A 72,089-nucleotide genomic window follows, 5' to 3' on the forward strand; every position below is an offset into this window, starting at 1 on the left:
GTTAAGATGAATATCTTGCCCCGAATTCTGTATCTCCTTCAAACCCTGCCGATCACACTTCCCAGGGGGTACTTAAATCAGATGCAGAGATTAATTGAGCAATTCATTTGGGCTAGCACTAGGCCTAGGATCACTAAACGCACTATGTATCTTCCCAGGGATAGGGGAGGGCTGGGTCTACCAGAACTCTCATCATATAAGAGAGCGATCGGCCTTCAGAGAGTGGTTGAATGGGCTCAGAACTCTGAGCATAAAGCTTGGATCACCCTGGACAGGCAGATCTTTAAGATACACAATATGAGTTCACTGGCTTGGCTTCCTTATTCTCAGCGCCCTAAAAAGGTTTTGCAATACCATCTAACGGAATAAATCTTTACTAATTGGGATGCAACTGTCGCCACGTCCACACATATTTCCACACCACACTCCCCACTAACACCAATTTTTGAACACCCTGAGCTCCCATACTATAAGATGGGTCACGACAGAATCAAACCCTATAAAATGAAGGCAGGTTCCATATACGGAGCTGTTGCTGATGGGAAGGTTGTCCTGCAAACTGCTCTTCAAGAAACGCAACCCCTGTTATTTGCCTCTTGGCTGCACTACAGTCAGTTGTTACATTTTATCACTAGGCATAAACACAGATAAGATCTGGGAAGGACACTCACCCCATTTGAGAGGTTGTGTGTAGCGGAGAACGTTCCGCGGCACTTGATCTCTCTGTTGTATAGGTTGGTGGTTCAGCAGGGGACAGATACACTCCCGTCCTATATAAAGAAATGGAGCGAGGATCTGGGTTTAGACTCAGATTCTGAATCCTGGCTTAGGGCATTCAGGCTGGTTAAGAGATCATCCGTCTCTGCAAACATACAAGAGACTCAAATAAAGTTTTTGAGTAGGTGGTATTTAACTCCTACTAGGCTGAATAAGATATTCCCAGCTGTCAGCCCTTTGTGCTGGAGGGGGTGCGGAGGGCATGGCTCCCTAATTCACATCTGGTGTTCATGCCCGGCCCTTGAACTTTTTTGGAGGGAGGTCAGGTCTAAAATGTCTGGGGTCCTGAACATTTCAATCCCAAATACTCCTGAGTTCTTACTCTTTTTAGAGTTACCAAAGGCCCAAAGCCAGGCCCATCTGGCCCTAATGCTAATCATGATAACCAGCGCCAAGAAATTAATACCCAAGAAATGGAAATCACAAAGCCCCCCTACAATAGGTGACTGGTATTTACAGGTGGAAGAGATGCTTCTTATGGAAAGATATTTTTATCTGAAGAACATAAATTGGACAAGTATGAGATTATCCTAGCCCTTTGGCATGGAACCATATAATTATGGAACGTTTGTGGTACTGTAACAATGGTTATGTCCTATCCCATTCCCTCCATCCCCCCTCCCCCACCCACCCCCCCCCCCCTTTTTTTTTCTTTTTTTTTCTTCTCTCTCTTTCTACCCCCTTCACACTTTAGAAATCCCATGAGTCACGGGTTCCTATGTTCTATTATTGGTTTACCGCTCTACCCCCTCCTTGATGGCTTTTTATTTCTTATATTTGATCTTAACAACAAGAAAATGTTTTGAAAATTTTTATTTGCTTAGGTTTTCCCATCCTGCATGTTGGGAAGGCCGTACATTTATGCTCAGGATTGAAGAATGCAATAGATGTTAATCTACAGCAGATGTAACATATTTGTATGTATTTCTTTTTTGTGTATTTGATTTCGGCAGCTTATTGTTACCTGTTATTTTCTTTTTCTCTGCAATAAAGCTCTTTTGAAAAAAAAAAAAAAAAAAATTCAAACTGCTGCCCACAGTTACCATTGCAAAAGCAATTGTTTGTGAAGCCACACCCCTTGCTCTCTTTTAACCAATTGTGCAAGACTGATGCTACTTAATTAGCATTCCAGGCCCGTTAGCCTGCATCACTTGGGCACCAAAATGGAGTCCATACACCAAATAACATCAATTTGGACTGCAGAGAAGTTATTGGATTTCCTTTGCATATTCATCGAACAGTGATATTAGTAGATTTAAAAACTGTATCAACCCCTAACTGTAGATAAGTTGCATGTTTGCTGAATAAAGTTTGTTTGATTAAAATGCAGGCCTTATGTGGTATAACTGAGTTTTTCTGGGTATATTATATTTATTGGTACCCTGTTATAATAGTCAATGGGGCATATTTATCAAGGTCTGGCGGACCTGATCCAACACTTCGGATCAGGTCCGCCAGACCTCGCTAAATACGGCAAGCAATATGCTCGCCGTATTCAGCATTGCACGAGCAGCTCACAAGAGCTGCTGGTGCATCGTCGCCCCCTAAGGACTCGCGGCCAATGGGCCGCCAGCAGGGGGGTGTGAATCAACCCGATCGTACTCGATCGGGTTGTATTGTGGCGATGTGTGTCCGCCTGCTCAGAGCAGGCGGACAGGTTATGTAGCAGCGGTCTTTGTGACCGCTGCTTCATAACTGCTGTTTCTGGCGAGCCTGCAGGCTCGCCATAAACACTGGGCATCAAGCTCCATTCAGAGCTTCATAAATATGCCCCATTGTCTCAGTTTCCATACAGCAATGTAAAGGTTCTCAGACCCTACATATTCATGATTATGACATGTATACTGAAAGTTTGAATCAGCCTCTTACCAATGTTCAAGTTGAATTCTACCATATATGGTATTCAGCTCATACATTGTAAAATGGCATGTAGTTTATAGACCAGTAAACCTTTATAACTACCAATAAAATTAGATGGTGTTTTGTGTATACTACTAATAGGAGTAATATGTACAGACAAATATTTAAAATGACATTCTATATAAAGGTATTATTAAACTTGTCTCCAAAATATAGTATGTATCTTGTATCCTGTGTTTAGCCCCTTCTTTAATCACTGAAAGAAAGAAGTGCCAACTGGAAATAAAGTTGTTTCCACTTTAAAGTCTACACGATATTGCTGCTATCAAGAAAAAAGGTCAATAGGCTTTGTTATCTCCTAATATAAAAATTGTAACTACAATAACATCTATGTCTCATATATTTTTTTTGTGGCCATCAGTAATCTAAATTATGTCACTAAAGGATAAGCACTAAAATTTGTAAGATGAGCTTTTAGCCACTGGCAGAATAGTGTGAGAGACTTTAATTTTATAAATTCAGTATTGGGCAATTCTCTTTTTTCCTTGATCTAAATGACAAGACGTGGAACAAATGGATGGAAAAAATGTGATGAAAACATCACAGATTACTGTCTTTGTGTGAAAACTCCAGAGAAGTATAGTAGGAAATAAATCTTTGTGCTGTGGATGCAGCCGATAATTAAAGGGACAGTCTAGTTAAAAAAAACCTTTCATGATTCAGATAGGGCATGTCATTTTAAACAATTTTCCAATTTACTTTTATCACCAATTTTTCTTTGTTCTCTTGGTATTCTTAGTTGAAAGCTAAACCTAGGAGGTTCATATGCTAATTTCTTAGACCTTGAAGGCCGCCTCTTAAGAATGCATTTTAACAGGTTTTTCCCCACTAGAGGGTGCTAGTTCATGTTTTTCATATAGATAACACTGTGCTCATGCACGTGAAGTTACCTGGGAGCCATCACTGATTGGCTAAACTGCAAGTCTGTCAAAAGAACTGAAATAAAGGGGCAGTTTGCAGAGGCTTAGATACAAGGTAATCACAGAGGTAAAAAATATATAAATATAACTTTGTTGGTTATGCAAAACTGGGGAATGGGTAAAAAAGGGATTATCTGTCTTTTAAAACAATAACAATTCTGGTGTAGACTGTCCCTTTAAGTAGCAGCAGTCACCAAACCGCTGCTCCCTAAAAAAACAATACTACCCATTAGGACAAAGTACCTTTTACCTATCTTTATAGTATAGCTTATATGTAGCCAAATATCTATCTTTATAATGGTAACTTATACATTTAACCAACTGGTAAATCAACAGCTATTATACATACAAATAAAAAGTAAAAGTATTTTAAGACTGGATTTATTTATACAATAGAATTGATTTACAGTTTCATGGGGGCCGATTAATCATTGGTCTATCCGACATAATACGCTCAGCGGATCATGTCTGACAGACATCGAGGAATGCTGACAGCATACACTGTCGGCATTTATCATTGCACAAGCAGTTCTTGTGAACTGCTTGTGCAATGCTGCCCCTTGCAGATTCTCGGCCAATCGGCCACTAGCAGGGGGTGTCAATCAGCCCGATCATATAGGATCGGGCGGATTGATGTCCGCAGCCTCAGAGCAGGCAGACCAGTTATGGAGCAGAGGAGCTTGATAGTTGGGCCCCAAGGAGTGAACTTTGTCCGTCCGGCATTTTTGAAAAATGTAACATTAGCTCTTTCTTTTTATGTTTTAGAAAACTGAAGCAGAAAGTTATTGAGAACAATAGTATTATTGTAAATATTATAATAAAGTGTTTTGATTTACCAAAATTCTCCAAGGTAAGAGGTGAATAGACAGTTCACATGCTAATTTTTTTTTTGCTTAGTGCCAACTAAATATTGATAGTATTAGGGATGGGTGAATATGGTGAAAGTGCAATTTGCTTGGTAGAACGGATAGCCTTGTGGACATACGTTTTCGACAATCGAATGTTGGTTAGAAAGAAAATCCATTAACATTCAGTAAAGGCTTAAAGATATTAACTCTCAGGTGATAGAAAAATAAAAGACAGACAAAGGGCTTTAAGATAGAAATACATACAGGTATACAGACATATTGCTGTAGATATATAGTCCCAAAAAAACATCAGATATATTTAGAAATATTTATTCATGGATAAATAGAATATATTCTGTTTGGAATGTGAAATATTCATATTTTCATGTTGAGTTAGCACAAATGAGAATATGCAATAGCTTTTGCGCAAGAGCAGATTTCCTTTCTCTCAGGATACTAAAACCATTTACATCAATATAAAGAGGTACATTCTGTTACTGATTTAAAATACATTATTCAAACTTTTTTTTTACAAGGAGATTTATAAAATATGTTTAATATTTACCCTAGAGGCAGCTATTTATTTATATATATATATCTGAACACATATAGAATTTAAAAATAAAAGAACTAGTGACAAGTGCACTTTTCTCCAAGCACACAAATCACTTACTTTATGTGACTGATTTATGAAGCAGAGATTTTTGTTGATTCTCTGCATTATCAACCATTGAAAGTTATATAGTTTTGAGTGTTATTCTTTTACATTACTTAACATTGCTTGGCAAATCAAGGTCAAAGAGGGATATAAATTATTTTAGAATCTAAATTGTCTCAACTGCCACATTTTTTTCTATAATTTTATGACATCATTAGTTTTGGTTCTAATTTCACAATGTATTAAGTTCTATCACATTGGACTCTTACAGTTCAGCTGCCATAAAGCTTATTAAAAAACACTTCTAATGCAAGAACGTCAATTCTACTTAGCTCTTTGTAGAATTCATAACGTTTTAAATCCCATTACAAGTTCTGTATCTTACTTATGAGCTTTAACTATATTTCTGTATTAGATGACAAGAATATTGTAAAATGTATCTGGGAAAAAATGCTAGCTTCATTCATTTTAGACCATTTATTCTTCTTTGTATTATTCCCTTATATAATACATAGGTAGGAGGGGCTTAAGGAATAAATGTTCCTGTATACGCACTAGTTTTCAAACCTGTTCTCAAGCCTCCCTAATATGCAATATTTTGAAGATATCTGAACTAGAGCACAGGTGAAATAATCAGCTGATTAGTAAACATGATTATTTGACTTGTTCTCATACAAGGTAATACTGAAAACCTGGCCTGTTGGGGAGACCTGCGGACAGGTTTGAAAACCAGTGCTGTATAGGTAAGCAGGAGAGAAGGGAAGAGGAAATAATTTAAATGGATGACTATTGAGATATAAACGGGGAAGCAGAAGCACTAAAGTGGGCTGTCATGTAGGCAAGTGATAACTACTTATGGTTGTTCTTAAAACTTTAGGGTAAAATAATGACAATTGTTAGTGCTATTGATCTTTAACACACTAAGGTCTTTAAAGGGATATTTTACTCAAAAATCGAGGCCGGATTGGCCTACCAGGATACCAGGAGATTTCCCAGTGGGCTGCAGCAGCTGGGGCTGGAAAGCTACAATTTAAAGGGGTGATTAATGGATACAATAGGGTGCTTATATAACACCTTTCTGGCACTTTTGTTTTTTTTAATACAAACTAATAAAATATAATTCTGAAAACAAAATATCGGGGAAGGAGTATCCCAGTAATCCCCTTTGAGAAAAATAGGGTGTGCAAATTCTATTGATTCAACAAAAATAGGGCTGGCTTTATATTTTCCAGGGCTGCTTTTTATTCCTAGTCCAGCCATGTCAAAAATTATCTATAATTCATATGAATGAGCATAATAATGTGAAGGAAAAGCTTTTTTTTATTTTTTATTAAATTTAAACTATTAGACCAGCTTCAAATGTGCACATCCTATTAATGCTCATTGACTTATAAGTACTTCTTAATTCTGCATAATGAGAATTATTAGAAAGTGCTTACATGCTAATGACCATTAGCAAGTGAATGCCTTTCAGCCAATGAGCATTAATGGAAAGTACATAATGTATACTGCTGTATTAGCTTCAATTTAAATTTAAATAGCTTTCACTTCACATTTTTGTATCTACTCTGACATTTTTTAAGGGGTGTGTGTGTGTGTGTGTGTAAAGTGTGCCTTTAAATCAGCTAACTTAATCTGAGTAGTCAATCATCAGGGGTTACCCAAGGGTCTTGAGAGAAAAGTTAATCATTTTCAGAATCTAACCTGTTGGGATCCTTTCTGGTAAAATAATATTATGTGGGAGTTTAGAAAATAATGGAAATAATTATTACTTATTAGTAATATCTAGGCAGTTATATGAAGGTAACAAAAGACACCCTACATTTGACAATGCATTTGTCTAGTTAATTATGATGCACTTAGTAGAACGAAGGATGTCTGTTAAAACAGTCTTTTATCTGTGTGAAATACACAATGTGAGATCACTTGAAGAAATTGTCCTATGGAGATAAAGATGTAAAAAAATTGTATTATTATTATTATTATTATCAATAAAAATATAAAGCCACATTCACTGCTTTTTATTCTATTCTGGGCAGGTTCGCATGAGTGAGCCTGCTAACACATATTTAAAGGGACATTTCAGCCAAAAACCACTTGGATGCATTTCAGTTTTGAATAGAAGCATTTTTGTAACATACATGTATTAGCAAAAATGCTTCTAATAAAAGTTATAGCTGTTTTAAAAGTGTTTTTCTAAGTATGCAACGTGCACCAGCATTTTAAACAAAGCACTTGTTCAGAAAACCTAAGCTACTTGTAACATCTGGTAATTTGTTAATTGCTGACACGATACAAGCCCCACAGTCGTTCTGAGCAGCTGCAGTATTTAAAATGATGGTGCACTGAGAATATCTAGCTATGATTCACATCTACGTGCAGAGAAAAATGTTAACACTAAAATAGTGATAACTTTTACTAGAAGCATTTTTGCCAATACATGTATATTGTAAATGTGTTTCTATCCAAAAATACTTTTCATCTATATGCATTTAAATGTTGACCGGAATGTCCCTTTAAGGGGCAGAAACTGCTTCTTCTGACTCTCCGCCACCTCAGAGGTGGCAACATCAATCACCCTGACACTTGCTCATTCAGGGTGATTGACATGCCCTGCTCTAGTGCAATTGGTTAGACAGGAGCAGGGAGCAGCATTGCACAAGAAAGCTCCTGTGCAATGTCAAATTTCTACAGTGGTGATTGCAGACAGGCAGGTTCACTGCTTGAGAACCGGTCTGCCTGCATGAATGGTAAATTTTGCACTAAATATATCATAAAAAAGAAAACATGGTAAAAGTAATGCAGTGTTTGAAGAAAAATAAGAGATCTACCCACACAAGAACTTACAACATAAGGGAGAATTTGAATTTTTAAAAACGAAAGGGAATCTGTTGGCGCTCTACAAATACCTGATAATAATAAATAATAATAATTCAATGTATGAGTAATGAAGAGGTTCAAGCAGGTAGATTGTCTATATGGTGATGTATGTATATAGAGTGAATATGTGAGGCTTCAGAAGGAATTTGGCATTTTGAGATTGTGATGACGAGAGTTTGATATGAAAGGTGCAAGACAGGAAACATGTTGTAGGCAGGCTGGAGACAAAGTAACTGTGTATGAGAGGAAGAGAAGGTCATAAGAAGAGTTTAAGGACCAGTTAGGAGAGTACTTAGAAACAAGAGCAGAGGTGTAAGGGTTTGAAGTATCAGTCAGTGCTTTGTTAGTTTGTTAAAGTCAAATTAAAAGTCTCATGATACATTTAGAGTGTAGAATTGAAAAAAATCCACCTTACTTCTTTAATAAAATTTACCTCTTTCTCTTAGTATTTTTTTCTGAAAAGTAGTTCCTTTCTATAACAGCAGGAGTGTGCATGTGTCTTGAAGACTATGGGGCCGAATTATCAAGATCTGAATGGAGCTTGATGCCCCTTTTTTTCGCTCGAGCCTTCAGTCTCGCCAGAAACAGCAGTTATGAAGCAGCGGTCTAAAGACCGCTGCTCCATAACCTGTCCACCTGCTCTGAGGCTATACTATTGAGCTGATTGACACCCTTTGCTAACGGGCGATTGGCCGCAAATCTGCAGGGGGTGACATTGCACAAGCAGTTCACAAGAACTGCTTGTGCAATGATAAATGCCGTCAGCCTATGCTGTCGGCATTTATCACTGTGCGGTGGACATGATACGCTACATCGTATCATGTCCATCCGCACTTTAATAAATCGGCCCCTATATGTACAACATTGTTATAAACATTGTTACAAACACTGCTGCTTTTAAGTGATCAAGACACAAGCACGCGTCTGAGACTACCTCATTATAGCCCGGATTACAAGTTTTGTGGTAAACCCGTTGTGTACTCACCGCACGCAATGAGGCTGTACCGTAATTTCCACTGCGCCATCATTACAAGTCACCATAAAACTTTCTTTTCTTGTTTGGCATGGTGCAGTAAGTCGCATACCGCACAAAATGCAAGTTCCGACTTGGCGTGCTTGTTCACGTATTCCCCAATAGAGATCAATGGAGAAAAATGTTGGAAAAAAACACCTATGATTGTGAAATCACTTTCGCATTTTTGCATTCCCCATCGAAGTCTATGGAGAAAAGAAACTTTTATAAAAAGGTAACACCCTAACATAAGCCCCTAGTCTAATAACTCCCCTCATATCGCCAACACTAAATAAACCTTTTAAACCCTAAAACCGCCGTCCCCATTACTTAGTAAACTTATTAAACTTTAAACCGCTGTCCCCCCACATCGCCAACACTAAATAAACCTATTAAACTCTAAACCGCCTTCCCCCTACCTCACAATAACCCCTAAACTGCCATCCCCCCACATGGCAAACACCAAATTAAAGTATTAACACCTAAACCGCCAAACCCCCCACAACGCAAACTATTAAACTAATAATTAAGCCCAATAACTAAACACCCCCAAACTTAAACCCATTTAAAATATACTAACTACCTTAAAAGTTATAATAAAATTTCAAAAAATTTCAAAAAATAAAAATTTCAAAAAATAAAAAACCTATATCACAAAGAAAAACTACAGAAAAAAATAACATTACTAAAAATAATAAATCCTAAAATTACAAATAAAATGAAATATCTAACATTACAAAAAAAATACTAACATTACAAAAAATAAATAAAATGTATACCTATTCTAATGCTCCTGTTAAAAAAAATAAAAAAAAATCCTAATCTATAAATAAACTACCAATAGCCCTTAAAAGGACCTTTTATAGGGCATTGCCTTAAAGTTAACAGCTCTTTTTCCAAAAATAAACCAAATACCCCCTAAAATTTCAACCCATCACCCCCCAATTACAAAAAAAATCTAGTCTACCCATTTCGCTGAAAAGGGCATTTGTAAGGGCATTCAAAAGTAAACTAAAACTAACCACAAAATCGGTACTCACCATTGCTCATTCAATTCAAATCAGCCAATAGGATAAGAGCTGCTTACATTCTATTGGCTGATTTGACTTTGATCAAATCAGCCAATAGGAATGGCCTCTACCATGAAGATTGAAGATGGACACGTGATGGACCCTCTTTTGCTCCAAACCCTCCAATCCTTCGGCATCTGTGACACAGCCCTTTTGTGGCTCTCTTCCTACCTGTCAAACCGTACCTTCAGTGTAGCCTTCTCTGGGGCCTCCTCTGCCCCGTCACCCCTTTCTGTCGGAGTACCGCAAGGCTCTGTCCTCGGTCCCCTTCTCTTCTCAATCTATACGTCATCACTAGGTTCCCTTATTAAGTCCCACAGTTTCCAATATCATCTGTATGCCGATGACACCCAAATCTACTTCTCTGCACCAGAACTATCTCCTTCCTTGCTAACCCGTGTCACTAACTGTCTTTCTCACATCTCTTCCTGGATGTCCTCTCACTACCTCAAGCTAAATCTCTCCAAAACTGAGCTCCTCATTTTCCCCACTTCTTCCAAAATCTCCACCCCCAATATCTCTATAACTGTCGACAACTCCATCATTACCCCTACCCCGCATGCCCGATGTCTCGGGGTCACATTTGACTCAAATCTTTCCTTCACTCCTCACATTCAGTCCTTGGCTACAGCCTGCCGCTTCCACCTTAAAAACATCTCTAAAATTAGACACTTCCTTACACAAGACACAACTAAGATTTTAATCCACTCTCTCATTCTTTCCCGCCTTGATTACTGCAACTCTGTCCTCTCTGGTCTCCCCTCCTACCGCCTAGCTCCTTTACAATCCATAATCAATGCCTCTGCCAGACTCATCTTCCTTACACGTCACTCTTCATCTGCTGCGCCTCTCTGCCAATCCCTTCACTGGCTTCCTCTTGCCTCTAGGATCAAACACAAAACTCTCACTCTTACATACAAAGCCCTCAACTGCACTGCTCCCCGCTACATCTCAGACCTTGTCTCCAGATACTCTCCCTCCCGTCCCCTTCGCTCTGCTCATGACCTCCTACTCTCCTCCTCTCTTGTCACCTCATCACACTCCCGTTTACAGGACTTCTCCAGACTGGCTCCCATCTTATGGAACTCTCTGCCTCGCTCCACAAGACTCTCTTCTAGTTTTAAAAGCTTCAAGTGCTCCCTAAAGACTCTACTGTTCAGGGACGCATACAACCTACGCTAACCTTTCCTAATACCAGTTCCTCTCCTCCACTGCAATCCCCTGAACCCTCTTAGCATGTAAGCCTAAAAGTCCAGCTGTCTGTAGATCACCTTCTTAAGAGCTGACTACAACAGTGCAACTCTTGGCAGGGCCCTCTACCCTATAATTGTTTTGTTGTACTCCCCCTTTGTTTATAGCGCTGCGGAATCTGTTGGCGCTCTACAAATAACCGATAATAATAATAATAATAATAATGAAGATGGATCCGCCTGCAATGCCCTACAAAAGGCCCTTTAAGGGCATATGGGCCATCAATATATTTATATAAAGCAATCATGTGACTTCTCAATCCCATTTTTTATAGAGAAAACAGACCCAGTTTGGCTAACCTCTCCTCATAGCTTAATTTCTCCACCCCCCTTATTAGTTTTGTGGCCCTTCTCTAAAAATTTTTAAGATTGGTCCCCAAAACTGTACACCATACTCAAGGTGAGGTTTTACCAGGGATATGATTTTCTCCCTTGCATCAATGCCTCTTTAATACGTGTTATTATCTTATTAGTCTTAGAAGCCACTGCCCTGCATTATGCACCCAGCTTTAGCTTGCTATATATTACTACTCCCAAATCCCTTTCCCCCTCTGTTTTGCTAAGTCTAGTTCCATTTAAATAATAGGTTGACTGCTTATTTTTATTTAAAAAATGAAGAACCTGTCATTTTCCAGTGTGACTTCACTGATTACTACTACTCACTGCTCCCTGTCTTTTATCCAGTTATTTATCATTGAGCTAACATTTGGCTAGATTACGAGTTTTGCGTTATGAGGAGTGCAGTACTAACTTGCAAGTTCACTTCCCTACAGCGCTGGTATTACAGGTTTATAAAAATCCGGCGTTATCAGAAAAGAAGTGAGCGTAAAGCAAAATTTAGCTCCATACCGCACTTCAATATTAGCGCTGCTGGAAGCTGCAGTGAGCTGGTTTTACGTGCTCGTGCACGATTTCCCCATAGACATCAATGGGGAGAGCCGGCTAAGAAAAAGCCTAACACCTGCAAAAAAGCATTGTAAAGCTCCGTAACGCAGCCCCATTGATTCCTATGAGGAAACAAAAATTATGTTTACACCCTAACATGAACCCCGAGTCTAAACACCCCTAATCTTACACTTATTAACCCCTAATCTGCCGCCCCCGACATCGCCGACACCTACATTATATTTATTAACCCCTAATCTCCTGCCCCCACTGTTGCTGCTACCTACCTACACTTATTAACCCCTAATCTGCCACTCCGGACATCGCCGCCACTATAATAAACATATTAACCCCTAAACCGCCACACTCCCGAATTGCAAACACTAGTTAAATATTATTAACCCCTAATCTGCCGCCCCTAACATCGCCACCTACTTACATTTATTAACCCCTAATCTGCCGCCCCCAACCTCGCCGCCACTATACTAAATTTATTAACCCCTAAACCCTAAGTCTAACCCTAACCCTAACACCCCCTAACTTAAATATAATTAAAATAAATCTAAATAAAACCTACTATCATTACCTAAATAATTCCTATTTAAAACTAACTACTAACCTGTAAAATACCTGTAAAATAAACGCTAAGCTATCTACAATATAACTAATAGTTACATTGTAGCTAGCTTAGGTTTTATTTTTATTTTACAGGCAAGTTTGTATTTATTTTAACTAGATAGAATAGTTAGTAAATAGTGATGTCGCGAACATAAAAATTTGGGTTCGCGAACGCGAACGCAAACTTCTGCAAAAGTTTGCGAACCGGCGAACCGGGCAAACCGCCATTGACTTCAATGGACAGGCGAATTTTAAAACCAACAGGGACTCTTTCTGGCCACAATAGTGATGGGAAGGTTTTTTCAAGGGGACTAACACCTGGACTGTGGCGTGCCGGAGGGGGATCCATGGCAAAATTACATAGTTGATGCAGAGTCTGGTTTTAAGCCATAAAGGGCATAAATCACCTAACATTCCTAAATTGTTTGGAATAACGTGCTTTAAAACATCAGGTATGATGTTGTATCGATCAGGTAGTGTAAGGGTTAAGCCCGCTTCACAGTGACAGACCAAACTCCCGCAGCAGGTAAAACATCATCATCATCACACTGTACGTCCATGTGTGTAATGCTGCCTGACTGAGACATATCCCTGTTATCTACATCTTCTTGCAGTAATGGTTGCGCATCACTCATTTCTTCCAACTGATGTGTAAATAACTCCTCTGACAGATCAAGTGAAGCAGCTGTGGTGCTAGTGTTGGTGGTGGCGGCAGGCGGGCGAGTGGTAACTTGAGAGGTGCCCAAAGCTAAGCTGGAGGAGGATGGTGCGTCAAGGTTCCGAGCGGAAGCTGTAGAAGATTGGGTGTCCTGTGTTAGCCAGTCAACTATGTCCTCAGAAATTTTCAAGTTCAGGGTATGTGGCCTCTTAACACTGGGCATTATTCTAGGGCCAAAGGGAATCACAGCACCACGACCATGACGGCCCCTGCGGGGTGGCCTGCCTCGGTCTGTCATTTTTTTCCCGATTAGTGGTACTATGCGTGCAAGCTACTGTGACAACAGATATGAGTGGCACTGTGCACTGGCAGAAGTTAGCAGAGTAGACGCTGTAGGCCTGACACACACGCTTGCAGGCCCTGAAACGCACATGTGTGAAGGAAACTGACTGCTATTATTTCACAGTCAATTTTTTTTTTTTTTTTTTTTTAATGTACACTACTGTTACACCAGATATGAGTTGCACTGGGGTGACACTGTGCCCTGGCAGGCCCTGAAAAATCTGTTACACATCTACAACCACCAAAAAACAACCATACTAAATAGCTTCTAAATTTTGTCCTGAGTTTAGAAATATCCAATGTTAACATGTTCTTTGCTTTTTTTGCAAGTTATAGGGAAATAAATACAAGAAGCACTTTGCTATTTCAAAACCACTTTTTTTCAAAATGAGCGCTAGTTACATTGGAATCCTGATATCTGTCAGGAATACCTGAATATCCCTTGACATGTATATATTTTTTTTAGAAGACATCCCAAAGTATTGATCTAGGCCCATTTTGGTATATTTCATGCCACCATTTCACCTCCAAATGCGTTCAAATAAAAATAAATTGTTCACTTTTTCACAAACTTTAGGTTTCTCACAGAAATTATTTACAAACAACTTATGCAATTATGGCACAAATGGTTGTAAATGCTTCTCTGGGATCCCCTTTGTTCAGAAATAGCAGACTTATATGGCTTTGGCGTTGCTTTCTGGTAATTAGAAGGCCGCTAAATGCTGCTGGGCATCACACGTGTATTATGGCTAGCAGTGAAGGGGTTAGTTAGGTAGTTTGTAGGGAGCTTGCAGGGTTAATTTTAGCTTTAGTGTAGAGATCAGCCTTCCACCTGACACATCAGACACCCTGATCCCTCCCAAACAGCTCCCTTCCCTCTCCCACCCCACAATTGTCCCCGCCATCTTAAGTACTGGCAGAAAGTCTGCCAGTACTAAAATAAAAGGTTTTTTAAAAAAAAATTAAGCATATTTACATATGCTGTGGTGTAGCATCCCCCCTTAGCCCCCAACCTCCCTGATCCCCCCCAAAACAGCTCTCTAACCCTCCCCATCTGCCTTATTGGAGGCCATCTCGGGTACTGGCAGCTGTCTGCCAGTACCCAGTTTGCAAAAAAAAGTAGTTTTTTCTGTTTTTATTTTTTTTTTCTGCAGTGTAGCTTCCCCCCCCCCCCAGACCAACCCCACCACCTGCCTGATCTTTTTTTTTTTAATTTTTATTCCTTTTTTGAAAAAAAATTTACACCAACTTTTTCTGTAGTGTAGCAGTTCCCACCCGCTCCCTCCCCGTGCACACGCCCGCCCCCACCCTCCCGTGCAAACGTGCGCGTCCGTGCGCACCCCCGGACATCCCCGCCAACGATCCCGCCCCCCATCACTGACTGCTATTATTTCACAGTCAAATTTCTAGTTTTTTTTTTAACCCCTTAAGGACCAAGGCCATTTTTCAATTTCTTTCCCTTAAAGGGACAGTAAACCTTAAAATTAATGTTATATAATTCTGCACATAGTGCAGAATTATATAACATTATATTAGCCAACCATTATTTAACATAATATTGGCTTTTTATTTTTAGCAAAAAACGCTTTTTTACAGACCCGCTCTCTGGGCTCTGCTGAGCGGGTCTGTTTTTTTTCCTCAGCGCATCGGGCCAGCTGTATAGTCACAGCCCGGCCCGACTGCGCTCAGGCCCATTTTGGTATATTTCATGCCACCATTTCACCGCCAAATGCGATCAAATAAAAAAAAAACGTAACATTTTTTACAATTTTAGGTTTCTCACTGAAATTATTTACAAACAGCTTGTGCAATTATGGCACAAATTGTTGTAAATGCTTCTCTGGGATCCCCTTTGTTCAGAAATAGCAGACATATATGACTTTGGCGTTGCTTTCTGGTAATTAGAAGGCCGCTAAATGCTGCTGCGCACCCTTTGGCCTGAATGAACAAAGCAACTTTAGTCCTTGGGGTCAATTTATTAAAGTGCGGACGGACATGATAAGTTGTAGCTTATCATGTCCACCGCACATCGATAAATGCTGACAGCATACGCTGTCAGCATTTATGATTGCACCACCAGTTCTTGTGAATTGCTGGTGCAGTGCGGCCCCCTGCAGATTCATGGACAATCGGCCGCTAGCAGGGGGTGCAGGTGGACAGGCTCCCCGGAAGGCTTGAAGGCTCGCCGGAAACACGGGGCATCAAGCTCCGTACAGAGCTTGATAAATTGACCCCCTTTTCTCTAAATTTTATAACAAACAATACTGTTCAACTTCATACATGCTAACAAAAAGTAAGCATGGACATAGAGACATATTATACCAGTCACTTTTTCACAAACTTTAGGTTTCTCACAGAAATTATTTACAAACAACTTATGCAATTATGGCATAAATGGTTGTAAATGCTTCTCTGGGATCCCCTTTGTTCAGAAATAGCAGACTTATATGGCTTTGGAGTTGCTTTTTGGTAATTAGAAGGCTGCTAAATGCCACTGCGCACCACACATGTTTTATGCTCAGCAGTGAAGGGGTTAATTAGGGAGCATGTAGGGAGCTTGTAGAGTTAATTTTAGCTTAAGTGTAGTGTAGTAGACAACCCAAAGTATTGATCTAGGCCCATTTTGGTATATTTCATGCCACCATTTCACCGCCAAATGCGATCAAATAAAAAAAAAACGTAAATTTTTTTACAATTTTAGGTTTCTCACTGAAATCATTTACAAACAGCTTATGCAATTATGGCACAAATTGTTGTAAAGGCTTCTCTGGGATCCCCTTTGTTCAGAAATAGCAGACATAAATGACTTTGGCATTGCTTTCTGGTAATTAGAAGGCTGCTAAATGCTGCTGCGCATCACACGTGTATTATGGTTAGCAGTGAAGGGGTTAATTAGGTTGTTTGTAGGGAGCTTGCAGGGTTAATTGTAGCTTTATTGTAGTGATCAGCCTCCCACCTGACACATCAGACCCCCTGATCCCTCCCAAACAGCTCCTTTCCATCCCCCACCCCACAATTGTCCCAGCCATCTTAAGTACTGGCAGAAAGTCTGCCAGTACTAAAATAAAAGGTTTTTTAAAAAAAAAAAAAAAAAATGTTAAGCATATTTACATATGCTGTGGTGTAGCATCCCCCCATTAGCCCCTAACCTACCTGATCCCCCCCAAAACAGCTCTCTAACCCTCCCCATCTGCCTTATTGGTGGCCATCTTGGGTACTGGCAGCCGTCTGCTATTATTTCACAGTCAAAAAAGTGTTGTTTTTTTTTTAAATGTACACTACTGTTACACCAGATATGAGTGGTGGCACTGGGCAAGTGGGCACAGTATACGCTGTGAGCATGACACACACGCTGACAAGCAGGCAACTGCAATTAGATTACACAGGGGGAAAAAAAAGCAGACTGATGTTCTAGCCCTAAAAATGGCTTTTTGGGGTGCAGTTCTTACAGTAGAGATCAGATGAGTCCTTCAGGACTGTAGTGGACACTGAATACACTAGCCTAGCTATCGATTTCCCTATTAAATCAGCAGCAGCTACACTGTCCCTCCTCTCACTAAGAATGCAGCTTCCAAATGAATCTAAAATGGATGCTGTCCAGGAGGTGGGAGGGTCTGGGAGGGAGTGTCTGCTGTTGATTGGCTGTAATGTGTCTTCTGACTGTGAGGTAAAGGGTCAAAGTTTACTCAATGATGAAGAATAGGGGGCGGATCGAACATCGCATATGTTCGCCCGCCACGGCGAACGCGAACATGCTATGTTCGCCGGGAATTATTCACCGGCGAACTATTCGCGACATCACTATTAGTAAATAGTTATTAAATATTTACTAACTACCTAGCTAAAATAAATACAAATTTACCTGTAAAAGAAAACCTAACCTGTCTTACACTAACACCTAACATTACACTACAATTAAATCAATTACCTAAATTAAATTACAATTACCTAAATTACAAAAAACCCCACTAAATTACACAAAATAAAAAAAGAAATGATCAGATATTTAAACTAATTACACCTAATCTAATAGCCCTATCAAATAAAAAAAGCTCCCCCAAAATACAAAAAACCTAGCCTAAACTAAACTACAAATAGCCCTTAAAAGGGTCTTTTGCGGGACATTGCCCAAAAGAAATCAGCTCTTTTACCTCTAAAAAAGATACAAAACAACCCCCCAACAGTAAAACCCACCACCCACACAACCAACCCCCCAAATAAAATCCTAACTAAAAAAACCTAAGCTCCCTATTGCCCTGAAAAGGGCATTTGGATGGGCATTGCCCTTAAATTGACATTTAGTTCATTTTCAAGTGTCCAAACCCCTAATTTAAAAATAAAACCCACCCAATAAACCCTTAAAAAAGCCTAACACTAACCCCCGAAGATCCACTATTGTACCTAGTTAAAATAAATACAAAGTTGCCTGTAAGATAAAAATAAACCCTAAGATAGCTATAATGTAATTGTTATTCATATTGTAGCTATTTTAGGGATTATTTTATAGGTAAGTATTTAGTTTTAAATAGGATTAATTTATTTAATAGTAGTAATTTAATTTCATTTTATTTAAATTATATTTAAGTTAGGGGGGGTTAAGGTTAGATTTAGATTTATGGGTTAATACATTTAATATAGTAGCGGCAACGTTGGGGGCGGCAGATTAGGGGTTAATAAATGTAGGTAAGTGTCGGCGATGTTAGGGACGGCAGATTAGGGGTTAATAAAATTTAACTAGTGTTTGCGAGGCGGGAGTGCTGCGGTTTAGGGGTTAATGCATTTATTAAAGTGGCGGCGATGTCCGGTCGGCAGATTAGGGGTTAAATAATTTTTTATTATAGTGTTTGCGATGTGGGGCTGGGCTCAGTTTAGGAGTTAATAGGTAGTTTATGGGTGTTAGTGTACTTTGTAGCACTTTAGTTAAGAGCTTAATGTTACGGCGCTAGCCCATAAAACTCTTAACAACTGACTTTTATATGCGGTAGGAGTCTGGACAGGAGAGGATCTACTGCTCACTTTTTCAGGCGATCGTAATACCGTCATTAGGAAAATCCCATTGAAAAGATAGGATACGCAATTGACGTAAGGGAATTTGTGGTAAGCTAAAATCGCGGAAAAAAAGTGAGCGGTAGACCCTTTCCTGCCTGACTTGTAATACCAGCGGGCGTTTAAAAAGCAATGTTGGGACCCCTTAACGCTGCTTTTTAAGGCTAACGCAAGACTCGTAATCTAGCCGAAAGTAAAGTGATGAACATAGAGAAAAAAAGATGGGAAGAAAAATGTACCAATAGCGTATGTATTATGGGTAGGGGGTGCTGTGTATTGAGGAACCAACTCTTATAAAAGAATACACTAGTAGCACTCAGAGGTTTAGGGTCAATCTTAAAAAACTGAAAAAATATAAAACTCATATCAAATATGTGAAATTTGGTTTAAAAAAATAGGACAAATTTAAACTTAACTTTATTAAGTCTCTTAAAATAGGATAGTATATATTAAAAGCACACTCAGGTAGTTTAAGCAGTAAACTGTATTAAAGCAATTGGAATGAGTTGCTAACCATGATAAGCAGAATATACTGTGAGCTACCTTGTAGCGGTTATCAACACTCCGCTTTTGTTATTTAATTTCCGAATATTCCACTGTTAATAACACACTTGTAATTGCTTTAAACCTCTTTTATTGCACCCACATATATTGATAACTAAAATGTCTAACTTTCCATATACAGGGAGTGCAGAATTATTAGGCAAATGAGTATTTTGACCACATCATCCTCTTTATGCATGTTGTCTTACTCCAATCTGTATAGGCTCGAAAGCCTACTACCAATTAAGCATATTAGGTGATGTGCATCTCTGTAATGAGAAGGGGTGTGGTCTAATGACATCAACACCCTATATCAGGTGTGCATAATTATTAGGCAACTTCCTTTCCTTTGGCAAAATGGGTCAAAAGAAGGACTTGACAGGCTCAGAAAAGTCAAAAATAGTGAGATATCTTGCAGAGGGATGCAGCACTCTTAAAATTGCAAAGCTTCTGAAGCATGATCATCGAACAATCAAACGTTTCATTCAAAATAGTCAACAGGGTCGCAAGAAGCGTGTGGAAAAACCAAGGTGCAAAATAACTGCCCATGAACTGAGAAAAGTCAATCGTGCAGCTGCCAAGATGCCACTTGCCACCAGTTTGGCCATATTTCAGAGCTGCAACATCACTGGAGTGCCCAAAAGCACAAGGTGTGCAATACTCAGAGACATGGCCAAGGTAAGAAAGGCTGAAAGACGACCACCACTGAACAAGACACACAAGCTGAAACGTCAAGACTGGGCCAAGAAATATCTCAAGACTGATTTTTCTAAGGTTTTATGGACTGATGAAATGAGAGTGAGTCTTCATGGGCCAGATGGATGGGCCCGTGGCTGGATTGGTAAAGGGCAGAGAGCTCCAGTCTGACTCAGACGCCAGCAAGGTGGAGGTGGAGTACTGGTTTGGGCTGGTATCATCAAAGATGAGCTTGTGGGGCCTTTTCGGGTTGAGGATGGAGTCAAGCTCAACTCCCAGTCCTACTGCCAGTTTCTGGAAGACACCTTCTTCAAGCAGTGGTACAGGAAAAAGTCTGCATCCTTCAAGAAAAACATGATTTTCATGCAGGACAATGCTCCATCACACATGTCCAAGTACTCCACAGCGTGGCTGGCATCATCAAATGTGGTCCATCATCAAATGTGAGATTTACAAGGAGGGAAAACAGTACACCTCTCTGAACAGTGTCTGGGAGGCTGTGGTTGCTGCTGCATGCAATGTTGATGGTGAACAGATCAAAACACTGGCAGAATCCATGGATGGCAGGCTTTTGAGTGTCCTTGCAAAGAAAGGTGGCTATATTGGTCACTGATTTGTTTTTGTTTTGTTATTGAATGTCAGAAATGTATATTTGTGAATGTTGAGATGTTATATTGGTTTCACTAGTAAAAATAAATAATTGAAATGGGTATATATTTGTTTTTTGTTAAGTTGCCTAATAATTATGCACAGTAATAGTCACAGTAATATGCACAGATATCCCCCTAAAATAGCTATAACTAAAAACAAACTAAAAACTACTTCCAAAACTTTTCAGCTTTGATATTAATGAGTTTTTTGGGTTCATTGAGAACATGGTTGTTGTTCAATAATAAAATTAATCCTCAAAAATACAACTTGCCTAATAATTCTGCACTCCCTGTATGTGTGGGAAAGGTCCAGTTTTATAATATAGGTGGGATCAGAGGAATTGCAATTGTTGAACATAAGACTCGGATTAAATACCTTGCATCTACGTGACACTACTGCAGAGTGACGTATGGATAATTGTGGTTGCCTTTTACACAGTGAATTAAGTGTCCACACAAGAGTTCATACAAAGTATGTTATGAGCAATATATGCTGTGAAATGAGTATCAGCACAAGAGCTCTAGTATATTCTGTTGTGAATAAATGTGGCCTGTTGCATTGTGCATGATAATATATGAGCTCCAATAAAACGTCTGTGCAGAGGCGTCACTTAAATATAACCCAAATGTTCTCAGTAGATTAAAACGGTAACCGAATCTTAGTTGACTTGAAATGATAAAGTGCATAGAGCAGATTAGGTATTATTTGCGGAAATAGTTTGCAGCTCAGAGTCGCTGTAACATGGTTATTGTAAAGGTTAAGGCATTCCTATATTAAGTAAATAGACTGCATTAAAGTAACTTAAGGCAAATCTAAAACACAGGAGCCCCTAGGACTCCTCGCCAGTACCCTAGCGTCCCTAACATGTTTCGCCGTAACCAGCTTTGTCAAAGGTAATCACATCACTGGGTGGTCAGCTTTTTATAGCGTAAGAAATAGATCACGCCCACATTACGAGCGTCATCGGGGGATAGCCAATCCAATGAGTATCTCAGCCATCCTGATTGTTGTAGTATTCGGCTGAACAAAGTATTGATATTTCATTATGAAGAAGCAGATTGTTACTATATTGCTTGTGAAAAATATGCCAAAGTAATTTCCTCTTGGTATAGAGGTGCAGAAGTTGACTATTACTCCATTTAGGATATACATGTACTAAAATTAATTTAACAATTGGTTCAATGTGTGACAGTGTGTTTATTATACTAGCTTTTGATCTGTTTGATAGCTAATATGAGCATTATATATAAACTGTCAAACAGAGGGTGTCGTCTATGCTGCTCTACAATGCAAATGTGAGAAATTTTACGTTGGCATGACGACCAGAAACTAAGAACCAGATTACAAGAGCATCTGAGAAACATTAAAAATGCATCAAAAGATTTACAAGCAGGAAAACAACTAACGTCGGTAGCCGGACACTTTCTCAATAAACATAATTCCAAACAATCTGATCTGAAATGCTTTGGTATTCAGAAAATTCAAATGGGAATACAAGGATGTGATTTAGAGAAAACCCATTAAGGGCGGAAAGCAGATGGATCTTCCTATTAAACTAAGTAAAACCCTTTGGCCTGAATGAACAAAGCAACTTTAGTCCTTGGGGTCAATTTATTAAAGTGCGGACGGACATGATAAGTTGTAGCTTATCATGTCCACCGCACATCGATAAATGCTGCATTTATGATTGCACCACCAGTTCTTGTGAATTGCTGGTGCAGTGCGGCCCCCTGCAGATTCGTGGACAATCGGCCGCTAGCAGGGGGTGCAGGTGGACAGGCTCCCCGGAAGGCTTGAAGGCTCGCCGGAAACACGGGGCATCAAGCTCCGTACAGAGCTTGATAAATAGACCCCCTTTTCTCTAAATGTTATAACAAACAATACTGCTCAACTTCATACATGCTAACAAAAAGTAAGCATGGACATAGAGACATATTATACCAGTCTCTGTCAACAGAGATGTAAAAATCTGTTTATTACCACTAAAGTTTAGCTGGGCTAACAAACAGGTGTTAGGAGTCTCCAGTGGACATTTTTAAGGATTCAATATGACACAGGCACTTTCATCTGTAATTTGAAAAATACAAACCTCTTATTAAATATTCAACACTACTAATGCAAGTACCAAAATAAATTACTCAGATTAGAGAACAGTACAATAACAACTACATGATTAACTATAAGGTAGGCTAAAACCTGAATAGAATAAAATCTACTCTAAAGATCTTAATACTTAGGCTTCCAATATGAGCAAACAATAACAGTATTCACATAAAACACTAATAAGCACAATAACACTTCACACAACAAATGTAGAGGTTAAGTCAACACAATTAATGTATTTTATTTTGCAGTGTAAGACCTACATAACTATTTTGCACGACGGACAAATATTAGCACACTTACACAGAACACAATAAATCACTAAATACTACTTTATACAGACTTAGAGCTTAAAGGGACAGTTTACTCAAAAATGTTCTCCCCTTTAATTTGTTCCCAATGATCCACTTTACCTGCTAGAGTGTATTAAATTGTTTACAAGTATCTCCTTTACCTTTAGATTGACATTTGAAATAGCTGATTTAGCATGTGGTATCCCCACCTATTCTTAAAGTTTGTGGCCGCAGGTCCAAGCTATAGATAAGCTTTGTAAACACAGCCAACAGAAGAAATTACACTCCCAGTGGGATATAGCAGAGATAAGGTAATAAAATGTTGATTGTCCATTGTTCTCTCCAAGTACTGGTGATTGTTTTATGGACATATATAAGATAAAGAAGCAGGTATATGTGCACAATGTGATACAGTAGTGAGATCTGATTATACCTACATCCTCAACCCATTTTATTAGGTTGTGGCTTCAAAACACAAAATCCGAGCTTTAATATACACAAATAAACCTTAAAAAGCCAATTTTCATACATTTTGTACTCTGCAGTTGGTAAAAACGCAATTTTAAACAAATTAAGGGAAAACCTATTTTACAGTATACTGTCCCTTTAGGTCAACTCATAAAATTCCCACCACACACCTTTCATTTTATTTTATTTACCAACATTGCCTTTATCATCACTTAGCAAGTAGGCTTTTAAAGCTAGAAACTTCCCTTTTATTCTCTTATAAGGATATATTTCCTGGTGTTTCACATTAAAAGTAATCTGTATGTTGCGTTCATTCAGATTTGAGTGCCAAAATGAAATCACCAGTGCTCATATTGGCTATCAAACAGATCAAAAGCTAGCATCATAAACACACTGTCACACATTGAACCAATTGTTAAATTCATTTTAGTACTCATCATATATCCTAAATGGAATGATAATCAACTTCTACACCTCTATACCAAGAAGAAATTACTTTGGCATATTTTTTGCAAGCAATTTAGTAACAATCTGCTTCTTCATAATGAAATATCGATACTTTGTTCAGCCGAATACTACAACAATCAGGATGGCTGAAATTCTCATTGGATTGGCTATCCCCCGATGACGATCGTAATGTGGGTGTGACCTATTTCTTACGCTATAAAAAGCCAGCCACCCAGCAGTGCGATTACGTTTGACAAAAGCCAGTTACGGCGAAACATGTTAGCGACGTTAGAGTACTGGTGAGGAGTCCTAGGAGCTCCTGTATTTTAGATTTGCCTTAGGTTACTTTAATGCAATCTATTTACTTAATATAGGAATGCCTTAACCTTTACAATAACCATGTTACAGCGGCTCTGAGCTACAAACCAATTCCACCACTTATACCTAGAGCAGCTCTTGTAAGCTGCTGGTGCAACGCTGCCCCCTGCAGACTCGCGCCATCAGGGGGTGTCAATCAACCCGATCGTACTCGATTGGGTTGAATTGTGGCGATCTCTGTCAGCCTCATCTGAGCAGACGGACAGGGTTATGAAGCAGCGGTCTTTAGACCGCTTCTCCATAACTTGCGTTTCTGGCGAGTCTAAAGGCTCGTCAGAAACACGGGCCTTCAAGCTCCATTATGAGCTTGATAAATGGGCCTCCGAATCTGCACTATGCACTTTAACATTTCAAGTTAACTAAGATTTGGCTACCATTTTAATCTACTGAGAACATTTGGGTTATATTTAATTGACGCCTCTGCACAGACGTTTTATTGGAGCTCATATATTATCATGCACAATGCAACAGGCCACATTTATTCACAACAGACTATACTAGAGCTCTTGTGCTGATACTCATTTCACGGCATATATTGCTCATAACAGACTTTATATGAACTCTTGTGTTGACACTTATTTCACTGTGTAAAAGGCAATCACAATTATCCATATGTCACTCTGCAGTAGTGTCACATTGATGCAAGGTATTTAATCCCAGTCTTATGTTGAACAATCACGATTCCTCTGATCCCACCTATATTATAAACCTGGAGCTTTCCCACACATATATGGAAAGTTAGACACATTAGTTATCGATATATAATTACAAGTGTATTTGATTAACAGTGGAATCTTTGGAAATTAAATAACAAAAGCAGAGTGTTGATAACCGCTACACGCTAGCTCACAGTATATTCTGCTTATCATGGTTAGCAACTCATTCCAATTGCTTTAATACAGTTTACTGCTTAAAGTACCTGAGTGTGCTTTTAATATATACTATCCTATTTTGAGTTTTAATTTGTCCTATTTTTTGATCCAACATTTCCCATACTTGATGCAAGTTGTATATTTTTTCAGCTTTTCAAGCTGTATGATTGACCCTAAACCCCTGAGTGCTACTAGTATATTCTTCTATAAGAGTTGGTTCCTTCACCTCTCTTATTTTCAGTTTGCTATAGAGAAAAAGCACTTTGTGGCAGATGGTAAAGTATGAGTAGGAAACCAAATGGAGATATTCATAATATTAGGAACATGAGCAGAGGAAATTTGTTTGTTCAGAGTTCAAAGGCTGAAGTTGAGCAGAGTTATAAAGCAAACTGTATAAACCATATACAATTTGTCAAGGCCTGATTGACCTAACAAGAAATGCAAAAACATCCCTGGCGTCACCTGATCTCAGAGGTAAGTAGGCAATACAAACTTGCGAGGTTGCAGCAGCAGCAATTAAAAATAAAGTTTATTCCATGTACAGCATAAAAACATATAGCCGAGCTGCTCAAATAGACAAATCTGGAGTCTCAAGGAAGGCAGAAAACACTGATATGTTTTGTGCGGTTCGTCTGCACTTGTTCATTGCTTTATCCAGCCTTCCCTGTGACCACTATTTAAAGGGATATACATAATTAAAAACAATCAGGTTAATTAACTCCATGTCATTTCATATACACTTGCTTGACATACAGTGAAAGAACACATCCAACTGACACTCACTATGTATAAAACATAGTTAATTAAGCAACATTCATGCTACGCTATTTATTCAAATTGATTTTGGACTAGACTGTGTCTGGCATACGCTGTCGGCATTCAACATTGCACAAGCATTCCTTGTGAAATGCTTGTGCAGTGCCATCCCCTGCAGACTTGCGGTCAATCGGACGCTAGCAGGGGGTGTCAATCAACCCAATCCTATGTGATCGGGCGGATTGCTGTCAGCCGTCTCAGCGGTGGCAGACGAGTTAAGGAGCAGCGGTCTTAAGAACGCTGCTTTTTAACTCCTGTTTCCAGTGAGCCTGGAGGCTCGCGGGGAAACAGCTGCATATAGCAGTATTCAGGCCTTAATAAATCAGCCCCCATGTCTCTGTTTCAGAGAGATCCTATAATAATGTTAGAAAGGATATTAAAATAAATAGATTGACTTTGCTTTACATATTAATACCAAGGGGGGGGTTGCATTTCCTGTTTGGCCAGGTGCATTGATGAAAGGGCCATTTGTTTGGGCTTCCTGACCGAGGTCTATCGGCAATGGTCTACGGTGCACTCGCTAAAGACACGCTGCCTCTTTACATACCACAAAGTTGGTAAGCGTCAATACTTTTATATTCACCTGATTGACCTACCAGGATACCAGGCTATTTCCTGGTGGGCTGCAGTAGCAAGGGATGAAAATCTACAAATTAAAAGGGTTATTAATGGATGCAATTGGGATGTAGGGTGCCTATATAACAACAATCTTGCCCTTTTTTCAATACAAACAAATTTAATTTAATTCTGAAAAATTGGGGGAATAAGTGTCCTAGCAATCCTTTTTGAGAAAAATTGGAGTGGGTGGGTGGTTTGCGCATTCTATTGACTCAACGGAAAATAGGGCTGGTGTCCAAATTTTACAGGGCTGCTTTTCATTTCCAGTCCGGTCCTGAAATTAGTGCAAAGATTGCCAAAATTAACAGACAGTAATCTTGGCCTTAGTGTTCAATACTTCTTCCTTCTTTTTATTTTCTATTTACTATTAAAGATTTTTTTTTATTTGTATTATTATTATTATTATATCTGGCAATCAGTTGTACTAGCTTTATTTCTTTGTTGTTGTTTTTTAAAGGAACATGAAACCTATTTTTTTTTCATAATTCACATAGAGAATGACATTTAAATTTGTTTAATCATCTTGGATTCCTTTATTGAAACCATATATTTTTTTTTTTTTAAAGGATAATAAAATTGCAGTACAGGGTTTAAATGAACTTTTCAATAGCAAAACAATGGTACATAAATGTAAACAATATTGGGGTACTCAGAACCCACTAGGCATACAGTAAACACCCTAAATACTTGGTAGACCGTGGCACCTTTTACCCATTATAAACTGGTGACCAGCATATGCCTCAAGCTAATAAGGTGAGAGTAAAAAGGAAAATTGATCGGGTTGTCAAGGCCTTCTGCTTAAATGGCTCGGGAATAGCCCCATGGGTTTCGAGTAGAAGAGTGTGAAGGTGACGTGGTAACAAGGAGAGGGTTTGCTTACCCTCTTAAACTCACGTAAATATATATTTATAGAAAGAAAAGGGGGGGAACATGAAAGTTGGGGGAGGAGAGGGAAAGGGGGGAACAAAGAGGATAGGATATACACCTTGCCATTATCACACCCAATGTGTTCAGCTAGCTCCCAGCAGTAGATTGCTGATCCTTCAACCAAGGATACCAAGAGAAGGAAGCACATTTGATAATATAATTAAATTAGTAAACTTTTAAATAATATGCTCTATCAGAATCATGAAAGATGTTTTGGGGGGTTTCATGTCCCTTTAAAATAATTAATTACTTTCCAGCTATGGCTAGATAAAGCTTGCTGCTCACCCCCTCAGTAGTCAGAATTAGTAGCAGCCCAGTCCTTTTTACATAAAAGGGCATTTTTTTCCCTAGCATTTGGCACATTTCTTTTTTAATAAATGTGTATTTCAAATCCAGTAAATTAAACTGCTGAACACAAAGGCATCAAAGTTATTTTTTATTTGCAGTCATCTCCACCATTTATTTATGCATCTGCTTGTGGATTCAAAATTGTCTATTTATTTGAAAAAAGATTCTGCTATGCATTTAATCAAACTTCAATTGCAGTTAATGGCATACCCTTAAGTAACTCTCTCTGTGAACTTTTCTTTAGTGTTTTTCGCTAGGGAATACAACACTGATGGTTTTTTTCTTTCTTTCTGTTGTTTTGAAATGATTTCTCACTAGGTCCAGATGGTGTTTTAGGAACCTGATGAGACAAACGACCTGGCTCAGAGTGGTGGTGTCAGAGGACGTACCCTGTATAGCGGTATCCATGGGAATGAAATGAAAGCAGATGTTTTGCATTATTATACCCACCGCTGAGGTGTGCACATTAGTCCTTCACTAACCACATGCACAAAGCCATAATCATGCATCACACATTCAATGTCTCTTCTAATGGCCACTCGAGCATGTAACACGTTGAATTTTATCTTGTTGACACATCCTATTTAAATTCCTGGCATGACAAAGTGTTTTTTGTTGAAATCTGGAAGGAAATATCTAGCAATGGCAAAGAGATGTAACAAAAAACCTATTTAAATAAACAAGAAAAAAAAATATCAAAAGGCACTTCAATGCTTATAGTTAAATGTATAAGTTTTAAGAAGGTAATGCTGCATTTATTATTAAAGCCACTAAGCTATTAAAAGGGATAATCTGAAGCAAACATTATATAATGTTTTGATTCATTAAAGGGAATCAAAATTAAACTTTCATGATTCAGATAGGGCATGCAATTTTAAACAACTTTTCAATTAACTTTTATCCTCAAATTTGTTTGTACTCTTGGTATTCTTTGTTGAAAGCTAAACCTAGGAAGGCTTGTATGCTAATTTCTAAGCCATTGATCTGCCTCTTATCTCAATGCATTTTGACAGTTTTCCCCGGCTATAGAAAGTGCTAATTCATGTGTTCCATATAGAACAAATTGTGCTCACTCCTGTGGAGTTATTTACAACTCAGTACTTATTGGCTAACATACAAGTCTGTCAAAAGAACTGAAATAAGGGGGCAGTCTGCAGAAACTTAAATACAAGGTAATATCAGAATAGGTTATTAATATAACTGTGTTGGTTATGCAAATCTGGCGAATGGGTAATAAAGGGATTATCTATCTTTTTAAACAATGACAATTCTGGAGTAGACTTTAAAGTGTGTTATTTTGAGTTGCTGACCCTAGATATTAAAGGGACACTAAAGTCAAAACTTCCATGATTCAGATACAGCATGCAATAAAATAAAAAAAAAATCCAATATACTTACATTATACAATTGTGCACATTAATTTTATTTGCACCTTTACTGAAGCTCCAGCTTCTACTGAGCATGTGCAAAAGTGCACTGCATTAACATACTGTGTATGCATTTTGTGATTGGCTGATGGCTGTCACATGATACAGGTGGAGGAAAAACCGGATTAAATTTTCCCGAAAATATTTTACTGCACATTTTAAATTCAAAGTAAGTGCTATTGCATTGTCTTTTAATTTATGTGTTCTACTGTATTTAGTGGTCCGTTTATGGTCTTGATCACATTTTTTTCTAATATCAGATACAGATGTTTAGAGTTCTGAGGATTTTTTTTTTTAAGTGTGATCTCAATTCCAAATGGATTCAGCCAATAAAAAGCCCCAGATGCAAATGGGCATGTAAATTTAAACAATTTTCCAATTTACTTTTATCACCAATTTTGCTTTATTCTCTTGGTATTCTTAGTTGAAAGCTTAACCTAGGAGGTTCATATGCTAATTTCTTAGACCTTGAAGGCCACCTCTTTTCAGAATGCATTTTAACAGTTTTTCACCACTAGAGGGTGTTAGTTCACGTGTTTCATATAGATTACACTGTGCTCGTGCACGTGACGTTATCTGGGAGCAGGCACTGATTGGCTAAACTGCAAGTCTGTCAAAAGAACTGAAATAAAGGGGCAGTTTGCAGAGGCTTAGATACAAGATAATCACAGAGGTTAAAATGATATTAATATAACTGTGTTGGTTATGCAAAACTGGGGAATGGGTAATAAGGGGATTATCTATCTTTTAAAACAATAAAAATTCTGATGTAGACTGTCCCTTTAAGTTGTTGTTATCAGGATTAAAACTGGAAGTCAAAAGCAAAACTGACAAGTAAAACAGCTATTTCACACCTCTAAAGACTTGATTACAGTTGTTTGGGCTGAACCCTTTGTACATTGTCTAATGAAAATAATCATTAAAAGGACAGTCTAGACAAAATTAAACTTTCATGATACAGATACGGCATGCAATTGTACAACAACTTTCCAATTTACTTTTATCATCAAATTTTCTTTGCTATCTTAGTATTCTTTGTTGAAAGCTACACCTAGGTAGGCACATATGCTAATGTCTAACCTCTTGAAGGCCGCCTCTTATCTCAGGGCATTTGACAGTTTTTTGCAACTAGACAGTACTAGTTCATGTGGTCCATATATATAACATTGAGCTCACTCCCGTGGAGTTTCTTATCTTGCACATCAGCCAGACAGTTCTAGTTCATATGTGCTATATAGATAACATTGTGCTCACTGTGGAGAATGATTGGCTAAACTGCAAAATTGTAAAAAGCACTGAGATAAGGGGACAGTCTGCAGGGGCTTAGATACAGGTTGTCAAAGAGGTTGTGATTTTCAAGTAGGCTGTCCTTTTAACTAAAAAAGCCAGAAAGTGCTAAAAAAAGGACATAAAACTCAACTCATGCATATAAAATATTTATATTTGTTAAAAATATTTTTTTAATAAAAAAAAAAAGAGGTAAGACTGTTTACAACATTATTGAATAACAGGAAGTGTATGTTTGTGCACTGATTTGTGAGGCATAGCTGCATACTGCATTTTTCTCTTGTTAAGTGTATCCAGTCCACGGATCATCCATTACTTATGGGATATTAACTCCTCCCCAACAGGAAGTGCAAGAGGATTCACCCAGCAGAGCTGCTATATAGCTCCTCCCCTAACTGCCATTACCAGTCATTCTCTTGCACCCAACGAATAGATAGGATGTGTGAGAGGACTGTGGTGATTATACTTAGTTTCATACCTTCAATCAAAAGTTTGTTATTTTATAATAGCACCGGAGTGTGTTATTCCTTCTCTGGTAGAATTTGAAGAAGAATCTACCTGAGTTTTTCTATGATTTTAGCCTGAGTAGTTAAGATCATATTGCTGTTTCTCGGCCATCTGAGGAGAGGTAAATTTCAGATCAGGGGACAGCGGGCAGATTAATCTGCAAAGAGGTATGTAGCAGCTTATTATTTTCTGACAATGGAATTGATGAGAAAATTCTGCCATACCGATATAATGTAAACTCAGCCTTAAATGCAGTAGCAGCAACTGGTATCAGGCTGTCATGTATGTATATTTTACACTTCAGTATTCTGGGGAATGGCACTTCACTGGAATTATACTGAATGCATAAAACTTTAGCCTAATTTGCATAAAACTTTAGCCTAATTTGCAGGGACTAGCAACAGGCTTTTTAATAACACTCAATTTATTAATGTTAAACGTTTTTTGCTGGCATGTAAAATCGTTTAATTTTCTGAGGTACTGGGTGAAAAAATGTTTTGGGCACTATTTTTTTCCACTTGGCAGTCGTTTTATTTAATTTATGACAGTTTACTGATCTCTCTCACTGTTATGTGTGAGGGGGAGGGACCTTTTTTGGTGCTTTTGCTACGCATCAAAAAATTCAGTCAGAAGTTTATTGTCTTCCCTGCATGATCCGGTTCATCTCTACAGAACTCAGGCGTCTTCAAAACTTGTTTTGAGGGAGGTAATCACTCACAGCAGAGCTGTGAGATTGTAGTTGACTGATAAAAAAAACGTTTATTTCTGTATTTTTTTTTTTTTCTGCTATCAGGGTTAGTTATCTTTTGCTAATGGGAGCAATCCTTTGCTAAAATTGTGTTTTTTACAAAGATTTGATGCTATAACTTTTCAGTTTATTAATTTTCAACTGTCATAACTTTTTCTGTGCTTCTTATAGGCACAGTACGTTTTCATATTATAGTAAATTACTTGAAAAGTATTTCCAAGTTGCTAGTTTATTTGCTAGTGTGTTAAATATGTCTGATTCAGAGGAAGATATCTGTGCTATATGTGCTAAAGCCAAAGTGGAGCCCAATAGAAATTTATGTACTAACTGTATTGATGCTACTTTAAATAAAAGTCAATCTGTACAAATTGAACATATTTCACCAAACAACGAGGGGAGAGTTATGCCGACTAACTCGCCTCACGTGTCAGTACCTGCATCTCCCGCTCGGGAGGTGCGTGATATTGTAGCGCCGAGTACATCTGGGCGGCCATTACAAATCACATTACAGGATATGGCTACTGTTATGACTGAAGTTTTGGCTAAATTACCAGAACTAAGAGGTAAGCGTGATCACTCTGGGGTGAGAACAGAGTGCGCTGATAATATTAGGGCCATGTCAGACACTGCGTCACAATTTGCAGAACATGAGGACGGAGAGCTTCATTCTGCGGGTGACGGTTCTGATCCAAACAAACTGGATTCAGATATTTCAAATTTTAAATTTAAGCTGGAAAACCTCCGTGTATTACTAGAGGAGGTGTTTGCGGCTCTGAATGATTGTAACACAGTTGCAATACCAGAGAAAATGTGTAGGTTGGATAAATATTTTGCGGTACCGGCGAGTACTGACGTTTTTCCTATACCTAAGAGACTTACTGAAATTGTTACTAAGGAGTGGGATAGACCCGGTGTGCCGTTCTCACCCCCTCCGATATTTAGAAAGATGTTTCCAATAGACGCCACCACACGGGACTTATGGCAAACGGTCCCTAAGGTGGAGGGAGCAGTTTCTACTTTAGCTAAGCGTACCACTATCCCGGTGGAGGATAGCTGTGCCTTTTCAGATCCAATGGATAAAAAGTTAGAGGGTTACCTTAAGAAAATGTTTGTTCAACAAGATTTTATATTGCAACCTCTTGCATGCATTGCGCCTGTCACGGCTGCAGCAGCATTTTGGTTTGAGTCTCTGGAAGAGACACTTGAATCAGCTCCATTAGATGAGATTACACACAAGCTTAAAGCCCTTAAGTTAGCTAACTCATTTATTTCAGATGCCGTAGTACATTTAACTAAACTTACGGCTAAGAATTCCGGATTCGCCATTCAGGCACGCAGAGCACTGTGGCTAAAATCCTGGTCAGCTGACGTTACTTCTAAATCTAAATTGCTTAATATACCTTTCAAAGGGCAGACCTTATTCGGGCCCGGGTTGAAAGAAATTATCGCTGACATTACAGGAGGTAAAGGCCATGCCCTGCCTCAAGACAGAGCCAAACCTAAGGCTAGACAGTCTAATTTTCGTTCCTTTCGTAATTTCAAAGCAGGAGCAGCATCAACTTCCTCTGCACCAAAACAGGAAGGAGCTGTTGCTCGCTACAGACAAGGCTGGAGACCTAACCAGTCCTGGAACAAGGGCAAGCAGGCCAGGAAACCTGCTGCTGCCCCTAAGACAGCATGAATCGAGGGCCCCCGATCCGGGAACGGATCTAGTGGGGGGCAGACTTTCTCTCTTCGCCCAGGCTTGGGCAAGAGATGTCCAGGATCCCTGGGCGTTAGAGATCATATCTCAGGGATACCTTCTAGACTTCAAATTCTCTCCCCCAAGAGGGAGATTTCATCTGTCAAGGTTGTCAACAAACCAAATAAAGAAAGAGGTGTTTCTACGCTGCGTACAAGATCTTTTATTAATGGGAGTGATCCATCCGGTTCCGCGGTCGGAACAAGGACAAGGGTTTTACTCAAATCTGTTTGTGGTTCCCAAAAAAGAGGGAACTTTCAGGCCAATCTTGGATTTAAAGATCCTAAACAAATTCCTAAGAGTTCCATCGTTCAAAATGGAAACTATTCGGACAATTTTACCCATGATCCAAAAGGGTCAGTACATGACCACAGTGGATTTAAAGGATGCTTACCTTCACATACCGATTCACAAAGATCATTACCGGTATCTAAGGTTTGCCTTTCTAGACAGGCATTACCAGTTTGTAGCTCTTCCATTCGGATTGGCTACTGCTCCGAGAATCTTCACAAAGGTTCTGGGTGCTCTTCTGGCGGTACTAAGACCGCGAGGAATTGTGGTAGCTCCGTACCTAGACGACATTCTGATACAAGCTTCAAGCTTTCAAACTGCCAAGTCTCATACAGAGTTAGTACTGGCATTTCTAAGGTCGCATGGATGGAAGGGGAACGAAAAGAAGAGTTCTCTCTTTCCACTCACAAGAGTTCCCTTCTTGGGGACTCTTATAGATTCTGTAGAAATGAAGATTTACCTGACAGAAGATAGGTTAACAAAGCTTCAAAATGCATGCCGTGTCCATTCCATTCAACACCCGTCAGTAGCTCAATGCATGGAGGTGATCGGCTTAATGGTAGCAGCAATGGACATAGTACCCTTTGCACGTCTACATCTCAGACCGCTGCAATTGTGCATGCTAAGTCAGTGGAATGGGGATTACTCAGACTTGTCCCCTACTCTGAATCTGGATCAAGAGACCAGAAATTCTCTTCTATGGTGGCTTTCTCGGCCACATCTGTCCAGGGGGATGCCATTCAGCAGGCCGGACTGGACAATTGTAACAACAGACGCCAGCCTACTAGGTTGGGGCGCTGTCTGGAATTCTCTGAAGGCTCAGGGACAATGGAATCAGGAGGAGAGTCTCCTACCAATAAACATTCTGGAATTGAGAGCAGTTCTCAATGCCCTTCTGGCTTGGCCCCAGTTAACAACTCGGGGGTTCATCAGGTTTCAGTCGGACAACATCACGACTGTAGCTTACATCAACCATCAGGGAGGGACAAGAAGCTCCCTAGCAATGATGGAAGTATCAAAGATAATTCGCTGGGCAGAGTCTCACTCTTGCCACCTGTCAGCAATCCACATCCCGGGAGTGGAGAACTGGGAGGCGGATTTCTTAAGTCGTCAGACTTTTCATCTGGGGGAGTGGGAACTTCATCCGGAGGTCTTTGCCCAAATACTTTGACGTTGGGGCAAACCAGAGATAGATCTCATGGCATCTCGACAGAACGCCAAGCTTCCTCGTTACGGGTCCAGATCCAGCGATCCGGGAGCGGTTCTGATAGATGCTTTGACAGCACCTTGGACCTTCGGGATGGCTTATGTGTTTCCACCCTTCCCGATGCTTCCTCGATTGATTGCCAGAATCAAACAGGAGAGAGCATCAGTGATTCTAATAGCGCCTGCATGGCCACGCAGGACTTGGTATGCAGATCTAGTGGACATGTCATCCTGTCCACCTTGGTCGCTACCTCTGAAACAGGACCTTCTGATCCAGGGTCCCTTCAAACATCAAAATCTAATTTCTCTGAAGCTGACTGCTTGGAAATTGAATGCTTGATTTTATCAAAACGTGGTTTTTCTGAGTCAGTTATTGATACCTTAATACAGGCTAGGAAGCCTGTTACCAGAAAGATTTACCATAAGATATGGCGCAAATACTTATATTGGTGCGAATCCAAGAGTTACTCATGGAGTAAGGTTAGGATTCCGAGGATATTGTCTTTTCTACAAGAAGGTTTAGAAAAGGGTTTATCCGCTAGTTCCTTAAAGGGACAGATTTCAGCTCTGTCCATTCTTTTACACAAACGTCTGTCAGAAGTTCCGGACGTTCAAGCTTTTTGTCAGGCTTTAGCTAGGATCAAGCCTGTGTTTAAAACTGTTGCTCCACCATGGAGTTTGAACTTAGTTCTTAATGTTTTACAGGGGGTTCCGTTTGAACCCCTTCATTCCATTGATATCAAGTTGTTATCTTGGAAAGTTCTGTTTTTAATGGCGATTTCCTCGGCTCGAAGAGTCTCTGAGTTATCTGCCTTACATTGTGATTCTCCTTATCTGATTTTTCATTCAGACAAGGTAGTTCTGCGTACTAAACCTGGGTTCCTACCTAAGGTGGTCACTAACAGGAATATCAATCAAGAGATTGTGGTTACATCTTTGTGTCCTAATCCTTCTTCGAAAAAGGAACGTCTGCTACACAATCTAGATGTAGTCCGTGCCCTGAAATTTTATCTACAGGCAACTAAGGATTTTCGACAAACGTCTTCCCTGTTTGTCGTTTATTCTGGTCAGAGGAGAGGTCAAAAAGCTTCGGCTACCTCTCTCTCCTTTTGGCTTCGTAGCATAATACGGTTAGCCTATGAGACTGCTGGACAGCAGCCTCCTGAAAGAATTACAGCACATTCTACTAGAGCTGTGGCTTCCACTTGGGCCTTTAAGAATGAGGCTTCTGTTGAACAGATTTGCAAGGCTGCAACTTGGTCTTCTCTTCATACTTTTTCCAAATTTTACAAATTTGACACTTTTGCTTCTTCGGGGGCTGTTTTTGGGAGAAAGGTTCTTCAGGCAGTGGTTCCTTCCGTATAAAGAGCCTGCCTGTCCCTCCCGTCATCCGTGTACTTTAGCTTTGGTATTGGTATCCCATAAGTAATGGATGATCCGTGGACTGGATACACTTAACAAGAGAAAACATAATTTATGCTTACCTGATAAATTTATTTCTCTTGTAGTGTATCCAGTCCACGGCCCGCCCTGTCACTTTAAGGCAGGTAATTTTTCCATTAAACTACAGTCACCACTGTACCCTATGGTTTTCCTTTCTCTGCATGTTTTCGGTCGAATGACTGGTAATGGCAGTTAGGGGAGGAGCTATATAGCAGCTCTGCTGGGTGAATCCTCTTGCACTTCCTGTTGGGGAGGAGTTAATATCCCATAAGTAATGGATGATCAGTGGACTGGATACACTACAAGAGAAATAAATTTATCAGGTAAGCATAAATTATGTTTTTTTAATCAATAACAATTTTCAAGTAGATTATCCCTTTAACTTTTTCATTATAGAACTTGAGTTATTATTTATTTAGAGTGTGATCACTCAGAGCTTGACAAAACATGAATTGGGATCCTGAAAAAAGTAACAAACATCATTATTTTGATTAATCATAATGTACAATATCTAGAACATCCTGCCCTTTTAAGGGCAATGCCCATACAAATGCCCCTTTAGGGGCAATGGGTAGTTTAGGTTTTTTAGTGTTAGGTTTATTTATTTTGGGGGATTTGGTGGGTGGTGGGTTTTACTGTTAGAGGGGGGACTTAGCCAATAGGATTTCAGTAGCTCTCATCCTATTGGCTGATTTGAATATGAAGAATCAAATCAAGCAATAGGAATTCAAGGGACGCTATATTTTATTGCGTACCTTGAATTCACAATTTAGTGTATGGCGGCGATCGTACGAAGAGGATCCTCCACGCTCCATGGCTCCGCGGTCGCTGGTCCTGTACCGCACTCATCTCCGCTCCGCTCCGGCTTAGTCTTGGATGAAGAAAGAAGAGGTCCCCGCTTGGAAGAAGATTTCACTGCCGGACTTCAGGAACCAGTCGCCGCTTGGAAAAAGACTTCACAGCCTGGAACAGGACCTTCTCTGCCTGACTTCAGGAACCGTGAGTACCAACCTGGGGGTAAAATTTAGGCTTTTTTTAAATTTTGGAGGGTTTGGTTTTTTTTTAGATTAGGATTATAGGCTGAATGCCCTTTTAAGGGCAATAACAGAGCTGAATGCCCTTTTAAGGGCAATGCCCATACAAATGCCTCTTTAGGGGCAATGGGTAGTTTAGTTTTTTTTAGTGTTAGGTTTATTTATTTTGGGGGGTTTGGTGAGTTAGGGGTTTTACTGTTATAGGGGGGACTTAGTATTTTTTTTAAGGAAAAGAGCTGATTTCTTTAGGGCACTGCCCTGCAAAAGACCCTTTTAAGGGCTATTGGTATTTTAGTATTAGATTAGGGGGTGTTTTTATTTTGGGGGGGCTTTTTTATTTTGATAGGGATTAGGTATAATTTTTTATTTTCTGTAATTTTAGCTTTTTTATTTTCTGTAATTTTAGCTTAATTTAAACTTAGTTTTTTTATTTTTAAAGTAATGTTAGCTTTTCTCTTGTTAAGTGTATCCAGCCCACGGATCATCCATTACTTGTGGGATATTCTCCTTCCCAACAGGAAGTTGCAAGAGGATCACCCACAGCAGAGCTGCTATATAGCTCCTCCCCTAATTGCCATACCCAGTCATTCTCTTGCAACTCTCAACAAAGATGGAGGTAGTAAGAGGAGAGTGGTGTATTATAGTTAGTTTTTTCTTCAATCAGAAGTTTATTATTTTTAAATGGTACCGGAGTGTACTATTTTATCTCAGGCAGCATTTAGAAGAAGAATCTGCCTGCATTTTCTATGATCTTAGCAGAAGTAACTAAGATCCACTGCCATTCTCACATATGTCTGAGGAGTGAGGTAACTTCAGAGGGGGAATGGCGTGCAGGTTATCCTGCAATAAGGTATGTGCAGTTAAAATTTTTCTAGGGATGGAATTTGCTAGAAAATGCTGCTGATACCGGATTAATGTAAGTTAAGCCTAAATACAGTGATTTAATAGTGACTGGTATCAGGCTTATTACCAGAGATACATACTCTTACAAAAGTGCAATATAAAACGTTTGCTGGCATGTTTAATCGTTTTTATATATGCTTGGTGATAAAACTTATTGGGGCCTAGTTTTTTTCCACATGGCTGGCTTGATTTTTGCCTAGAAACAGTTTCCTGAGGCTTTCCACTGTTGTAATATGAGTGGGAGGGGCCTATTTTAGCGCTTTTCTGCACAGCTAAAATTACAGACAGAGACATTCAGCTTCCCTCAGCAGTTCCCTGCATGATACAGGACATCTCTGAAGGGCTCAAAAGGCTTCAAAAGTCGTGTTTGAGGAAGGTAACAGCCACAGTAGAGCTGTGGCAGTTGTTGAGACTGTTTTTAAAAACGTTTTTTTCATTTGTTATTCCGTTTTTGGTATCAAGGGGTTAATCATCCATTTGCAAGTGGGTGCAATGCTCTGCTAACTTGTTACATACACTGTAAAAATTTTGTTAGTGTAACTGCCTTTTTTCACTGTTATTTCAAATTTTGACAAAATTTGTTTTTCTTAAAGGCGCAGTAACGTTTTTTATATTGCTTGTTAACTTGGTTTGAAGTGTTTTCCAAGCTTGCTAGTCTCATTGCTAGTCTGCACAAACATGTCTGACACAGAGGAAACTACTTGTTCATTATGTTTAAAAGCCATGGTGGAGCCCCATAGGAGAATGTGTACTAAATGTATTGATTTCACCTTAAACACTAAAGATCAGTCTTTATCTATAAAAGAATTGTCACCAGAGGGTTCTGTTGAGGGGGAAGTTATGCCGACTAACTCTCCCCACGTGTCGGACCCTTTGCCTCCCGCTCAAGGGACTCACGCTAATATGGCGCCAAGTACATCAGGGACGCCCATAGCGAATACTTTGCAGGACATGGCTGCGATCATGGATAATACCCTGTCAGCGGTATTAGCCAGATTGCCTGAATTTAGAGGCAAGCGCGATAGCTCTGGGGTTAGACGAGATACAGAGCGCGTAGATGCTGTAAGAGCCATGTCTGATACTGCGTCACAATATGCAGAACCTGAGGACGGAGAGCTTCAGTCTGTGGGTGACATCTCTGACTCGGGAAAACCTGATTCAGATATTTCTAATTTTAAATTTAAGCTTGAGAACCTTGGGGAGGTGTTAGCTGCTCTGAATGACTGTGACACAATTGCATTGCCAGATAAATTGTGTAGACTGGATAAATACTATGCAGTGCCGGTGTGTACTGATGTTTTTCCAATACCTAAAAGGTTTAAAGAAATTATTAATAAGGAGTGGGATAGACCCAGTGTGCCGTTTTCCCCCCCTCCTATATTTAGAATTTTTTTTCCAATAGACGCCACTACACGGGACTTATGGCAGACGATCCCTAAGGTGGAGGGAGCAGTTTCTATTTTAGCAAAGCGTTCCACTCTCCCGGTTGAGGACAGTTGTGCTTTTTCAGATCCAATGGATAAAAAATTAGAGGGTTACCTTAAGAAAATGTTTATTCAACAAGGTTTTATTTTACAGCCCCTTGTATGCATTGCGCCTGTCACTGCTGCGGCAGCGTTCTGGTTTGAGGCCCTGGAAGAGGCCATCCATACAGCTCCATTGACTGAAATCATTGACAAGCTTAGAACACTTAAGCTAGCTAACTCATTTGTTTCTGATGCCATTGTTCATTTGACTAAACTAACGGCTAAGAATTCTGGATTCGCCATCCAGGCGCGTAGGGCGCTATGGCTTAAATCCTGGTCAGCTGACGTGACTTCAAAGTCTAAATTACTCAACATTCCTTTCAAGGGGCAGACCTTATTTGGGCCTAGTTTGAAAGAAATTATTGCTGACATTACTGGAGGTAAGGGTCATACCCTTCCTCAGGACAGGGCCAAATCAAGGGCCAAACAGTCTAATTTTCGTGCCTTTCGAAATTTCAAGGCAGGTGCAGCATCAACTTCCTCTGCTTCAAAACAAGAAGGAACTTTTGCTCAATCCAAGCAGGCCTGGAAATCTAACCAGTCCTGGAACAAGGTCAAGCAGGCCAGAAAGCCTACTGCTGCCTCCAAGACAGCATGAAGGAACGGCCCCCTATCCGGCAATGGATCTAGTAGGGGGCAGACTTTCTCTCTTCGCCCAGGCGTGGGCAAGAGATGTTCAGGATCCCTGGGCGTTGGAGATCATATCTCAGGGATATCTTCTGGACTTCAAAGCTTCTCCTCCACAAGGGCGATTTCACCTTTCAAGATTATCTGCAAACCAGATAAAGAAAGAGGCATTCCTATGCTGCGTGCAAGACCTTCTAGTAATGGGAGTGATCCATCCAGTTCCGCAGACGGAACAAGGACAGGGTTTTTATTCAAATCTGTTTGTGGTTCCCAAAAAAGAGGGAACCTTCAGACCAATTTTGGATCTAAAGATCTTAAACAAATTCCTCAGAGTTCCATCTTTCAAGATGGAAACTATTCGGACCATCTTACCCATGATCCAAGAGGGTCAGTACATGACCACAGTGGACTTAAAGGATGCCTACCTTCACATTCCGATTCACAAGAATCATCATCGGTTCCTAAGGTTTGCCTTTCTAGACAGGCATTACCAATTTGTAGCTCTTCCCTTCGGGTTGGCTAATGCCCCGAGAATTTTTACAAAGGTTCTGGGCTCACTTCTGGTGGTTCTAAGACCGCGAGACATAGCGGTGGCTCCTTATCTAGACGACATCCTGATACAGGCGTCAAGCTTTCAAATTGCCATGTCTCATACAGAGATAGTTCTGGCATTTCTGAGGTCGCATGGGTGGAAGGTGAACGAGGAAAAGAGTTCTCTATCTCCTCTCACAAAGGTTTCCTTCCTAGGGACTCTTATAGATTCTGTAGAAATGAAAATTTACCTGACAGAGTACAGGTTATCAAAACTTCTAAATGCTTGCCGTGTTCTTCACTCGATTCCGCGCCCTGCGGTGGCTCAGTGCATGCGGCGATGGACATAGTGCCATTTGCGCACCTGCATCTCAGACCGCTGCAATTATGCATGCTCAGTCAGTGGAATGGGGATTACACAGATTTGTCCCCTCTACTAAATCTGGATCAGGAAACCAGAGATTCTCTTCTCTGGTGGTTATCTCGGGTCCACCTGTCCAAGGGTATGACCTTTCGCAGGCCAGAATGGACGATTGTAACAGCAGATGCCAGCCTTCTAGGTTGGGGTGCAGTCTGGAACTCCCTGAAGGCTCAGGGTTCATGGACTCAGGAGGAGAAACTCCTCCCAATAAATATTCTGGAGTTAAGAGCAATATTCAATGCTCTTCTAGCTTGGCCTCAGTTAGCAAAACTGAGGTTCATCAGATTTCAGTCGGACAACATCACGACTGTGGCTTATATCAACCATCAAGGGGGAACCAGGAGTTCCCTAGCGATGTCAGAAGTCTCCAAGATAATTCGCTGGGCAGAGACTCACTCTTGCCACCTATCAGCGATCCATATCCCGGGCGTAGAGAACTGGGAGGCGGATTTTCTAAGTCGTCAGACTTTTCATCCGGGGGAGTGGGAGCTCCATCTGGAGGTGTTTGCTCAATTGGTCCATCGTTGGGGCAAACCAGAACTGGATCTCATGGCGTCTCGCCAGAACGCCAAGCTTCCTTGTTACGGATGCAGGTCCAGGGACCCAGAAGCGACGCTGACAGATGCTCTAGCAGCTCCTTGGTTCTTCAACCTGGCTTATGTGTTTCCACCGTTTCCTCTGCTCCCTCGACTGATTGTCAAAATCAGACAGGAGAGAGCATCAGTGATTCTGATAGCGCCTGCGTGGCCACACAGGACCTGGTATGCAGACCTGGTGGACATGTCATCCTTTCCACCATGGACTCTGCCTCTGAGACAAGACCTTCTAATACAAGGTCCTTTCAATCATCCGAATCTAATTTCTTTTAGACTGACTGCATGGAGATTGAACGCTTGATCCTATCAAAGCGTGGCTTCTCCGAGTCAGTCATTGATACCTTAATACAGGCACGAAAGCCTGTCACCAGGAAAGTCTACCACAAGATATGGCGTAAATATCTTCATTTGTGTGAATCCAAGAATTACTCATGGAGTAGGGTTAGGATTCCTAGGATATTGTCCTTCCTCCAAGAGGGTCCAGACGTTCAGGCATTTTGTCAGGCTTTAGTTAGAATTAAGCCTGTGTTTAAACCTGTTGCTCCTCCATGGAGCTTAAACTTGGTTCTTAAAGTTCTTCAAGGGGTCCGTTTGAACCCCTTCATTCTATTGATATCAAACTTTTATCATGGAAAGTTCTGTTTCTGATGGCTATTTCCTCGGCTCGAAGAGTCTCTGAGTTATCTGCCTTACATTGTGATTCTCCTTATCTGATCTTTCATTCAGATAAAGTAGTTCTGCGTACAAAACCTGGGTTTTTACCCAAGGTGGTTTCTAACAAGAATATCAATCAAGAGATTGTTGTTCCATCATTGTGTCCTAATCCTTCTTCAAAGAAGGAACGTCTTTTGCATAATCTAGATGTAGTCCATGCCTTGAAGTTTTACTTACAAGCTTTCGTCAAACATCTAACCTGTTTGTTGTTTACTCTGGACAGAGGAGAGGTCAAAAGGCCTCGGCAACCTCTCTTTCTTTTTAGCTTCGGAGTATAATCCATTTAGCCTATGAGACTGCTGGACAGATTTGCAAGGCTGCGACTTGGTCTTCGCTTCATACCTTTTCAAAATTTTACAAATTTGATACTTTTGCTTCTTCAGAGGCTGTTTTTGGGAGAAAGGTTCTACAGGCAGTGGTTCCTTCTGTTTAAGTTCCTGCCTTGTCCCTCCCATCATCCGTGTACTTTAGCTTTGGTATTGGTATCCCACAAGTAATGGGTGATCCGTGGACTGGATACACTTAACAAGAGAAAACATAATTTATGCTTACCTGATAAATTTATTTCTCTTGTAGTGTATCCAGTCCATGGCCTGCCCTGTCCTTTTAAGGCAGGTCTAAATTTTAATTAAACTACAGTCACAACTGCACCCTATGGTTTCTCCTTTCTCGGCTTGTTTCGGTCGAATGACTGGATATGGCAGTTAGGGGAGGAGCTATATAGCAGCTCTGCTGTGGGTGATCCTCTTGCAACTTCCTGTTGGGAAGGAGAATATCCCACAAGTAATGGATGATTCGTGGACTGGATACACTACAAGAGAAATAAATTTATCAGGTAAGCATAAATTATGTTTTTTTATTTTAATTGTAATTCAGTTTTAGTTTTTTTATGTAATGGGGTTAATTTAGGGGGTGTTAGAATGGGGGCTTAGTGTTTAGTTATTTGCGTTGTGGGCTTTGGTGGTTTAGGGGTTTATAGATTTATTAGCATTGCGTTGTGTGGGTTTGGCGGATTAAGGGTTAATAGTATAATAGGTTTATTGCGTTGTGTGTTTATGGCACTTAATAGTTTTAATATGTAGTTTGCAATGTTGGGGTTGACAGGGGTTAATACTTTAATTATTAGTTGCGATGTGGGTTTGATGGTGGATATAGGGGTTAATATAGTTTATTAGTTATTGTGGTGGGGGACTGCGATTGAAAGGTAGTTAGATATTGCGCATGCGTTAGGTGTTAGTTATTAATTTTAGGCAGTTACAGGAGTTACGGTACTCACATATTTAGTGCAAGGCTTGCTGCGACTGCCTTTGTGTGGTGAGGTTAAAATGAAGTAAAGTTTCTCCATTTTTGCCACGTTGCCAAGTCCTTGCGCTGAATATGTGATACCGATTTGCGACGCAGTTACATGTTAGCTTATGGGAGTAAAAATAGCGACCAACGGGTGAAATATACGTGCCGCATTTATATGCGGTGCCGTATATGTAATACCAAAATTGTGTAAAAAACGGTGGCGCCGGCTTTTGCGGGCGACACCGCATATGTAATGGAGTCCCCTGTTGTCATCTTCTCACAGTAAAAGTAATTCTGCAAAGACAAACCTCTTTCTGTACAGTGAGGTCTAAATCTTTTTGATGATATTCTTAACTTTATTAATTAGAGTTTTTAGTGATTTGCAGTATAAGAATTGTTCAATTCTGTTTACTCGTTTAATGGTAAATCAATTTCAGTGTTATTCCTGGTTTCAAATTAAAATCTTGACCTAATCAGAATATATTTTAAAATTATTAAAGATTTAATAAAATGAATGAGCAAATCTCCAGAATTACATTAACTTTTACATGTGTTTAAAGGGACAGTCTACTCCAGAATTGTTACCGTCTAAAAAGATAGATAATACTTTATTAGCCATTCCCCAGTTTTGCATAACAAACATGGTACACTTTTTAACCTCTGTGATTACCTTGTATTTATGCCTCTGCAGACTTCCCTCTTATTTCAGTTATTTTGACAGGCTTGCATTTTAGCCAATCAGTGCTCACTCATTAATAAATCCACAGTAGTGAGCACAATTTTATCTATATGGCACACATAAACTAACGCTGTCTAACTGTTAAAAACTGTCAAATGCATTCAGATTAGAGGCGGCCTTTAAGGGCTTAGAAATTGGCATATGAGCCTACCTAGGTTTAGCTTTTAACTAAGAATACTAAGAGAACAAAGCAAATTTGATGATAAAAGTAAATTGGAAAGTTGTTTAAAATTAAATGCCCTATCTCAATCATGAAAGTTTAATTTTGACTAGACTGTCCCTTTAAAAGGATAGTCTAGTCAAAAATAAACTTTCATGATTCAGATAGAACATGCAATTTTACGCAACTTTCTAAATTACTCCTATTATCATATTTTCTTTGTTGTCTTGGTACCTTCATTTGAAACAGCAGGGATGTAAGCATTGGAGCCAGCCTATTTTTGGTTCAGCACCTGGATAGCGCTTTCTGATTGGTGTCTACATGTAGCCACCTATCAGAAAGCGCTACCCAGGTTCTGAACCAAAAATGGGCCGACATTCAAATAAACATTCAAATAAAGATACCAAGAGAACAAAGAAAAATTGGTAATAGGAGTAAATTAGAAAGTTGCTTAAAATTGCCTACTCTACCTGAATCATGAAAGTTTGATTTTGAATAGACTATCCCTTTAAGTATTTGCCTTTCAATCTTTTTTTTAATAGCACAATCCTTTTGCAAATAGAGAAATGTGGCAAACAGAAACACTGTTCTATACCATGAGTGTGGTTTGTAAACCATGATTTGTACAGTGGGTTTTTTGTAAACACTGATTGTACATTTTGTTTTGTAAATGCACTTGGTACAGTGAGTTCTGCAACTATGGACTTATCACTTAGTGGGTTCTAGACAAGTGCATTTGTTTTGTTACGAAAATGTAAATATTTGTTTCATTTTCATGAAAAGAATATCCAAATAAAAGCACAAATTAATTTTAAAGAAAATAAATATATACTAGGACTAGTTTCCTTTAAATTACCTTTAAAAGGTAAATTACCTATAGCTCGCTGGGGCGTTGCGCTAATTCCTACTATTCTTCATAGTGTCCTATGGCGCACTTATAGAAGGAAAGTATAAGGTAAGTAAAGGAGGTAAGTATAAGCATGCAGGTGATACTTTTCATTTGTAGTAAAGTAATACTTACATTTGTTTTGATGAAAACGAATGTAATTGTTACAGAATAGTCAGTATTTGTTTTATTTTAAACTAAACAATACAGAATAGTGCAGCATATGAATATTCTTCAAAACTAGATTTTCAGAATATTCGTTCCTAATAATTGATCCAAAACAAATTATTCATTGTTGCACAAGTCTAGTGATTTTTTTTTTTAATTTTTTAATTCTATATTTAAGAATCGGCAAGGTACATAAAGAAAGAGGGGGGGGGGGGGGGCACAGGAAATTATAACCAGGCATATGTTAATATTGACATATACAATCCATAACATTCTGATGTCTGTGTTAGCAGTAAACTTAAAGGGGCAGTAAGCCTACAAAATAATGTTATATAAGTCTGCACATTGTGCAGAATTCTATAACATTATCTTAGCGCTAACTTTATACACCATAATATTGCAGCAATACTTTATTATAAAGTAGAATTTCTCAGACCACCGCTCCCTGCTCTACTGGGCGAGTCTGGTTTTTTTCCTAAGCGCATCTGGGCAGCTGTCTAGTCACAGCCCATCCCGATCGCACCATTACACTCAATGACAGCTGCCCAGATGCGCTTATGGAAAAAAACAGACCCGCTCAGTAGAACAAGGAGCGGTCTGAGAAATTCTACTTTATAATAAAATATTGCTGCAATATTATGGTGTATAAAGTTAGCGCTAAGATAATATTATATAATTCTGCACTATACTTGAGTACCAGAGTAAGTAATAAATTATAAGTTTGAAATGCCTGTATTCCTGATAAGAAATGCTTTAAAGCTGCAGGGGAGATGGTATTACTAAATCAGCACCAAGTCTATAAACTAGTGATCAGTTATAGTCTCTTTGACGGTAATGGTGCTGTTTTAATTCATTAACAATGGATTCATATGTTCCTGTTCCAGCCAATATTCAATATGTGGTTAGTTATATCCAATTTATGCTTTATTGGTGGTGCATTGCAAGTAAACCTTGATACGTGAATATTCACTGTCACCAACCACTGGTTTCAGTACTGACGTGTAAAGAATTCAATCAATCTATATTAGACTGCTAACAGTTCCTATATATCTGTTTTTGTACTTAGTGGTGTGTGTGTAACAAGTTGTATACGTCGGAAATACTATATTTGTCTTGAAAGTATCAAAATGTTATTAGATACTACTGGAAAAAATGGTATGGGTTTATGCTAAAACATCCATGTGTTTGGTTGTACCTATAACTCCCAGTTTATTCCCAAGTATTCCTTAAAGGTACATAAAACCCAATTTTTTCTTTCATGAGTTAGATAGAGAATACAAGTTTAAACAACTTTCTAATTTACTTCTATTATTTAATCTGTTTCATTCTCTTGGTATAATGTGTTGAAGAAGCAGCAATGCACTTCTAGTTTCTAAACAGTGAACACATGGGTGAGCCAATCACATTCAATATATCTATGCAGCCACCAATCAACAGCTAGAACCTAGGTTCTTTGCTGCTCATGAACTTGAATAGATAAACCTTTCAGCAAATGATAACAAGAGAAGGAAGCAAATTAAATAATAGAAGTAAATTGGAAAGTTGTTTAAAATTATATTCTCCATCTTAATCATGAAAGAAAAGTTTGGTTTTCATGTACCGTTAAGTATTGCTTGGATTTACACTTCATGGACACCAGCATCCATTTTACAGTTTGGATGGTATTTATTGTTTGACAGTAACATACACTGACCTCTGAATTAAGAGTCACTGTTCACTTACATTGGTATTGATACTCCATTTAATACTAAACTTGCAATCAAAAATAACATACAGATAGTTAACAGACACTTAAAGGAGGCTGATGTCAGCTATGTCTGGGGGTTTATACTTAGTCTGTGTCTGATATTCTTATTACAGATAGTCACTCTAATACTTAGTGTATTTGTATCAATCATACGTTCAATGTATTTTTCATCCTTTATATTACAGTGACGCTGTTAGTACTCTGAAAGAAAGCTTACATCAAGTGCTATATAAATACATTTTTTATCAACCCTCCCAAGATTTGCATGTACGGTCTGTATACCTAATGTGGTCAACTAATAATGTAACTATTTAGTAGAAATATGTAGATATGTGCATGATTGAAAAATGTGTTTCGGTTCGGTTCGGATTGATTTGGATTTTTTCGAATTTCGGTTCGGAACGATTCGAATTTGACAAAATTTTAATGAATTCGTTTCGGATTTATTTGGATTCGAATAAATTTGGCTGAATTCGGTTTGATTCGGTTCGGTTCCGAAATTCGGAGTTTTGGTATGTGTTAGGTGGGATATGCTGTGTATTAGACTAGTATTATGTACTGTATATTAGGTGTAACCCATAGCAGAGTGATATAACCTAATATACTGTACAATACTAGTGTAATACACGGCCATCCGAATCTACTGAATAAAGTCAGTAGTTAAGAGCTTTATGGTCTAACGCCGGAATATAAAGCTCTTAACTACAATGCTACAAAGTACACTAACACCAATAAACTACCTATGAACCCCTAAACCGAGGCCCCCCCACATCGCAAACACTATCATAAAATTATTTAACCCCTAATCTGCCGACCGGACACCGCCGCCACCTACATTATAGATATGAACCCCTAATCTGCTGTCCCTAACATCGCAGACACCTATATTATATTTATTAACCCCTAATCTGCCCCCCCCCCCAACGTTGCCACAACCTAACTACAAGTATTAACCCCTAATCTGCCGACCGGACATCGCCGCCACTATAATAAATGTATTAACCCCTAAACTGCCACACTGAATTCTATCAGCCAATCGGAATTAAGGTAGAAATCCAATCAGCCAATCGTATTGAACTCACATTCTATTGGCTGTTCCGATCAGCCAATAGAATGCAAGTTCAATACCAGCGGGCGGTAAAAAGCAGCATTAGGACCCCTTAACGCTGCTTTTGACGGTTAACGCAAAACTCTAAATCTAGGTGTAAATCAAGGTGTATGTTTAAAATAACAATTAAACTAATATAATTATTAAACTAAAATAAACTAACTACCAATTAATTTAACTAAACTACACATTAAAAAAATCCTAACACTACTAAATAAAAAATACTAAATTACAAAAAATAACAAACACCAAATTACGAAAAATATCAAACAAAATTATCCAAAATAAAAAAGAATTACACCTAATCTTATAGCCCTATTAAAAGAAAAAAGCCCACCCAAAATAATAATTAAAAAAAACATAGCGTACAATAAACTATCAATAGCCCTTAAAAGGGCCTTTTGTAGGGCATTACCCTAAGTAAAATAAAATACCACCCAACAGTAAAACCCACCACCCAACCAACCCCCAAAAATAAAAAACCTAACTCTAAAAAAAACCTAAGCTACCCATTGCCCTGAAAAGGGCATTTGGATGGGCATTGCCCTTAAAAGGGCATTTAGCTTGTTTACATGCCCAAACCCTAATCTAAAATAAAAACCTAAATCAGCCAATAGAATGAGAGCTGCTTAAATCCTATTGGCTGTTCAAATCAGCCAATAGGATTTTAGCAGCTCTAATTCCTATTGGCTGATTCATAATTTTCAGCCAATAGGAAAGCAAGGGATGCATCTTGAAACGGCTCCCTTGCATTGAAGATTCAGTGTATGGTGGCGACCTTATAAAGAGGATGCTCCGTGCCGGATGTATTTAGGATCGACCTGCTCCGCGCCGCCAGGATCAAGATAGAAGATGCTGTCTGGATGAAGACTTCTTGCCGTTTGAATGAGGTCTTCACCGCCGGGATGAAGATTAAAGAGGCTGTCTGTATGAAGACTTCTAGCCGCCTGGATGAAGATCATTCAAGTGGGACTTAAAAAAACTGTTAGTGGATCATCGGGGGTTAGTGTTAGGCTTTTTTAAGGTTTTTTTTTGGGTGGGTTTTTATTTTAGATTAGGGTTTGGGCATGTAAAAGAGCTAAATGCCCTTTTAAGGGCAATGCCCATCCAAATGCCCTTTCAGGGCAATGGGTAGCTTAGGTTTTTTAGATATTGTTTTTTTTATTTTTTGGGTTTGGGGGTGGGGTTTGTAATGTTAGCGGGTGTTTGTAATTTTTTTCTCGAAAAAATATCAATCTTTAGTGCAATGCCCTACAAAAGGCTATTTTATTTTATTTATTACATTTTTTTTAGAACAACAGTGTATACATACAAGTAATATACAGTACAAACTACATATCATATCAACATTGCAATCTTAATATGTACCGTAAAGATCAGAGTCCTCATATTTTTCTCCCCTATATAAATTGATATAGGTAACTCTTGGACCTTTTGTATATGGATAATATGTGATTAGGGGTTCCATTAAACATATGTAGAAATATACAAAAGAAAAAGTTGCATCTTCATAAAGGCTATTGCATTCAAATCATATAGAAATAGAGATGCTAAGGATACAACTGTACACACCTGTAATGTAATTAATGTAATTAATATAATTAGGTTTACCATATCATGGAGTTTGTTCACTGTGGAGGTCATGGACACATTAAATAGCTGATATGGGCTATACACAGGTTCATGATTTTATAAGACATCAGTATGGCATTTATTTCAGGCTTCACAATTATAAGCATTCATTTCAGACTTCACATATATAAGATCTAGGTAGAGAACCTTTATTGTGAGCATCTTGTCAGAGAACTATGTGAACCAATCATAAGGATGTTGCGACTGGTGAATACTATCTGGATAACATATGTTGGTAGCTGGACCTATTATTTTGATAAGGCGATTCTCTGGGTTGCTCAAAGTGAGTTGGGGGACCTTGATAACAGGCTGTTAGACCTCTTCCTTGCGTAGGACACTATATTACATTTTACTTATTGCTGGGCTCCTTACTGTTGTGAATATATGGTTTTATGTTAAGGCTAGATGCTATGTATTGTGATTTAAGCCTGTCTTCCTCCCTACGGCTCAGGCCACAAGCCGCAGAGTCTGGAAGAATTTGTCTGGGTTGTATCAGAATCAACTCTATTACCTTAATTGTCAAGGAGGAGATATCGCTTATTATGAGTCACAATGTGCGACTATGAGCACGCTGAGCAGAGTATAATAAAGCACAACTAGATTTCACTATGGAGGCAAGGCAAATATCTATGTTTAAAGTATATTGTTATCATTGACTTATCTGCAGCTAAAGTTATATACATCTATGTGAGCTGCTTGATCTAATCAGCATAGTATAATTATGTCCGCTAAAAAAAGTCAAAGTCTTGTAACATGTGAAGTTAAAACATATATATTAGCTATTTCATGCAATTAAACAATAAAAAACAAACAACTATATTTAATTATCATCTAAGAGCCCATTCTAACTGTCTTACTGTTATTAAAGAAAGAGCCAAGCCATCAAAGTCCCAGTGTCCATTTAGCCCCAAGGCTTTGTTTGCAAGACAGGAAAAGACCTGGTAGAAACCTGAGGGTCTCGTAACTTAACTTTGGTGCAAGGGAACCAGCACAGGGGAAGTCTTAATGAACCTGTAGCAATCGCTCCTAAGGTGACTCGCAGCTGTGGATGCCTGTGTACAAAAAAGAAAGTCTCCGGTGAGCAGCTGCAGAGATCATAGGTATCATGAGAGGCAACAAACTTGTATGGTGTCTATTTTCCTGCTTCGGCTTCTCAGGGCCCCCCCCCTAAAATCCCATCCAGCCTTGGCCGGCTGTCATGTATTCCTCACGGACTTACTTCTCTCTCCTATCCTTTGCCTGACTTGTCCTTGCACACTGTTCACATTCGCTCCTCCTATTCAATACTGCTTAAAGGTGGACATCTCCCTTCATTCATTGCTTGATTATTCTTGCTGAGCAACCAGTTACTTCCTATTGAGCTTACGATCTCTCCTACTCCTATTGCAAGGAAACTCCTCAGCTGTCTGAAGGGGATCTAACAAGCGGTGACGTCACACGCCACCGCACACCCTGCTTGCTCGCAGCTAACACAGGAGCGCTTACTCTCACACCTTACCGGACCGCATAACCCACTATAGGATATTCTTCAATATCGCTTTCTATTCTTATCTGATTGCGGTAAGTTCCGGTCTCCGGACCAACTTCTCCCCTCTGGGATACGCACTGTAAACAAACTGCCGTTTTGGGAAATATTCTTCGGTACAAACAAGTACTAGTCTTTTCCATGTCTGCTTAAATCTACTACATTCCCTGTACCTAATGTAGTATCTGTTATAGTGGCTGCATACTCAGTGATACCAAACATATATATATTTATAACTTTACTATCAGGCACATAATAGTTACTCTGGCTCAAATCCTTGTGTAATTACTTACAGCTGTTTATTACTGACACACACAGCAATTGCTAAAAACATACTTCCAGGGAACAGATTAACTATACTGAGTAGAGTTATACACTCACAGGTCTCAGCCATTGTTAATCTAATCCACATATCAAAGTGTTCAGTATCCATTGATTCTGCATATATGCTGCATCACGAATTAACCATTGCAGAATCAAAGATACATTCACTACACAATTTACCTGCAGTTGTGGTCCTAAAATCCTTCTCTTATTTGCAGGGAAGATAAATAATTCAACAAGCTGACACCGGCAAAGAGTGTGTCGTCGATTTTTGTTGTTCTCCCGGTGAGTGTAATGGAGCTGTGATGCTGGACATTACTGGACTTTTCCCCCTGTGGACTGCTGTACACGCGCCACTCTGCATCTCCTGATCTGCTGATTCACATTGCAGGTAGCTTGTAAAGTCTCCCTGATTTCTCTGTGCTTTACTTGTTTAAGGCTCTCTGTCGGTGGAGGTGTCACTTTAATTCCGTCCGTGGCTTTGACTGTGTCTTTCATTAGTATTGGGTCTTGCGGAGCCTTCTCCATGAGACTCATACATAACGCTTCAAATCTGAACCAGTGTATATTGTTGAAGATATCTTGGTAATCAGCATCTTCAATGGCAGCCATTTTAGTTATTGTATGACATGGGATATGTCAGTAAGTAGCCGCTGGGTATGTTCTATGTTCTGTCTTTTATATCCTCCAGTTTTAGTAGTTATAATATATAAGCCCAGATAGTTGTGCTGGTTTGTCCAGTTGTAGCTAGGAACCTCGGGTTACCGAGGGGGTGGCGTTGCCTAATAAGCGCCCAGCTCTAGGCCTTCCTCATCTGTTTTCTCACTGCAGCATCACAAGTACAGCTCAATATAGGGAATGCTAGTCACCACTCTGTGGTGGGACAATTCAAGTTTCAGCTTTGGAGATTTGGCTGTAAGATTACTCTTAGAATCAGTGGATGGTAAATTTTGACCGTTCCCGGTTGCTGTTCAGACATGCCCCTGGCCATTGGTAGTTTATTCTAGATTAGGTTTTTTATTTTGGGGTGTTTTTTTTTTTTTTAAATGGGTATTCGAATTGGAATGATTTGTATTATTTTTGATAATTTGATATTTGGTGTAATGTATTTTATTTTCATTTTGGGGTGGGTTTTTATTTTTAGATTAGGGCTTGGGCAGCAAAATAGCTAAATGCCCTTTTAAGGGCAATGCCCATACAAATGCCCTTTTCAGGGCAATGGGTAGATTAGGATTTACTTTCTTTTTATTTTGTGGGTTTGTGTTTTTTTTGTAGCAAAAGAGCTGTTAACTTTAGGGCAATGCCCTAAAAAAGGCCCTTTTAAGGGCCCACAAAAGGCCCTTTTAAGGGCCCTTGGTAGCTTTGGGTGTGGGGGTTTGTATACTGTTAGGGGGTGTTTGTTTTGCTTTGAAGCAAAACAGCTGCTAACTTTAGGGCAATGCCCTACAAAAGGCCATTTTAAGGGCCCCCAAAAGGCCCATTTAAGGGCCCTTGGTAGTTTTGATGTACACCAGTCTGGCCATAAAATGGCGAGCAGGAAATGAGCAGCATCACACACTATGCACCAAAGTCAGCAAGAGAGGTGAGTGAAATGGCTGCCAGCAGCACATGGCAAACAAAGCAGGTAAAAACCCTGACAAAAAACTTACCATTTTGAACTAATCTAATCCAAGAATCTAGATTTACCCAGGTCCAGTTCCACCCATGTGAAAAAGTGATAGATCCGTATTGAGCTTGATGCCCGTATTGGAAACAGAAGAAATTATAAAGCAGTAGTCTAAAGACGAACAGAAATCCACAAGATCGGATACGATTGGGTTGATTGACACCCCCTGCTAACCGCAAATCTGCAGGGGGCGGCATTGTACCAACAGTTCACAAGAACTACTGGTGCAATGATAAATGCTGACAGCATATGCTGTTGGCAGTTATCGATGTGTAGCAATGTGCAGAGGACATTATACGCTACTTCGTATCATGTCCGCTCACACATTGATACATATGCCCCATAGTGTGTTATCTGAAGATAAGCAAAAATGTCTTTGTTTTCTAGAAGATACTCTTCTTTCAGATCAGAGAAAGATTTGACTGTTTTAATAATAAAGTTTACAAATTGGGTTAACTTGGAAAGCCCCAACCGAGCCCATTTTTGGAACACTTTTGTATAAATTCCTGCAATAAATTCAGGGTTCCCTGTGGTAATCTGATAATTGTAGATTGCGTGAGTAACACCCAATTTTGCACAGATCTTATGCCAAGCTAACAAAAGATTATATATCAACCTTACATTTTTAACTGATCTAGGGATGGTTTTAAGATTACAATGGAGAATGGCTATGGGTGAGTATGGATATAAAACAGTTTCTTCAACAGTTTCTTCAAAGGTAGTTTTGAATTCCCAAGCCTGCCTATAACAAAGAGAATTAAGCTATATAACTAAAGATCAGGAAGTGCCAAACCACTGTCTTTTTTGTCAAAAATAATCATTTCAAACCAATTCTAGATCTATGTCCCTTGCCATATAAAGTATGATAATGATGAATAAAAATTGCAAAGATCGGAGGGCGAGCGAACGGCCGACTAAGATGGCCGCACTGCACTAAGGCTCCGTGTACAGACTGGGTGCCTTTGACACTAAAAGCGGCACAAAATGCTTTATTTGGTGAGAACACAGCGGAGAATCTAGTCGGAACCCCCAGCCGACATTACAACGTGACCCTTCAAACAGCCGAGTAAAACACTGAATCCCGGCACAACCAGAAGGAACTGCGGCCTAACACGGAGAGCATGACACTTGCCGCGTGGGACGTAAGCTGAACTACTGTGCATGCCTGCGGATGATTCCGAGCTGAACTCACAAGCTTCTAGTTCCTAGACGGGGGTCACTATCGGCAACAGGCAGCAGACTCACAGTCTCCCAAGGAGACAGCTACGACACACCGCTGATATAAGGAGACTACCGGTGGCGGTAACGTATGTAAAGTATGCAACGTATATAAAGTATATGGAGATAAGTAATGCCACTCTGTTTACTTGAACACATGGGCCCACTGTGAAACATAGAACACCACATTGCCTTACTGGTAGAGACATTTTATCAAGCTAGAGGAGTTGTTAGACCCGCATAGCAGAAACTTTTTCTGGGCTAACTGAAAGTGACTGATTGAAGGTAAAATGGCGCAATAGATATACTGGGACAATGTTAACACACTACTAAAGCTTCATAAGGAGATATACTTGATACCTGACACCGAACGAAACATCTTGTGAAACACTACAGTGTCTGGAATCTGCTAGCTTTAAGCCACGCAATAAGCAAGAAACACCTCTTCTCACAAAATCTCCTACCTAACTTACAGAACGGTTCTAAAACAGATTCTTGCAGTCTTCTAGGCCTTATTAGAGTTGGTCACGTATCTATCTATATCCCTGTACCCCGTACTCCTTTTCCTGTCACACGTCGTGGGTGAGCGTCATACCCAACTCTCCTTCTCCATGATCACCCTGTGAGGGTAAATTCCCCGGGGGGTACAGAGGTCTCTGGCCGCTTAGTGAGGACTTTTCCAAAACAACAGCAAGACAATATGTCACAGAGGAAAAACACCAGGCAGCAGATAAGGCTCTTAAAACCTCCGCAGGTCACTCAGGGAGCGGTACATGAGTTCTTTAAACAAATGGATCAACAGTACAAAAAACAACAGTGAACGCACACAAGCTCCCACCAATAACGACCACATTGACACCTTGTTGCCCCTATCTGCTTACCACCCACAGAGCAAGAACTAGAGAATGACCCCCCCTATTACTTACAAGGCTATAGTGGCCCTGATCGAGCAAGTAAAGTCGTGCATCAGAGACGAATGCGCTGACTTGAAAAAGGAAATGAATGACCTTGGCCACAGAGTCGAATATGTGATGGCGCAAAAAATAGCAAAAAATTGCAGCAAATCAAACACATCAATCCCAACACATAATGAATTAGAAGACAAAATTGGACGATTTGGAAAATCGTTCAAGAAGGAGGGTAATTTGCGCTTTAGGGGGGTCCCAGAGTCAGTTCTAAACAACGACTCCAGGATTATCTACAGGCCCTGTTTGCAGAAATACTGGAGAGGAGACCACAGAAGATTCCATTATTCCACTTGATCGAGCACATCGTGCTCTCCGTCCGAAACCCCCAGATGACTCCCCCGCCTAGAGACATTGTAGTACATTTTCAGAACTACAGACAAAAGGAAGAGCTCTACAACATAACCAGAAAACGACAAGCTATAGAGTTTCCAGGGCCACAAAATCCAGGTTTACCAAGACCTATCAGGTGAGGAACATTACAAAAACGAAGAGACTTTCAGTTTCTAACATCCCATTTAAGATCACTACGTAGTCCCCTACAGATGGGGTTTCCCCACGTCAGGTAATATCAATGAAAAATGGCAAGAAGATAGAGTGTACCTCTATATCAGAAATAAACAGATTCTGCAACATGATGAACATTCCACAGCCCCCTACTGCAGACTCCCAATCACAAAAAGAGAACCAGAAAATCCAGGGTAGCCCTAAAATCACAAAGGCGTCCAAACCCTGACCTGCTAAATAAACAGAACAAAAGAAGACAACTACTACAGACGGAGGTTGACACAATGGACACAGACTCAATTGGATAAGTACTTTTGATTACCCATTTGTGCCCCTAGTCATGCTGCTCATATAACATAAAAGGCTGAACTGCCCAATAAGAGACTTTTTATGTATATATAGTGTTTCCTAGGCTGAGTATATATACAGCTGTTAGAAGAGGCGACCTCTTAGCCTAGCTCATATAGATTTCCACCATAGTTTCTTAGATCTCAAACTGGTCTTAGACCCAACTAATCTGCCTTAACATCTAGACCCCTCACATTGTATAAACGTATTATTTAATAATGTGATCTGAAATGAATGTTGGTTTTCTTATGTTGAATTAATACATGTGTTTCTACTTATAGAACTCTAGTTTTTTTTTTTTTAAAAAAAAAAGGGAAAAGAAACTAAAGTTTTCACTAAGGAGACGTTGTTATCTAACTCTGTTGTATTAATTGTTGCCATTGTTTGCTATAAATCACTCTAACTGTTATATCTGTTATTATAATCTTCTATGTATAAAACGGGACAGCTCCATACAACACATAAGCTCCTGGTAACGAAGAAATATACCAAATATAGTTCCTTAATTAATTATATATAACCAAACATCTTAAAATTGTTATCTTTGCCCTACGGAGCAAAAGTACGTCACTATGACGTCCCATTCCCCTATAGTGACCCAAAAAGCGACCGAGGGGCCATGATTAAAGTACTGCACTAGCTAGCTCCACGTTAAGCTAAATACTTCCCATTAAACAATAGCCGCATTACCGAACTTTAACAAAAGCACCGTAGACACCCGGGTGCTGTAAAAAAAGCCCCCAACTTAGAACTTACAACCGCAGACCTTAATTGTTAGTCCCTGCACTTTGGAGCTCAGATTGCGGACTCTGAACTGCAGTGTTCTACCCCAGGCATTTCCACCCCCTAGATTCCCCTCATTTTTTATTTTTATTTCAATCCCTAACTCTCCCACATCTGGGTCTCCCCCCTTACACCCTTTTACCAATACCCACACTCCTATACACTGCACCTTCATTGCTCTAACTCAAGCAGTACACTGACTAGACTAGATTAGCTCTTTTTCAGTATCATAGTACATCGTTTTTACCACACTATGGCCCAAAAGCTTAACAACAGAGCGGGCACACTCCAAATTGCAAACTCAAAATGTTAAGGGGGTTCCTCTCGGCTGAGAAACGCTCCATAGCCTTCCATGACTTCTACAAGAGGAAAATAGACGTAGTAATGACCCAGGAAACCCATTTCACTAGACACAAAGAACCCACCTTATCTAAGAGATACTTTGACAGCACTATTGTAACTCAGGTCCAAATAGAAAAAATGGAGTGTGCATCTCATTTAGACGGCAATACTCCCTTTGAACTCTTGCAGAGGTACGTAGATAAGGAAGGCAGGATACTTGTCCTAGTTGGACTTTGCTACGGAACCCCGGGTAACTTTTGCCAACATATACGCCCCAAACAAACCTACCATTCACTTTTATAAATCAGTAATATAACATTCTTAATAGACAATGCTAAAGGCCCGATTATACTTGGAGGAGACTTCAACTTCCCCATGCAACCTGCATTAGACACCTCAACAGGAAGATCATACTTACGTAAAAACACCCTAAGAATAAGCTATATGGCCCTACAATTCCATAAACCTCTTTGATACCTGGAGAATAGCACACCCAACTAAGAGGGACTATACCTTTTTTTCCCACCCGCAACACTCATACTCTCGATTAGATTACATCCTGAGCAGTCAAGGCTCTCCTTTCGAACATGATACACTCCAAAATAACCCACACAACTTGGTCCACCATAGTTGGTTACTACAACATTCCATGGACAGGTAGGACTCGCAACACATTAAATTTGGAGACTTAATGACTCCTTGCTTACTAGCCAGGCGGTAGTAGATGAGCTCAAGAGCGTCATCAGAGGAGTTCTTCTCCCCTGAACAAACCAGAGGACACGTCGTCCGCGAACAACTGGGAGGCATTATAAATGCTACATACGTGGCATCCTAATAAAACACAACGCCAAGCAGAAAAAATTATATACGACTCAAGTTCTCTGAGTTAACCTCTGCATTGACCGTGCAAGAAACTTTTGCATAAAGCTGATCCAAAGTCCACCGCTAAGCTCGCTGACTTAAATGAAGCAAGAGAAAACCTAAACAAATTTCTAACACAAAGAGCACATATGAGAGCCCTCACAACTAAATCTAGATTCTTTGCGAACAGCAACAAGGCAGGTCGAATGCTAGCCAGGTCACTTAAAAAGCAGAAATACTCTACTTTTATTAAATCTCTTAAGTAGGCATCAGATAAACACACATCTAAATTGAGGAGATCATCAAACCAGGTTTATTTCCTACTACACAAACCTATACAATATAACAAAAGACCCAGCGCTGGATGCACAACACAAGCTGAACTCCTTCTTAGCGGACATTCCTACGATTCCCCTATTACATTAAAAGAAGTTGTCCTGGTAATCAAATCACTACCTGGTGGAAGTCCCCTGGTCCGGATGGCATTACCGCAAAACTATACCAACTCCTCCAAGAGCAAGTAAGCCCTCATCTCTGTTCACTCTTCTCAGACATAGACCGAGGTAAAGGTTTTCTCCCTAGCACTTTATTAGAGGCATTAATAACTGTGATCCGAAACCAAATAAAGCTACAGATATTGTAAGCAACTATAGGCCAATATCACTCATTAATATAGATATGAAACTATACGCCAAAATCCTAGCGAACCGCATAAATACAGTTCTGCCTAAAATAGTTCATCCGGACCAGGTAGGGCTTCATTAGGAGGACGGGAGGCCCAAAGATAACTCTATAAGACTGCTCCATACTTTGCAATTTGCCCATGACAACCATACTCCGATGTTCCTACTATCCACTGACGCGGAAGAACGCTTTCGACAGGGGTGGACTGGCAATTTCATGTGGGCCCACCCTGTCGAAGTTTGGCTTCTCTGAAACGTTCATAAGAGAATACAGGCCCTATATCATACCCAAGCGCTAGAGTTAAGATTATGATGTCACCTCCCAATCGTTCCCTATATTGAATGGCACAAGGCAAGGGTGCCCACTCTCGCCTTGAGCTATTTGCATTAACAGTGAGAGATTTTAGCAATACAAGTGAGGAGATAACCCACATATCCCAAGCATAAAACTAGGCGACATAGACCAGAAATGCCTCTTGTTCGCGGACGATGTGATTTTCACTTTAAAATCACCGGTCGACCACACTTCCAGCACTTCTCGATACGTTGGAGAACTATAAACAAGTCTCTAACTTTTCTATTAATATGGATAAGCTGGCCTTATGCCGATCAACTTAGCATCACAAGAAGTTGAAAAGTTTAGGCGCTCATAGGAAGGTTGTAGCCTAACTGATAAACTTCAATACTTAGGATTAGCTATATCATATGATACTGACAAGCTTTTTACAGACAATTTCCTCGCACTCCAATCGCGCACCAAGAGGCTTACTGAAATGTGGCACTCACAGGGGACATTTGTGCCTGGTTTGGGAAGAATTAACACAGTTAAAATGATGATCATCCCTAAATAGCCTATATATCTTCCAAACACTTCCACTGGCTCTCCAAACTCATACCTCAAGACACAACAAAAGCTAATTAATTCATTCATCTGGTCGTACAAACGCCCAAGAAGTGGCACAGAACACATTATAACCTTAGCAAAGAGGACGGGGGTTCTCAATGTTCCTAATATCACCAACTACTACAGAGCAGACATTTAGCAAGGATCATTCTCTTGGAATCACGCACTTCCAGCAAAATTATGGGGTACAGATAGGGGACACTTAACACAGACCAGACACATGAGAGATTTACCCTGGCTCCCTAAAGCCACTAGACCACATTTGACACAGCGTAATGAATACATTAGAGCTACACTCGAAGTGTGGATTATGTCATATTGCATACCAAAGGTGTATCGACTGTAAATTCTCCACTTACCCCACTACTTCACAATCATTTGTTTCTACAAACACAGTAGATTTACTCACACTAACCCAGTAAGACACTTGCAGAACCTTCCTCTATACTTTTTTGTAGGCCCAATGGGCATAAAAGAACAGAACTGTACTAGAAGAAGAACTAGGGCCCCCCTTTCATAGCTGGTATGCATACCTGCAAATTAGGCACGCTATACATAACAACCCATACAAGAGAGATATCCTTAGACCACTAACCGCATTTGAGCAACTATGTACCAATCCTGTTATCACGAGAGCACACCTGTCCATAGCATATAAAATCCTTAGGAATAAATTTCCTGAGACACGCCCTTCCTACCTAGATAGGTGGTCTGAGGAAATACCGTATGACCTAGACGATGAAGATTTGAAACGTTGTTTCCGTAACACACACGCCTCCTCAACCTCCCTCTTGTTATCAGAACTAAATTACAAAATCATGGCCCGCTGGTATCTGACCCCACACCGCCTGCGGGTTATCTACCCGACGGCCTCTTCTAGCTGTTGGAGAAGGTGTGGCGAGACGGGCACCATGGCACATGTCTGGTGGTCCTGCTCGAGTCTAACCATATTTTGGCAACAAGTGGCTAAACTGATGAGCGAAACGCTAAACATAGAAATCACACTAAACCCTCCACATCATGTCTCCTTAACCATACTCCAAAACTCCCTTGCGCCTATAGAAAAAAGCTTTTCTTAATAATGCTGGACATGTGCCAAGAGATTAATCCCCAGGCTATGGAAATCAAGCAGAAACTCCCACAATAGCCCAATGGATAGCTGAGGTTAAGTCTTGTAGATACTGCTAGAAAAAATGCACTACTGCTACATAGGTAAACAAGAGATGATAACTAATGTACAATTTATCTGGGAGCAAAGACTCATAGTACCCCTTAAAGCAGTTTAGGAACCAATAGAAGAAACACTCTGAATCGTTTACTGGGTTTAAAAACTAAGTACTAAAAATTAAACATTAAAAAAGCATACATACGAACTATTGGCTGTTAGTTAAGAACATAAAAACCATCACTTTAAGCTATCAACTCTACATGTACAAACCTGTCAGTGTATAACCTGATTCTCTCCCTCCTCCCTACCCCCAGACCCCTGGCTCCCCTTGACGCGACATTCCGATCCCCATAAGCCACCGTGAGCAAATCACCGAGCTGTGCAGTATCTAACTCTGAACTCATTGAATTCAGAATGTCTCCCCTTTCTCTACCATTCCCTCTCCTAACAGTCTTTATACTTCCCGTTTTTGTTTATCCCTCATTTATCCTACCTCCCCCCCCCCCCCCTCGCCACCCACAAAAAGCTGGGCCACTGGTTTAATGTTGTTTGACAATGCTTATTCTGATAATACTGTATTATTGCTTATTTGTCTACTATGTCAAGAATTTACATTTTGATTTGTTGTAACCTAGTGAACCCTATTCTATAAAAATTATTTAAACACAAAAAAAAAAATTGCCAAAGATCTTTTTTTTTAGGGGTTATAAGGAATATTCTTTGGGTTACATAAAGAATTTTGGGAAAGGAAATCATTTTAAACAAGGCAACTCTTCCTGAAATATTTAAGGGCAAATATGCAGTGTTGCAATTCTTCCTTAACCTTAGAGAGTATTTTTGTAATATTTAATCTGGTACCAATTGCACGGTTCTTTGAGATATTGTTACCAAGATATGTAAATGAAGGAGTTGCCAACTTTAAATGGTATAGCTACTTTGGTGAAGTAATCTGCCTTAAGCCAAAAAAATATATGATTTCCCTGTATTTTACTTTTAACAAGCTAAATACTTCAATCTCTTGTAAAATTTACAGAATATTTTTCGAGAGATTTGCAAATGTAGATTAAGAGATCATCTGCAATCTTAATGCCTTCAATTCTCTGATGAATAGCTATGGCTAAAGAATCTATGGCCTATAATAAATGAGGGGTGAGAGCGGGCCAGCCCTGCCTAGTCCCTTGTTTTAAAGTTATAGTTTTCTGTTAATTGACCATTGGTTAACAGGGCTGTTTTAGAATTGTTGTAAATATTCTTCACAAAATGCAAAAAAAAAGCCCTTGCAGGCCAAATCTATTTTAAAGAGAATAGGGGCTATTGGCCTATAAGAACCCATTTCAAGAGGATCTTTACCTTTTTTAAGTTAAAGGTAGTCCCAAGATGCAGAGAAGGCGCCCAAACATGGTGCTTTTATTTATAAAATAGTGATTGAAAAGATTTTTTAAGATATGGGTGATAATATTAGGTTTCAAAATTTTAGAAAATTCGTTAGGGAGCAAGTCTGGACCCAGAGTCTAGTAATTTATTTATTTACAGTGTGACAACTGTTAAATTCCATAACAGAAGATAAGGTTACAGTCACTATATTCTTATTGAAAATTAGCATCCCGCACTGTTCTTCTTGATTTGAGATTACTATCTTTTGCCAAATTGGAAAACCAAGTTTTCATCAGGAATAATAAAAAATACTGTTTAACATATTTAAAAATGTAAAAAACATAATTGATCAAACAGTACACCCATCATACTCATAAACAAACATAATGCATATAGTTAAAAACTTATCATAAATACCAATTTATCCAATTGCAAAATAAAGACACAAACTCTATTAACCCCTTCTTTAACATTTGCTATTTCCCCCATCCATTATCAGTAGTTCTGAGGTACCTATTATGGGAAAATGGAGATTGAATCTTGTGTGATTTCAATTATAATGTTAATGAGATAAAAAAACATTTGTTTCCCATTTTTCCAACATTTGAAATAAAAATAAGATTGGAATTAAGCTTAATTTTAATCAAGGCAATTTAAGGGTTAATTTTATATGTTACATACCTTATATTTTATATGAATATAGATTAAATAGATGGATGGATAGATAGGATAGATCTAGATATATAGATAGAAAAGAATGGATAAGTAAATTGTTTACATATAAATGTTATACTTTCTTTTTAAATATTTTAAATGTGTTTTGTGTAACTTTTATTTTAACGCTAACACTTTACTTCAGGTCTCTGGTTCAGCGAAATTGATATTGCGCCCCGTGACAGTATTAGTGCCCCATTTATAATTCTGGACAAACATGTTCTAAAATGGTGTATAAGGAATAACTCTAATTTTATATAGCAGATTTGATTCCAAATATATATATATCATTTTCTTTTTTAAAGTAGACAATACAAAATATGGATCTAGGCATTAGGCATTGATTGGAATATTACATGTCACTAATTAGCCACCAAATGAGATCATATAGCAAAAAAGAAATAAATAACTTTTTCACAAAGATTTGGTTTCATACTGAAATTATTTACAAATTATTGTAAACACTTCACTAGGATCCCCTTAATTCAAGAAATGGTTAGACTTGCATGTCTTGTTCATTGATTTTTTGGTAATTAGAAGGCTGATAATTGTAGCTGCGCACCACACTTCTGAAATTCCTGGCAGCTGAGGGGTTTAATCATATAGCTGTTAAGCATAATATTTGCTGTAGTGTAAGAACTACCGTCCCTAGATACATACAACCTGCCTGATCTTTCCCAAACTGTGTTTTCTCTCCCCTCCCCTCCCCTCCCCTCCCCTCCCACTGGTCACCACCATTGTCCTTTATATTAGGTATGTATGCAGTGTAGGGGCTTTTTTTTAAATATTTTTTTTTAAAATGCTGTGTAGTGTAGTGATCCTTTCTAACTTTACCAAATATTGATCTCACCTATGAACGAACAAAAACCCCTTTGGCATGCCTAACAATAGTTAAATAATATTATGCCACTGTTGTTATTATTCTCAATAATTCATGAGAAATGTCACATTCTTTTAACAGAGGATTAACCCATACACAGCACTTATACAAATTGATACAATACATGGACAACAACCAATAAAAGGAATGGAGCAAAATATACTTTACAGAGCAGTGATAGTAAACTTCTTGCTTAAATTTTGTTTTTATTGTTTGAGGTTCGCAAGAACATAAACAAAGTAAACATGTTGTTTCCACATAAACATAATAATAAATTACAGAACATTATCATCATGTCTCTTATTATATAATAGCTTAGGCAGTACTTTATTTCTACTAATATACATAATATTAGTTCTATTCATGTAGAACACAAACCTGAAAAAAAGAAACGAGCCTCAACATTTTCTAGACATTAAATTCAGAAGGCACTGAAAAAATAAAAATATATATATTTAAACTGAAAGTTACTACCAAAGATTGACTTAGCGTTTCACTAATCTTACCTATACTATACATATTCAGTAAACCCGTCCATTATAAAAAAAAAAGGGGGGGGTGGGGGGTTAGGACACGATGCTCAGGGGGAAGGAGAGAGAGAAGAGAAAAAATAAAAAAAGAAAGATTTACGATTGAAATTATATATTATTTCTGTATCTCCTGATAAATTCTAGCCATTTGTGTGTCGAATTTGTGGTTGATGATTAATTCCCTGAATTAAGAACTGTCTATTTGTTCTATTTGATATTGTGAATGAAGTAAGAAAGTTAGATTATTAATTGTAGGTTCCCTTGTGGCTTTCCATTTTTTTAGGATAAGGTATCTGCCTCCCAGAATTGCTGTATTAATGAAATCAATATTGGAGACGTATTCCCCAAGATCTTTCAAATTAATCAGAAAGAAAATATGCTGTAACTCGATGAGTATCTGTGTATTCAATAATCTATTCATCCAGAACTGTACTCGCTGCCAGAATTGCTGGATCTTGGGGCAGCTCCAGAACATGTGAACCAGGTCGGCATTGATGGAACTACATCGAGGGCACAAATTTAAAACATTCCCATACCATCTATTTAAGCTAGCCGGTGGTATATACATGCAGTTCAAAATTTTAAACTGTGATTCTCGCCATGATGCGGAAAGAGTTGCATGTTCTGCCGAAATTATACTCTGTTTTATTATGTATGGCTCCATGTTTTGGGTATCTGTAGCCCACTTTGCAGATATCTCTAATATATTTATTTCACCGGCCTCCGTTTGTACCATCCGGTACCAATAACTAATTGAACGTTTACCCGCCTAAAAAAGAGCAAGCCCCATTTTAATACCGGGTGTACCCACTCCTTGGTACAATTTTTGATGGTTTCATTATACCAGTGCCGGACTTGTAAGTAGGCATAAAATTCTGTATTGTTAAGTTGGAACTGGTCTCTAAGCGCTGTGAATGTATACACCCGGGTAGTTTCTGGGTCCCTAAGCTGAGATAAATATTTAAGTCCTAGTATAGCCCATTTATTAAACATTTGGCTCTTGATTCCTGATGGGAAGCAGGGGTTCCCAGGGATAGGAACTAAATTCGAGATCAGCGGGTTATCGTTCATACTAGTCTTAATATCCTGCCAGGCTTTAATGATATGAAACAAAGTAGGTTTATTTTTGGCCATGCGTGGTAATTTCTTAATCGGGCAATGTAATAGGGCCTGTAGGACATATGGCAAGACTAATTTTTGTTCTATTTCTAATGCAGCCACATAGTTTCCCCCAGTAAGCCAGTCCATCGCTACCTTTGCCAGACATATTTTATTATAGGTACAGAAATTTGGTAGCGCTAGACCCCCGTATTGTCTTAACTGTGACATCTTCTGTAAAGCTATACACTTTTTGCCACTACCCCAAATAAACAGTCTGATAGAGCTATTTAAGCGCTTAAGATCAGATTTTGTTATTGGAATTGGGATATTTTGCATTAAATACATCAATTTAGGTAAAGTAATCATTTTTATCAAGTTAATTTTTGCCGTCAATGACAAAGGAAATTTTGCCCAATTTCTAAGCTCTATCTGTATTTTATTTAGCAGCGGAGTAAAATTCAGAGAGTACCACTCTGCCGGGTCGGTGCTAATCTTAATACCCAAATACGTAATACGTGAATCCGCGACTTTAAAGGGTGGGGTATAGCCACTACTTGCAGATTTTGTTATCCATAATAAATCTGATTTTGCTGCATTTATTTTATATCCCGAAAATGTACCAAATATATTAATTATTTCCAGTAGGGTAGGGATCTCAAATTCAGGGTTGTTAAGGAATAATAGTAAATCATCTGCGTATAGTAGTAATTTAAGATATTTATCTACTAACAAAATTCCTTCTAGATGCGTTTTTAACATAGTTGCCAGTGGTTCAATTGCAAGATTGAAAAGAAGGGGTGAAATCGGGCAGCCTTGTCTTATACCTGTCAAAATGTGAAAAGTTTCTGTAGGTATTCCATTTACCAACAACACTGCAGAAGCATTAGTATATAAAGCTTTGATACAATTTAAATAATTACCACTAAAACCAAATTGTTGCATAGTAAAAAAAAGATGGTCCCAGGTAATCAAATCGAATGCCTTCTGGGCATCTAGCAAAAGAATCGCCGGCTTTACTCGCCTATTCACGCATTCTGGCCGAAAGAAATCTAAAAGAAGTAAGATTTTACGAATACTAGCCGTTGGATTCCGGTGTAACATAAAACCGACCTGGTCCACATGTATCAGAGAGCCGAGGATTCCCTTAAGTCTATTTGCTAAAATTGCTGTATACATTTTATAGTCTGCATTAAGCAGTGAAATAGGACGATATGAGTCCAATGCTTCTGGATCTTTATCTTTTTTTGGAACAAGTACAATTCTGGATGCTACAAAGTAGGAAGAGGGGACCCCATCATTACAGAGATATTCATTAAATAGCTTTACCAGTGGGGCATTTGTCTCTTCCCTAAGAATTTTATCAAATTCAGCTGGTAAGATATCCGAGCCAGCGGCTTTATCCAATTTTAATTTATCTACTGCTTGGCAAATTTCTGTCGAAGTGATAGATTTAAATTGTCTACCTCATCTGTAGTTAATTGTGAAAGAGAAATTTTTCCCCAGAAACAGTCTTTATTTTGATTATCTATCTGTGGGGCGGAGTATAATTTTTTAAAAAAGCTAACAAAGCCTTTTTTGATAGCTTCTGCTTCAGTGACTCGAGTACCATCTACTATAGCAGACTTGATGGTTTTCTGAGATTTACATACTTTGATGCAGTTAGCTAGAAGCTTACCAATTTTACTGCCATAGCTATGATAGATAGTTCTTTGATGTAAATCTTGACGAGTTGCTTTCTGCAGACTAACTGATTCCAACTCCTGTTTCGCTTTGGTATATTTCTGCCAATTGATCGATGTGGGAGCCATTATATAGGCATTATATGCATTCCTGAGACAGTTGGAGAGTTCTATTTCCCTTAGACGTGTTCTTGCCCTAAGTCTAGACATATAGTTTTTTATTTCTCCTCTTATCACAGCTTTGGCTGTTTCCCAAAAAATCTCGGGTTTACAACTATATGCAGAATTTTGTATTGCATACTCATGCCACCTATCTATGATGTACTTCCTAAAATTAGCATCGTTATATAAGTATCGCGGGAAAGAATAACCTCTGGTTGTTTGATGTGTTTATTATCAGATCCACACTCCAAAAATAGGGGCATGGTCTGAAATGGTGAAGTCCCCTATTTGCGTTTTTATCTCACTTCTAAACAAAATGTCTGAACCCCAAAAAAAAATCAATACGAGAATATGGCCTGTATTGTTTAGACTCATATGTAAACGCTCTAGAAGATATCTTCTTATCTTAAGAACTCTACAGAGTGATTTAAGAATCTTTAATGCTTTTTGAGAGACCCTGGGGATTCTTTGTTTATCAATAAGTCTTAAAAGGACATAAAACAATTTACAGGATATTTATGTTGTCTAGAATAACACAGCCAAGTATAAACATTTTTAAAATAATTTAACATCTTATTTGATGCAATTGTTTTTTTTTATTGCCAAACTCAACCCACCACCTTATTACTCCTTATTTGGAAGAGCTAATCCAGGCTTTAGTTTAAAGACAACTAGGCAGCCACTGTCTTTATGTTATTATAAAGTGCACTGTTTTGCAGTTGTTATCTGTTAAAACCAAGTTAGCAGAGTTAGCCTTAAACAGTTTGCAGTTTGAATGTATGTCCAAACATAAAGGGTATATAAAGGGGGGTGCTCATTAATGTAATATATAAATACAAGAAATGTTAGTCCAATAAAATCCCACAACAGAAAGCTTATGCAATTCACCAATATTAAAGCTTGGCACTTTGGCTGCTCTTCTTATTAAATACTCCAAACAATCTGCTACAAAGAAGCAGACAAGAAGGCACCTCCTAGTGCAGCATAGTTTCATCAGGTTTCAATTTGATATAGACAAAAAAAAGTGGTAATCTCAATGGATACAGCACTATTAGTGTGCTTATTCTCGCCTACTGTGATATCTCATTGTCCCAGCTTACTGACACCAAGTGTGGAGTCTATTACCCCCTGCTCATCTGAATGTGGAGAATAATTGATATGGCCATAAACCAACATAATGAACAAAAGGGGGTTAGTTAGGGCGCTAAGGAAGCTAAAGGTATAATAAAGTGATGTAGTTGTGTTTGTTTAATGTCATGTGTAAAAATTATATTTATATGAGCATATATTGATAGTTAGATACAGTTTATTGCAATACAGTATCATTTAAGAAACATCAGTCTATAAGAAAATTAAAAAATAAGTCAAAATCATGATCTTGATAAAGCTCTCTGACAGAGCGAAACGCGTTGAATGTTGTGACTATCTATCATCCCTGGTACTTTGGCTACACTCTACAGGAATTTTATAACACGGGTTATCCAGAATATATTTTTTTCCTTTTATTTTGCCTATTTTCCACTGCCTGCGTGCATAGCACTAAGTGCAGCCGCTAACACAGACCTACATTCACTAAGAGATCAACATCTTCCTCAAGTGGACGCAAGGATTTCTTTCATCGCAAAAATATTGGTTTGTTGTGGCGAGACGAGCCCCCCGAGTGTCACCCGTGACATCAGATGCCTAAGTCATGTGGGGTGAACTTGCGGCTAATTCACAAACCTAGAGCCGACATACAGCAACTCTGTCAGGGCTCCAAAGTCAAAGGTAATGATTCCTTTTTTCTTATACTCTGCATTATCCTAATCAGGATCACAAGATCACAATTAACTATATCACAGAACTGTCTCATAAGCTACATGTTTGCTCCAAAATGATACTTTACCCACTTTGTAACAAAATTGCTTTGCTATTCATTTGATTTTAGATACCGCCAACTGTCTGTTTTAACCTGACTAGCCAATGCTATCGTATTCATCTTTGAAATATATTTTCTGATTGTTTTTGCATCTTAGTATAGCACTATGCGCTCTAAATATATTTCCTGTTTGTTATTGAATCTTAGTACAGCACTATATGCTTAAATTATTTTAGAAGCTATTTAGCTCTTATGTTTTGAATACTCTTGAATTTTAAAGTTTGTGTTCTTGATTAGGGAGACATCCCTACGTTTAAATTATTTTTAATTTTGGACTGTTTTTTAATTTTCTTATAGACTGATGTTTCTTAAATTATACTGCATTGCAATAAACTGTATCTAACTATCACTATATGCTCATATAAACATAATTTTTACACATCACATTACACAAACACAACTACATCACTTTATTATACCTTTAGCTTCCTGAGCACCCTAACTAACACCCTTTTGCTCATTCTTTTTCTGAATAGAATGAAGGATCTATTCCTCTGTTAAAACTATAAAATATAAAATAAAAATCCAATGTAGAGAATAAGGTGACAATCCTTGCTCCTAGTAAAGCAGAACTTCTACACATTTCATCAGGCATGTTCTGCTCACTTCTCACACTGTATTAATATTAGGAGAAATGGGCAATCAAAAATACTGGTTACCACACACCCCTTAAAGCATATCACATCCCAATCCTCTAAACAATAAATATACAAACCCACTATATATATATATATATATATATATATATATTATAATATATATATATATATATACATTATTAATAAAAATAAATCCCATACACTATTAACCAGCATACCATCTTTTGTGACAGGTGAATCTTTTCTATCGGGGATAGATTAACATGTAGCTCCAACCATGTGATCTATGTATTGTCATGTAGTTGTGGGGTTCAATATTTGGGTTACATGACTAGAAAAGTCAGGAAAAGATGGAGTGAAAACTCTAGGAATGTGATCAAGAAGTCTATCAAGACATCATGCAACAAAACATCATACATCTAGTTGCAATTTTTGTATTACCCCTCTTGAAAGGATTTCTACAATAGAAGTTTCCAATAGGTATTATAAATGGATTTATTTCCAGTGAGGTTAAATGAAAATATACACTATTACTCTCACTTCTACATATAGCAGGCCACAAGGCTCATCTGAGCCTTGGCTCCCTGATTCTAAGTGGCTTTGTTAGAAGAGGCAGAGTTACTCACTGGATCTACATCCAGACTGCTTCTAATCCTACTTCATTTCATCTCTCTACAGGTATGTGTCCCTGCTTGTGTCTCCTGGCTCCTCTTAAAACGTCCCTTTAAATTCTACTAAATATCTCTGGTATGTGTCCCTGCTTGTGTCTCCTGGCTCCTCTTAAAACGTCCCTTTAAATTCTACTAAATATCTCTGGTATGTGTCCCTGCTTGTGTCTTCTGGCTCATCTTAAAATGTCCCTTTAATTCATGCTAAATATCTCTGGTATGTGCCCCTGCTTGTGTCTCCTGGCTCCTCTTAAAAGGTCCTTTTAATTCCTGCTAAATATCTCTGGTATGTGTCCCTGCTTGTGTCTCCTGGCTCTTCTTAAAATGTCCCTTTAATTCTTGCTAAATATCTCTGGTATGTGTCCCTGCTTGTGTCTTATGGCTCCTCTTAAAA

Source organism: Bombina bombina, chromosome 1 (genome assembly GCF_027579735.1).
Source record: "Bombina bombina isolate aBomBom1 chromosome 1, aBomBom1.pri, whole genome shotgun sequence".
In the NCBI taxonomy this organism is placed as follows: Eukaryota; Metazoa; Chordata; class Amphibia; order Anura; family Bombinatoridae; genus Bombina; species Bombina bombina.